We start from the raw sequence: 71628 nt of genomic DNA on the forward strand, positions 1-71628 counted from the left end.
CTCTGGAGAGCATCTTCCCATAACCCAAAAATAAAACTTTATAGAACGTTAACATTCTCCTGCCTCTTCTTGGGTAACCCTTCCATCCTTGACTTAAAGTAATTACCTGTTGTCATGCTGATTTCATCAGATTATAGAAGAGAGAGAATAATCAACACTTCTGAGGTGGAAAGGACTTTCACATCCCTCCCTGTCATGAAACTGATTAAGAAATTGAGGCGGAAAGTGGGGAAGGACTTGCTCAACATGGTAGGGGCTCATTAGCAGCAGAGCTGGGGCAGAACCAGCCCTCTTGCCTTCCGGGCTAATGCACAGTTCCTGGTATTGTGCTTTCCATATTAAATGACCGAGTTGTGTGACCATGTCGCTGATCTCTATCCCTTTCTTGGTGACTTCTCTTTAAGGATAAGGCTTATTTCACAGAAGAGGGCAAGTTCCCCTCAAAGGGAGCTCTTATGGAACAAACTATGGGTATAAAGTCTAAACTAAACATATCTTTGATAAGCGTTGTGCGTCTTAGAAAAGAGAGGTTCTGGAATGGTGACTATATACATGTTTCTTTGTGTTTGGGGAGAGAGTCCCAGAGCAGACCGGAGGGAAGGCTAAGTGGTCTCTTATGCTGGGGACCTGGACTGCCTCCTGAAGGCTGAATTTACAGTGATGTGTTTTAGAGAGGGAAACTTAGGAGATGTCGTAGGCCTGGTACTTTGTTATGATTGATGCCCTTCTGTTTCTCTCCTGGGACAGGTAGTAGATGCGGTTGGCCTCTGGGTAGGTGACTTTGCTGAGCGGGAGCTTGTAGATGGCAGGGTTGTTGGTTGTCAGGAGCAGGAAGGTGAGAGCTGAGAGACAGAAGGGCCAAGTGCAGGGTGGCAATCCAAACTGGGGGGAAAGAACACAGATAAGCCTTGGTCGTATCAGGTGCTTGTGCTGTTTTAATCAGCCCTTATCAATCACCTGCAGCCCTGGGGACAGGAGGGGCTGCTTTATGGGCATTGATGAAGATACTTCATTGATGACCAATATAAATAAAATTATGCCAGTGCTGTTCATCTGCATTGTAACAGGTGAACACACAATCTTCAAAATGCAGCCACTGGGAACCCTAATAATTGGGCTAATATGCCCTTATGTAGAAGTCATCAAAGCATAATATGCCTTTTGTAGAAGCAGTGTTTTGTCAGAAGCTATGTTTCTGGCCAGGTTAGACTTCTAACTCTAGGAACTATGGTCATCCTGTGTCTTCTCCCATCAGCCCCTGTTGGAGAAGTGTCTTTTGCATCTAGTACAATGAGTACTAGACTCATCACAAAACTGTATGACATCAAGTGTTTAGCCGAGGTGTGCGCAAATACAATGAGGCCCAGAAAAGAGATTTAGTTCACTGGGGAAGACAGGATAGTATCAGGGAAGGCAAATTCTACTGCTTAGAAAAATTCCTTCTTATGCTAAGTCCAAACCACCCATTTTCACTAAAGGTAAGGGAGAGATTTAGGCAGGTGTGACTAGAATGCCCACCCCCTCCTTATCCACAGGATCACCTGGACTCCTCCTTGTTGTCTGCACAAAGTGTGCCCTCGTACCCTTATCTGAGAAGGGGAGGCACCAGCTGCAAGTGGGGCTCTGAGCCCTCTGCACTGGGGTTGGGGGCCAGCATGGGCTCCTCCTGACCTCACACATCACCCTACTGGAGCCCAGATGAGGAAGGGGTTCCCAGACTGGCCCGTGACCTTAAGCTTCAGCTCTGGCTCCTCTCTGGCCTGGCTGGGGCTTGACTCCCCTTCTCCTATGGAGGGGAGCTAATTGGTTGCCGTGGGGCAAGGATATATGCTGCCTCACAAGCTAGCTGGGCAGACACACAAATTAAATAATGCTCCTCAAATTGTCCTCTAAGGAGCTCCTGGCCTACTGATGATAGGAATGATTGGCCCATAGTTGAAATGTAAATTTTGGGGCCTGGCTCCCTCTGCCTAGCAGGTGCTAAAGTGAGTAGTGTGACTTGAAATAAGGGAGATGAACTGGGAAATGGTACTTAGAGGAGAGAAGTTTTCTGCAGGTTTGGGGAAACCAAGAGGACACCAGGAAGGATGTTGTAGGCATGTTCTGAACCTGTGTCGACTCACCACAGAAAACATGTTATCCAGGGCAGCACCCAGATAGGCAGCAAACAGTGCTGGAAAAAAAACAAAACAAGAAATAGACCAGTAACTATTTAATAGCACCTCGAGATTGGTCTACATATTCTCTTCCCATCAATTTTATGCCACAAATGCTATCTCTAAGATTTTTTAAAAAATTGAGTTATGTTTCCATTCCTTGGCAGCTTTAAAAGTGTTAAATTCCATGCAAATGCCGGCGCAGTGAAGACAGCAGATGAACTTGTTAAAAAGGGCCAGAATTGAGCTGTTACAGTTCTCTTGGGTCCCACCACCTTGCATTCCAGTAAAGGAACATTTAACAGCACAAACCATAAATGAAAATTTTACTATACGGCGAAGGCAAGTGAATCCCAGAACTCCCTACTGGAATATTTCATCAAAAGTTATTAACATAATATGGGTTTCTAGGGAAGAGCAGCATTCTGAAAGCTTGAGGAAGACTAGACATGCCCAGTGCCTTGTCGTGTAGCCCCTACGGAAGGCACGATGAGGCTGACCACTGGGAATGAGCCCCGTGTCGGCAACAGGGGAGAAGCTATTAAAATGTGCTAGTGTAATTGGCCTTTGCTTCCAAACCCTTCATTTCTCACTGAGAGCATCCCAGTTGTCCTTAGGATTATATTAACAAGAGCTGACCTTTACTAGTGTGTTATTGTATGCCCAGCTAGTAGCAATACTGCCATAGCTTTCAGCATTCCTACAGTGTAAGCACTATTATTGTTGTCATTTCACACATGAGAAAACTGAGACTCAGAGAGGTGAAATAATATGACTGTTTGGCCTATATTTCAGTTGGAGAAGTCTCTTTTGTTTTGGAGGTGGAGATTCGAGGTGGAAGAGTAGATGAGATTAGAGAATGAGTTACACAGCCGGGAGCGGTGGCGCATGTCTGTAATCCCAGCACTTTGGGAGGCTAAGACAGGAGGATCACTTGAGCCCAGGAGTTTGAGACCAGTCTGGGCAACAAAGCAAGATATCATCTCTACAAAAACCAAAAACATTAACTGGGTGTGGTGGCATGTGCCTGTAATCTCAGCTACTTGGGAGGCTGCGGCAGGAGGATGGCTTGAGCCCAGAAGTTTGAGGCTGCAGTGAACTATGATCATGCTAGTTACTGTGCTCTAGCCTGGGTGACAGAGCAAGACCTGGTCTCAAAAAACAGCAAACAAACAAACAAAAGAGAATGAGTTACATGAGTTATATGAAGTGGAGTGTGCGGCTGTCAATGGGCATCATGGGTCACACGAGGCAGCTTATTCTCTGAGAGCGAACAGGAGCCCATGCCATCCTTTGTGTTTGCTGAATCCTCGTTTAACTAGAGATAATAGAGCTTAGCGCTTACTGGATATTCCCTATGTGTCAGCATTATTCTCATCATGTTCACAAATGATCTAATTTGATCCTGACAACAGCTGTAGGAGTTGGGCACTGTGAGTATCAGGCATTGAGAGTTCAAGCAACTTGCCCAGGATTACATGGCTAACAAGTGGCGGAGCCCCAGCCATCTGGCTCTGGGAGTGGGCTCTTAACCTGCCTCTCAGATCTGAGGTTGAAAAGACAGAGGCAAACCAAGCACCACCAAGGCCCCAGGATAAAGGGGAGCCAGATGGCCCGAGAGGGACTCTGGGCTTGGTCTGTGAAGAATGGAAGATTCCAACTCCATCCATCTTCCCTGGAATCCAGAGCCAAAGGATTCATTCTCTCTCCCTCTTCTCCCACTGATATTTGCTATTTTATCAAATTTGGTGGTGTTACTAGCAGGAAAACCCTCTGAAAACCCCGCGTGGACTCCTGTGTGGCTGTAGGGCTTGCAGAGTTGGGAGAGAGGAGGAAGGTTAGAAGAAGGAAGACGAAATGAGACATGCAGCCTGCCTGGGCTGCAGGGAGAACTGTCTGTCTCAGATGATGTGCAGAGCAGGCTGTGGTGGAAGGAACCTTTGTGACAGGATGCCTGGCCACCTGGCCTGTCTTATCCATCACTGACTGTGTGATGTTGGAAAAGGGCCTAACTGTTCTGGGCTTGAATTTTTTCACTGGTAGAGAAAGCACTGGCTTCAGGAAACAGTGTGGTGTCCTGAAAAGAGCACAGTCTTTTACAGTCAGGCAGACCTGACTTCAAGCAATGTATTTAGCTTCCTTTAGTCTCATTTCTCCATCTGTGAAATGGGGGTATTAATATCATCCACACACTTTACAGGGCTGGAGGGAAGATTACATGAGATGGCCTGTGCCAAAGTTTCACAGCTCCAGCTCTGTGGACACCTTGGACGGGGCAATTCCTTATTGTGGGGGGCTGTCCTGTGTATTGTAGGGTGTTTAAGAGCATCTCTGGCTTTTACCCATTAGATGCCAGTAGCACTTCCCCCAGCCTCAGGTATGACACACAAAAATGTCATCAGACATTGCCAAATGTTGCTGGGGAAGGGGAAAATCACCCCTGGTTGAGAACCACCAGGGTAGTATCTGACATAATGTGGGCATTTAAGATTTGTTTGTTGAATATGAATATTCCTTAGTGAATAAGCAGAACTTGGAGTTGGTATCCAGAGATATCCTGTAATGTCCTTTCCCAGCTGGTATCCTAGATATCCTTGTCCTCTGAGACTCTGGACAGAAGTTACAGCTCCAGGCTCCGGATGCAGCCACCTGCCCACCCCCCTATGCCCCCCACTGACTCCCCAACTGGGCCACCTGCTCTGATCTTACGTGGAGTTCGTGGGCCACTAAGAGAGCCTAGAGTGGCACAGTGTTGACTCTGAATCTAAACATTTCAGGACTCCTTGACTTTTCATTTCTAGCATTCAAACTTTTAATTTTTAATGGGATGAGGCCCAAACCAATTTAATAATATAAATGATGACTGATTTTAAAGATAGCTGAGCATTTAGAATTTTTGTCATTGGGACATTTTTATGGAAGGAAGGAACTTAGGCATAGGTCTAGTTTCAGATCATGTAAAAATGCCAGCCTATTAAGAAGTTAAAGTTAATTTAAATTAAAATATTAACAGTGACATTTATTTCCAGTGGGGCTGTTCTGCCTGTGAAGGAGCTATCATTCCCTCCTGCTCTCACTGCCTCCTGGTTGCCTATCAATGGGCCCTACATGCAAGTAAGCTTGACTACGTGTTCCAGATTTTCTAGATGGCCTCAACTTCTTTTTTTCATTGAACATATAAAATCATTTGTTTGTGAGGCTGAGTGGGCAGATCACTTGAGCCCAGGACCAACCTGGGAAACAGTGCAGCCCTGTCTCTACAAAATATATATATATAAATTAGCTGGGCATGGTAGTGCATGCCTATAGCCCCAGCTACTCAGGAGGCTGAGGTGGGAGGATCACTTGAGTCCGGGGGGGTTGGGGCTGCAGTGAGCCGTGATCATGCCACTGCACTCCAGTCTGGGCAACAGAGTAAGACCCTGTCTCAAAACAGCACCAACAATGAAATGCCCCCCAAACTCTACTTGTATGTGTTATAGACTGCTTTCCCATTTTTGGTCTATAAGTATATCACTGGATGCTTCCAGATCTTTCTTTAACTTGTAGAAGGAGGGTTGACTCTTTCTCTGCCCACAGGCAAGTCCTTTTACCTCCCTTAGCCTCAGGCACCATGGCTACGAAATAGAGCTGGAGTTTTCAGCTTCTTAAAATGATATAATGAAGTAATATTTGGAAAAGTATTTTGGTGAAAACCAATAAATGTCAGATATTATTACTGTGTAGTCTGTCTGAAAGTTCAAGGAGCCACCTAAAGGGGCTTAAAATTCACTTTAGTGTATTCTCATGTTTCCTGAAGTCGTCAGGCCCATTGGCACTTTTGGAAGATGATGTGACTCAGTTTCATTGAAGCCAATGAGATGGTTTATGAGAGGCTTCAGAGAGAGGTGCCATGCTGGGAAAGGGGGTGGGGAGTTTGAGTTCGGACTGAGGAAGACCTATCTTCATGTCTCAGCCTTGTCTTTTACTATGCAGTTGAGCCGCTTCACCTCTTTGACAAGGCTGGGACTTGGGGAGGTGAGTGAAACACCTGGGGTGCAAAATTTCAGGTGGCCTTCACTCTCGGGGTCACGGAGATATGTCAGGGTCATCACCTGCTTGACCCTGAGAGTAAGCACCGTCTTAAATTTTGCATCCCAGCTGTCTCCCTTGTCTCACCTTAGTCTTGCTCTTTGACACAACATTTCCTCGTTTGTAAAATACGAATAGTAATACCAACCTTGGAGAATTAGTGTTAAAGGTAGAGACGAGGTATTTAAAATCCCTACTTCATGGTGGGTGTTAGGTGAATGGCTACCTTTTATTTGGGCAATATGACAGCTACTATTTTTTTTTAAAGTGACTACAGTGTGCTGGCCTTAGGTTGGGATAGCAAAAAGTAATTTTAAGAAGAGCAAATGAAAAAGCAGCTTTACACTTCGTATCTTGTTTAGAGTTTGTGGTGACTGTCATAAAATGCAAAAGAAAATATATCTACAAATTATCTTAAGGAAACAAATATATGGCCATAGCCGATCCAGAATATCTTCCCTAGCAAGAATATTTGGAAAACTTTTATTATAAATGTATTTTTAAAAATAAGTTTATAGGCTGGGTGCGGTGGCTCACGCCTGTATTCCCAGCACTTTGGGAGGCTGAGGTGGGCGGATCATGAGGTCAGGAGATTGAGACCATCCTGGCTAACACAGCGAAACCCCGTCTCTACTAAAAATACAAAAACATTAGCCAGGCGTGGTGGCGGGCGCCTGTAGTCCCAGCTTCTCAGGAGGCTGAGGCAGGAGAATGGCGTGAACCTGGGAGGCTGAGCTTGCAGTGAGCCGAGATCGCACCACTGTACTCCAGCCTGGGTGACAGAGCGAGATTCCATCTCAAAAAATAAAATAAAATAAAATAAAATAAAAGTTTATATAGATAATGTTCACAGAGTCTACGGATGTACTGAAATAGAACTTCAGTTTTAAACGTTCTGCTCAAAAGGAGTTTTGTTTGGTTTCCATTCATATAACATCAAGAAATAAAGGATGGTCAAGGATGAGGACATATAAATCTACCAACTTGTTAGAGTTGATCTAATTTCCTGGGACTCTGAACAAATACATAACAAACAGGGGTCATTTGAAGGGCCACAGCTAATGTTTGAGTGCTTAAGGTGAAACGCTGCAGATGATGTAAATCACCCAATTCCATATGTAAGGAGTAACCTGCATAAGAGTTGCTCGGTCAGTTTGCTCCAACACCCGCCAGGAGAGTAGCAATCATAGGAGACAGCCCAGGAACAACACCCAAACCTCCACCACCGTCTTCATGTGACTGAACATTGTGTATTTGGTGAAAATAGCGTTTAATCTATGAACTACTAAATAACCATCGAAGACAGTTTTATGTAAAAACCCTTTTATAAAGGAAACTAATCCTCCCATCCCTATTTGGGGGAGTAGCAGAATTTTCTCAGGGTGGTTTTCTTTGCCGGGATAGAAAAAGGTCTCATCTGAGGTCATCAGGGAATTCTGTGGGCAGTACCTACCGCAGGCGATGGCGAGGAGGTGCGTCTGCCAGGTGATGACGTAGAACATGCCTCCTATCGCTATGCATGCAAGGGTGCTGTTGAAGCCACACAGGCCGAAGTAGATGGAGTCAAAGGGTGTGGCAATACTGAGTGCTGTGAGAGAAGGCAGGCATCAGGGTTGAGTCTAGGGTCTTATGGGGCCCATCTGCTGGCCCTGAAACCTACCACAGTCCTCAAAGCCCAGAGCCAGTTATCTTCTTAAGTAGTTATACAAAAAGGACTTTTGGCTTTATTCTGTGAAAAAAGCATCTAAAGGAAACAAATGGCCATACAGTCCCATGAATACTAGCAGTTAAGCTGGCATGGGTTGAAGAGCTTCTTTGAGTAAGGACAGAAGTCTGATTTAAACAGCCCAGAGAATATCCTTCCCCTGCGAAGAAAGAGAGCCTCTCCTTCATCGATACCTTAATTCTCTAATGGAGAACGAATCTTTCTTGTTGTCACTGGAGATGACTTAACATGTAAATATGCCTGGAAGAAACTTCTCCCAAACTTTAAATTTATACTAAGGTGTAAATGACTAACACCAAAGCCTTTCTTGAGGGCAGCTGTGGCTCAGGGGAGGATAAAGGGACTAGACCAAAAATAGAGAAACAGGGTACAACAGAATGAGGGAAAGTTCACAGGAATCAGCAGGTGTAGTGTTGAAGATGAAAGTCTCATTTTATTTGGAGCCAGCCCCAGGCTCTAACCCCCTCACAGCCCAGGGAAGTGAGGACACAGACCTGCTAGCATCCCCGTGGTGGATCCAATTGCTGCATGCAAGCAAATGAGAGGTGAGGATATGAACAGAGCTGTGAGAAAGATGCCTCCAGTCCAGGGGTTATCACAGCCGTACACTTGGCCAATTCCAACGGGGATGGCTCTCAAAAGCTGTAGGCACAACAGGATTACATGCTTATTATGGAGGCAAAAGAGACAACCTGACCTTGGCTGCAAGAGACTTGGCACCGAACCCTCCCTGCTAACATTTTGCAACAGATGTCCAAGATTTTAATTTCTATTCAAATAGGTCAAACTTTAACAGGAACAAAAGCTTTATTATCGTAATACTGAGTTCTTAGAACACTGATGGATTAGGATGTTGAGTTTCCTTTATTTAGAAATATGAGTGTAAGACATTTATTCCCCAGGGAGGAGAACCTGAAAACCTTTCAAAGTAGGGTACTGTTCTTTAGAAAAGTAATATGTGTCTGATCAAAGTTGGGGTTTAAAAATCTTTTGTGATTTTTTTTTTTTTTTTTTTTTTGAGATGGAGTTTTACTCTTGTTGCCCAGGCTAGAGTGCAATGGCACAATCTTGGCTCACCGCAACCTCCGCCTCCCGGGTTCAAGAGATTCTCTTGCTTCAGCCTCCTGAGTAGCTGGGATTACAGGCATGTGCCACCATGCCCGGCTAATGTTGTATTTTTAGTAGAGATGAGGTTTTTCCATGTTGATCAGGCTGGTCTTGAACTCCCGACCTCAGGTGATTCGCCCGCCTCGGCCTCCCAAAGTGCTGGGATTACAGGTGTGAGCCACCACGCCTGGCTGTGATTTTTTTTTTTTTAAAGCTAAAAAGATGATGAGAAGGCGAAATATTAGACAAAAAAAAGGCCCCGTGTGTTTTCAAGAACAACATGTTTGGGGTGTGATTGTGTTAGTAAGGTCTGGAGGAGGAATTGGACCAGTATCTATAGGAGGGGCCAGGAGAAGGTAGTATCGCCCAGCATCTGCTGTTTTGATTAGTAAACCCCCGGGGCACCCTGTTTGATTCCATCCTCCACCTATCTCCGGGGCTGGTGGGACCTGTCTGTGAATGGAAAAGCACTTCAAAAAGTCTGGTGCCATGTGGGCACCTGCACAAGGGTCCTAGAGTTCCTGGAAATGCCAGCTTCCCCAGCCACAGGGACTGTCTTTTGGAGGGTCTGGCCAAGGCCCTTGGGCAGGAAGCTGAGGAGAGGCAGTGCCCTGGGGCGAGTCTGTGTATAGGTTATGGCAAGGATGATCCTCTCTAAGAGAGCTCTTCCTACTGGGCATGGCGGGGGAGGGAGACCCTGCCGCTCGGGGGCCTCACACCACAGTGAGTGTGTGTACAGGAGACTGGCTGAGTGAGTTAGGCTTTGGGCTCAGTCTCCCGTTACCCAGGGCAGAGAACAGAATGAGGGCTCTGGCCTCACTGTGCAGGGCAAAAGGGACAGGCGAGAGAGAGTTGTATATACAGAGGCAGCAGCATGGGCAGTTTTGTTCCCAGCCAGTTGCACCCTTTGGGGGGCTCTCAGTGGTCACAAGAGCAGAGGAAACTGTGGGGACTCAACATTACTGGGAAGTTTAGACTGTCCCTCTGAAATTCACCGCTTATTTATCAGAAACTCAAGGATTTGTCAAAAAGAGAAAACATATGAATCATTGTTATAATCTATTCAGTTGGCCAGAAAGTTACTTCTTAAAGAACAATGCCACAGAATTGAATTTTTCTTTCCTGGAACGCTGGTGGAGTGGTGATGGTGGTGGGGGTTCTCAAGTGTTTGTACAGGATTTTTCGTTGTTTTTCCATTTCTATAAAATTTCAAAATATCTTCTCAACTGAAACTGTGACATAGAGAATGCAATATCTAAAATCTGCATTTTCTAACATCATTTCCCCATAGCATACTACTTAGAGCAAGTTTGTCTCCAAAAGATATTAATTGGGTAGGCTGAGAATGGGCAGCTTAAGAAGCTGAACCGCCAGCACAGCACCTTTTCTTGTTTCTGGTCCAAAAAGGTCCTCTCACACCCAAAATGATCAACAAGGATGCAACTAACACAAATAGTTCTCAGCCAGGTGCAATGGTTCACACCTGTAATCCCAGCACTTTGGGAGGCTGAGGTGGCATGATCGCTTGAGGCCAGAGGTTTGAGACCAGCTTGAGCAACATGACAAGAGCCGATCTCTACAAAAAAATATAAAGAATTAGCTGGGCCTGGTGGCACATGCCTGTAGTCCCAGCTACTCAGAAGGCTGAGGTGAGAGGATCGCTTGAGCACAGGAGTTTGAGGCTGTAGTGAACTGTGATTGTGTCGCTGCACTCCATCCAGGGTGACAGAATGAGACTCTATCTCCGAAACAAACAAACAAACAAAAAACCCCCAAATCGAATAGTTTTCTTGCTAAATACTGGTGCTTCTCAGTGTAAATTCAGGGCTCTTTCTACTACACCACGCTGTTGCTTACTGTGGAAGGCTAAGAGAAATGAGGCATCATTATTTCAGAGAAAGTTCCTTCAACAAGCCCAAGTGACTTTGTGGTCAGATGATGAGTTGCCAATAACGAAGTGTGAGTGAGCGCCAGACTGTGGGGCCGTTTTGAGTAACGGAAAGTAGGAGGGCCTCGGAGAAAACATGCCTAGTTAGATAAGACGGCTGGCTAATGGGCACATTTCTCCAGGCTGACTTAATGCTGTGAGTGCAACTTCTTCTTAATCACCTTGGCTGACTTCCAGAGGTCAGGATTATATACAGAATACTTACTAAAAAAAAATTTTAAAAGCTCTGTTATATGTTTCTTAATGAAAGAACACCTGTGCTTTAAAACCAACAGCGTGGTGTAGTAGGAAGAGCCCTGGGTTTACACTGAGAAGCACCAGTATTTAGCAAGCAAACTATTTGATTCTGGGGTTTTTGTTTTTGTTTTGGAGACAGAGTCTCATGGAGTGCAGTGACACAATCACAGCTCACTGCAGCCTCAAACTCCTGGGCTCAAGAGATCCTCCCACCTCAGTCTTCTGAGTAGCTGGGACTACAGACATGTGCCACCAGGCCCAGCGTTGGCGAGTGAAGGGAATAAACTCTGGAGGTTGGAACAATGACTTCTTAAGCCAATAGGTGGTAGCATGATGTGTACGACTGGAGTGATTCCGTGTGCTTGAATGAAAGAAAATGCACAATATAAGCTGTAAGCCTCAAAAAGACTTTTTAAACATCCACAAAGAGGCCAGGCCTGGAAGTCAGGAGGCTGAAGTTCTAGTCTTGACTTTGCTCCTCCCTAATTGGTTGTAAGACCTAAGGCAGGTCTCTTAACTCAGCCTCAGTTTCCTTCTCTGTGCTATCATAAGGTGGGACCAAAACTAGCCCTTTTTGCTGTCAGAAGTAGAAAAGGGTGGCAGCTCATGAGATATGTATGTAGCATGCCTGGTACCAAATAATTGTTAAGAATTATTACTTGTGGATGTTTCTGATGTGCAAAATATGCAAATGCCACTAATATCCAGTGTGGATAGACACTGCCCTTCCTCCTTCCGTGATACATACCAAGGGCACTTGGACCGCTGACCAGGTGATGTTGGGCGTGGCAGATGCAGGCTGCAGCAGCGTCGTGGGGAAGAAAAGGTTGTAGTGACCCGTGGCTGCCAGGTACAAAGTCACAGTGATATTGAAGGGCAGTGTGAAGACTGGGAGGTCCCACTTGCTGAAGATGGTACCCAGGGCGCTGGAGAGGATGGGGCTGATGGCAGAAGCATGAGAGATGCTGGTCAGGAAACCGCCTGGTCATAACACTAGACTGCTGCAGCGGGGGCTCCCTGTGCCTTCCTAGAGAAAAGCAGTCTGCTGGGTATTCTCTGGAGCCTGACTGGCTCTGAGCAGGTCTTTTCCCGGGCCTCTTCCTCCCTGCACAGTGACAGGGTGGGGCACCCAAACTCAACTTCAGAAGGAGATATAAGGCAGGCGGTCTTAGAACTTCCTTCAGGAGTCCTACAGCTCCATCTCCAAGCATCAGGAGAGAGGGCAGGTTGGGGAGGCAGAGGAGAGGGAATCACATTCATTCAACAGATGTTTTTTGAGTGGCCGTGTGCATTGGCTTTGTGGCCAGGGTGCCCTGTGCTTTCTCAACATGGGGTAGAGCAGGCACTGAGGGCTTACCTGTGGCTGGGCCTTCAGCCTACCCTGGGAGGTGGTTTTGGTCTGCACAGGAGTGCCAAGGATTTAGAAAAGCCACGGTGGGGGAGGGTTGAAAAGATTTCCAGAAACTGACAGGACCCTATAGTGCAGCTCTTAACCAATGTGGGCCTCAGTTTCTTTCTCTGTGCTCTCACAGGGTGAGACCAAAAACCCTTTAGATCTTAAAAAAAGAAAAAGAATACTAAAGAGTGGTCACTAATGGGATACTGTGTATAGACCTAGCATGGGGCTGCCATGGTATAAACTTAGTCATGATTTTCAGTGGGCATTTCTGATGTGCAAGCTAAATACATCCCACTTTAGCATCACGTTTAGACAGACGGTCATGGGGTTGGGATGAAAAGGTTGGTGGCCTTTGATATGAACCCACAACCCCTCAAAAGCAAACTTACCAAGACATGGACATGATGATGACAGGGACCAACAGCCACCAGTAGTAGTCACCTTTGTCTGAGAACACGGCCATCAGCAGCCCCACCAGCACCCCATTGTAGCCGTGAAGTCCTGCCGCGATGGCTGACCTGGCAGGAGAGGGAGGGGCAGGTGGAGCAGGGGCTTCCCCAGGGCCTTTTACATTTTCCTATTGAGGCAGATTCTTTTTACCTGGGACCTGACTACATACACCTTCAAACAGACCACCCTTCTGGGAGTGGGAGGGAAGACAACCCTATGTTGCTATGACAAAACCAGGGAACAGTCATTTTTAGTTATCAGTGTCCTTATTTTGAGGGTTTCTGAGCTGGGAAGAGGGAGAATGGTCCCTATGGGGAGTGACTTCTTGGCCGCATGCTTGGACCCTGAGCCTCTGGGACTTACTTGTCTTGATTCAGGATGAGGGCTGTCAAAGTGGACATGATGGTACCCAGGCAGCCTGAGATGGCCCACCAGGGGTTCTGGATGAAGAGGCCGAGGATGATGAGGATGCCGCTGAGGGGGTTGTTCACAAACATCACTTGAGATGTGCCTCGGAGGACCCAATCAAAGAACTGGAACACTGGGGACTTGTCTGAAATGGAAGCAGGGCAGGAAGTAGGCAAGTGCTCTGTGTGGGCGGCCGTAGGTGGGCAGGCAGAGGGTATGAGGGAATCTGGATATCTGAAGTGGGTTTGCAGAGAGCCTGTCACCTGCTGTCACCTGCCACCAAAGACGGTAAATAAAGAACCCAAGAGAGCATCTGGCTGCCAAGAAAACTCTTGAGGCCCATCTCAGCCAGATGTGACCTTCAGGTTGGTTTTCTGGCAGGGGGGATTAGGTGCCCTGAGCTGTCTCTGTCCCCTGTGGTGGTACTATGAATTTTCAAGAAAATGTTCTTGCTGCATAGAGGGCATTAAACCCATGGGCTGAGCTCTGGAAAGAGTGCTAAAGAGAACCCATTGGCATAGTAGACACAGTTCTCCCATGAGCCATCCAGATGGTGTTTTTCTAGAATGCTGGCTCTAGAATCCCAATGTGAAAAACACCCGTCTGCAATATTTAGATGGGATATTTGAGATACCAGAACGGTTATGTTCAGAAATGAGAGCTCATGAGCTCACACTCTTACATGTATTGCTATTTATATTCCAAGAGGCTGTATGTCTGTTATAACAGCAGAACTCCCAGCTTTCAGGAAAGACCACAGTAACAGAGCGCAGTCTAGTCTATAGGGAACCCCCATGGCAATGGGTTTCCTGGCGATGGGTGGAGGTGACCTTTTTAGGGTCAGGGTCAGTGTTGCTCTCATAAAATTTTACCTTTGAGTCCCTCTCCACACTCCTTCATCTCTCCTGTGATGTAGCTGAGGGCTTTGCTAACCCTTTTCCCACCAGCAACCATAGAACTCCAAATCCAGGATGTCTCAGAAATGTTTGTTTCCACTTGTATCTCAGAGCTCTCCTCCATGGTGTCCAGATCCTGTCCAGGACAGAGATAGGCAAGAGTCTCCCACATTCGGTGGTTCTTACACTGAGAATTCATGCTTGTGGTCACTCAGGGACCAAGTAAGATTGTCATTTGGTATTTCATTAAATTACTATTTAACGTTCTCCCTGTTTCTGTAGATTAGACTGTCTTTTGTTTGACACATTACCTCATCTAATAGGTTAACTAACGTGAGGCACAATAAGATAACATCTTGACTCTCATTCTGTAGATAAGGACTCTGGCATGTGGAGGTTCTCATTTTTGAAGGTCAAGGTCAAACAGCAGAACTGAGTTAACCACATATTTTTAGTCTTTTTTTTTTTTTTTTAAAAAAAAAAAACATTAATAGTCTTTCAAGAAGAAATGACTTTCTCCCTGGCATGTCCAGTCTTTAAGATATAACTGTTCATAAACATAAGGGTATGAAATTGAACATGTGAAGATTCTGTTTTTGAAAACAGGCACCAGCTTATTTCCTAAATGCTTGAATACTGGGTTTAAAGGAAGCCTGGTAATAATTCAAATAAAAGGAATACGAAAAGTCACAAAGTAAACTGTGAAAGAGACATTTTTGTCCCAGGTAATTACATTTCAGAAAATATGAAGGCAAGAAAAGTTTGCCTAAATCGGAGAACCTTGTTTACAGCTCTCAGCTCCCTCATCTGCTGTGGACTCTGTGACTGCAGGGCGCTGTCCCTGATTCAGGACACTCAGTACTCACAGGCAGCTCCACTGTGGGCTTCTGGCGTTGATAGGGAAATGGGTCTTTGATTTGTCTCTCCTGGTGTTCGCCTTTTCCAAACACTGGAGTTAGAAGGAAAGAGGACCATCAATTAGGACACCTCTACTCTGGCACCTCAGAAGCTAATGTCCTGCAAGGCTCAGGTGTTAGACTAAGCAGTGTTTCCTGTTTCTCCTGAGGAAGCACAGAATCATGGAGCCTTGCAGCAGCTTGAAGCCTCTTTTGTTCTTTTACTGGTCATGGATCCATCTGGGCCCTCGCTTTGGGGAAAAAAGTATACATCTTCATATAAACAGGGCATTTTACAAGGAATTTAGGGAGCTCAGAGATTCCACTATTAATTAAGAAGCCCTCATTTAGCTCAACCTTGATATTTTTTTAGATGAGAAAACAGCAGCCTGGAGAGACAGTGACTTGTGTTTGATCCCGGAATCCAGGGTTCTTTCTCCTGTTCCACATGGAGAACTTGCAGGTGAACAAACAAAACCAAACAAACAAACAAAAGAAACTTGGATGTTGTTGAAGTCCTTCACTCCCTGTTCATAAAGTATTAAGCTGCCTGAGCCATAAGCCATGAGCCATGCATGATCTGTGTTTGAATTTGCCCATGATTCTCCTCACCTGGATGACCTCAGGCTGTTCTGTTTTTTGTTGTTGTTTGTTTTGTTTTTTAAGGTATTGTAGTAGCAATGGCTGGTGGGATTAGGACAAGAGACATCCATGTAATCTCTTGAAGCAGATTTTGGCAAGCCTTTGTAATTCTAGAAAACTCTTGTAATGTGTATCTAAACATTTTTTATTATTACAGGTTACTTTTAGAGACGACCAATTTCAGTAGGGTATTGTGCATCATGAAAGATGTTCAGGTAGAGACGGGGTTTCACCGTGTTAGCCAGGATGGTCTCGATCTCCTGACCTCGTGATCCGCCTGTCTCGGCCTCCCAAAGTGCTGGGATTACAGGCTTGAGCCACCGCGCCCGGCCAACATTTTTTATTATTACAGGTTACTTTTAGAGACGACCAATTTCAGTAGGGTATTGTGCATCATGAAAGATGTTCAGGCCGTTGGAAGTTTCCGTCTTGATGCTTTGGTTCCCTCCTGTGGTCAAGTGTGAGAATAGCAGGCTGGGCTCTGACCCTGTGTTTTCAGACTGAATTGCCTGTTGCCCCGTTCTGCACTCATGAGTCATCAGGGTGTCAAAACACTAGAAGGGATATATCAAAGGCACTGAGTTCCCATTTCTGAAGGGGCAGGGACTGCAGATACCAGTATGGTTAGGAGGTGACCCCATTCAGGAGAAACAAATTCACTTTGAAAGCTTTGAAAGGAAGAGGAGGAAGCAGAGAGGATCACTTGAACTTGGAGGCCTGTGCGTGTGATAACCCCCCTGACCCGCAGCTTCTGTCTGAAGCTCCTCTCTGCCTGCCAGTGCTGCAGGGCTCTCTACTATGCTCTCCCCAATCCCAGCCCCTGTCCTAAGACGATGTTAGGAGGACGTTATGAAGCCTTTGAGGCAAACCATGGTCTCTTCCACACTCTGCTGGGAAACCCTTGTCAAAGACAAACTCCTGAGCTACAGGGGCCCTTGAGATATGCAATGTCCTTGGCAATCCCCACTCCACCTCATGCGTTTTCCCATAGTCATTCCAGGTCCAGTTCTCTGGGCTGGCTGACTTGTTGTATGAAATGATGAGACTTGGAGGAACTGGAGGAAGAAGGTCACTCAGGCATCTTCTGGGGAGCATGAGATGTTGCACTAATTTGGGAGTCACTTTCATTCCAACAGTGGACTTAGTCTGCTGTGTGACTCTGGGCAATGCTGCCCACTCCCCCCGCCCCCCCCGGGGATTGGGGTAGGATTAGCTTGTCCCTGTGTCCTGGATCTTCACGAGGCTGCTCCAACCTTGCAACTGGTTGAGGAAATATCCCCAGACTCCTCCCTGTTTGCTGCCACATGTTCTCAGCTTCCAAGTCCAAGTTTCTGGCCTCCACTTATTCAGCTTTAGTGGCCCTTGGATACCCTCTTCCTGGCCTTTGGCAGCCCTTTCCCCACCATGGGTCTCTACCTGTGCCCTTGGCCTCCCCACCATTGCCATAGGTGAGAACTTTTCATCTATAGCCTCCTAGACCAGTGGTTTTGGATTTGCTGGCAAATTGGAATCTCCTGGAGAGCTTTAAAAGCTCCTGATGCGCACCCAGGCTGTTCCCCAGATGAATTAAATGGATGAGATGCAGGTGGTTCCAATGTGCAGCTGAGTTGAGACCCCAGAAGCTAACTGCCTGTCCCAGCTTCAACCTCTCGGAGACCCAGGGGGCATCCAGACACATCCGGGGAACTGTGGCCTTGGTCAGAGGTCAGGTATGAGAGGTCAAGTCTGACTCCAGCGGGTCTCCCCACCACTCTGTGAAGTAGGTATTACCATTGTCCCTGTTTTATTAGAGACTAGGAAGGTAGGGATCCAAGCGCGAGGGGGAGGAAATGCACACCTGTGCTCCTCCTCCGAATGGATGACCGCTCGATGTGAAATACACTCCTGTGCTCGCACAGCACAGCCGCCGAGGCCTCCTCCACCTTTGGGTCTGCTGTGCGTGGCTGCTCCCCACTGCCTCCTAGCCAGGGGCAAAACAAGACAGGTCAGTGTCCCACCTGGTCCACACCTGAGAGCGCCAAGCCTAGAGCCAGGAAAAATCACACAGATGCTGGAAAGGAGAGAGCGATGAAGCCTTAAGCTGGAGTAGTAATTGTATCAGTCTCCGCATAAAACACTTAGCTCTCTATTTCTCCCATTAAAACTTCTGCTTCCTCTCCCCACAGTAACCCAAGTTATAGCCCATCAAGAGATGGATGAGCAGCTTGCCTTATTTCTCCAGCAAGGAAGCACTCTAAGACCCACTTAACTGCAACTTGCACTGGCGTGAGCAGGTGGTAACCAGCGTCTTGGACTTCATCTGTGGCAGAGAGTCCCAAAGCTGCCTGCATGTTAGAATCACCCAGGTGCTTTAAAAAAATGCCTGAACTCCACCCCAGACCAGTTTTTCAAAATTAACGTTTTGAATGCCCATGGTATTTAAAAGATGGCTCCAATATGCAGCTTGGGCTGAGAGCTGACATCGGTTCTTGCTACTCAAAGTGTGGTCCCTGGACCAGCAGCATTAGCATCATCTGCCTGGGAGCTTGTTAGAAATGCAGAATCTGAGGCTTTAACCAAGACTGATGGGATCAGAATCTGTATTTTAACAAGATCCACCGGGAGAATTCTGTGCTTATTAAAGTTTGACCAATACCAATTTATGGGGAGCTAGGAGTCCTGAGTCTGTGATCACCTGCAAGAAGCTCTCTGCTGTACCTTATTATCTTCAATTTTCACACTATCGGGAGAGCAGAGCACTCTCACCACTTGGGCTAGGGTTTCTCAGTGTGTGGATCAACAACTGACAGCATTGAATTACCTTGGTGTCTTGTTAAAGTGTATGCTCCTAGCCCTACTGCCTCACCCCCAGGTCTCGTAACTGGAGAATCTGGTGATCCTAGGGGGTATGCAGTTTTAACTTGCTCTGCTTCGGGCTCCAGTACACACTAGAGTTAGATGGTCCAGCAGCTGCTTGGAACAGTAGAAAACATTCACACTGTTACATCTGTACACTTTCTGGGTTGAGTCACTTGGCCCTTTCAGTAGTGCCTTGAACAGAACGGGCACTATATATTATCACTAAAAGGAGGAAAATGGAAACTCAGAGTGATTTCTTTAGCATCCTATAAATGGTGAGTCACGTGACTCAGCTCCCAATCCTTTTCTCTGCATTTTTGCTACTCAGAGTCTGGTTTGTGGACCAGGGAGCTTGCTTGGAATTCAGAGTCTCAGGCCCCACCCCAGAACTACTCAATTTGAATTGGCTTTTAACAAGATCCCCCCAGCTGATTCATGGGCATACGAAAGCTGGAAAGCACTGGGGTAGTTCACACTGCTTATGTAGAAACAACTTTGGCAAAGCTCAGAACATAGCAGGGCCAACAACTAGAGAGTCTGTGATGCATGCATGATTAAGGAAAGCAGGTCTTGTCTACACTTTTTTTTTTTCCTAAGACAGAGTCTTGTTACCTAGGCTGGAGTGCAGTGGCACAATGTCGGCTCACTGCAACCTCTGCCTGCTGGGTTCAGGCAGTTCCCTGCCTCAGCCTTCCAAGTAGCTGGGATTATAGGTGCCCGCCACCACGCCTGGCTAATTTTTGTATTTTTAGTAGAGATAGGGTTTCACCATCTTGGCCAGGCTGGTCTTGAACTCCTGACCTCGTGATCCACCTATCTGGGGTTCCCAAAGTGCTGGGAGTACAGGCGTGAGCTACAGCGCCCGGCCTTGTCTATATTTTCATGCTGAAAGTTAACACAACTGATCACGTTCCTTCCCTCTGGCTCAGGATAGAGAAGCAGCTGCTGTTTCAGCATCCTGTCCGGGGGTCAGCGTTGAGCTGTAACTCCCGAGGCTGAGAAGTGCCCCTCTACTCTGCATTTCAGAGACACCTGGAGTGTCAACTTGGCCTGGGATGCCTGTGCAGGCAGGGTTCATGCAGGATGAGAACTGAGGGGTATCATTGCATCACCTGACCAAGCAGGGCATTCTCCCATAGTGCCATTCCCCAGAGCACATCTGCCAGACTGGGAAGGCACCTCTGCCTGTCCACTGCTTCTTGTTCCTCGTATGCCAAGTGTCTGCTACCCCAGTCATCCCCTTGGTAATCCTAGTTTGACCTTAGAATCATAAACTCAGAACTGAATGGGAGTTTCAAGATCACAGTTCACCTTCCTCGTTCAGAGAAATTAACTCACCGAAATCATACAGTTCATAATCATGGCAAAGCTAGGAATTGCACTTGGGTCTCTCAGTTCCTAATTCACTGCTCTTTCCACCCTGATGCTGCATTATATCGAATGGCACAGACCTGTTTGGTGCAAGAAAGGAGTTTTCCTTTTAGTCTAGGGCCTGAACCTGGATATCAGAGGGCATGACAGACATCATTTACTAACCAGTGTTATTCTTCATATATCCAAAGAGGTACTCCAGTTTAACAAAATAAGGCAACATCTACCTGGAAAGTTATTGGTTGTTAAGATACTCCAGATTTGTCCACTGAGGAGTCAGCCATAGTAACACAGGTGGAGAGTGCTGGGCTTGCTGGTGGAAGATCTTTGGGTGGCTGGGTGGGTGGGTAGGTGATTGCCCTGGCAGAGCTGACAGATGGCTACAGAAGGCCAGTGGCTCAGCCTCCACTCCCTGATTCTTCACAGTTAGCAGCCCAGATTCTGCGCTACGTGTTCCCAGAGTTGATGGCCCAGCTGCAAAAATCAAAAACAAAAAGTACCTTTCTCACGTGGCCAAGACTGGAGTGCTGGGCTATAGACCACCCAGGGAGGGCAGCAGCTCCTCACGATGTGGCAGCCAAGAGTTGAGAACGGGAGAGGGGAGCAGATGCCCCAAAGAAGATTAGAGATAAAATAGCAAACTTCTCAAGGCTGTGCAAACACTTATAGTGAAGGTGATAGCAATTTCCCACTGGCCTCTGGGACAAAGTCTTAGGACTTTCATCATGGATAAAGACACTTCCAAGAATATCATGAACGTGTCTATCAAATGTTTAGAAATGAGATGTGCCATTGGTGAGGTGGGGAGAAAAGAAAACAATAACGCTGGCTGGGAACCAAAGTCACAAATTTCTGCATGGTGTTTTGCAAGTCACATAATCCCATTGACGGTTTCCTCAATGGCAGGCATGAAATTCTCCCAGAAAGAAATGTACAGACCCTGTAGGGTTGACCTTGCAAACCCAAACTGTAAATGATAACAGATATCTCAGGGGCACCTACCATTTCTTTCTCATATTGTTATGGAGATGAGATAATGCTTATAAAATGCTCTGGAAAATAACTTTGCAGTGTTCACACATTAGGTATCTCCTGAGGGAGGACACATTCCTCGGATGGAACTAGGCCCCTCTGCTCCAGGCAAGATAGTTCCTTATCCTTAGGTCACACCTGGCATTTTACACCTACCTGCACTGACTCTTACCTTCCTAAGAGTTAATTACGTGTTCTTGACTATCACCTTTATATCATGGTGAGATCTTTGACAACCAGGATTATGCCATTTTACCTTGGCCCCCCACTAACTATCATGAATCTGGTATACTTGTTGGTACTCAGAAGTGTTTGTTGAACACATTAGCGAGGGATAATTATCCTATGACATTTTAATATTTTTTTGAGACAGGGTCTTGCTTTGTTGTCCAGGCTGGAGTGCAATGGTCCAATCATAACTCACTGCAGCCCGAAACTCCTGAACTCGAGTGATCCTCCCACCTTAGCCTCCTGAATAGTTGGGACTACAAGCATGCCTCACCATGCATAGCTAATTATTATTATTATTATTATTGTTGTTGTTAGTTTTTGGTAGAGCCAGGGTCTCATCATGTTGACCAGTTTGGTCTCAAACTCCTGGGCTCGAGTGATCCTCCTGCCTCGGCCTCCCAAAGTGCCAGGATTACAGGCATGAGCCACAACATCCAGCCTGCATTTTAATTTCTGAATAGCATAATGGACAAAGTCATTAGATATTTCAGGATATAAACAAATTTTAAAAAATAATGTATCTTAGGGTAAATGTTAAATGTTTGATAGACATTGAAATACGGATGAGAGTCCTTCATAGGCTGAAAAAAGTTATAGCTGAATTGTGTACGATTTTGGAAATTGCAGGTCAAGGACTGATTATCTCTAGTGTTATTTGGATAAAAGAGTAGAAGTTTATAGATGGTGATATAATGGTTGGTCATTTATGATCAACTAACCAGAAACCTACGAGCTCTGAAAGAGTAGCTAGAAGAACTCAATTAATGAAAGACAAGAAAATAGGCTATTGAAGATGGGGATCTGGCTCCCTGTGATTTATTTTGGTTGCTAAGATATTACATAGGTCCATTCCATCTGGCTGTGAAACCCTAAGCTCTTTGAGGTGGGACTGGGCATTCTAGAGCTCAAGAGTAAATCTTGTTTTCAGTAAGCACTCAATAATTGCGTTAATCACTTTTTTCATTCCCCTCCCCACCTCCAATACCATGGCGCACATAGAAAATAGTATTTGTACAGCATGGTGCAGTAAACAGATGATGTTTACGGCCAGAGGACCTGGGCCCAGGAACTCTACCACAGTACCTGGCTGCTTGGAGGTCAGGGGTAGCTTTCTTGGGCAGTTATACGCATGTCCTGGAAAAGCTGTGGGTGAGCCTCAGAAGCTGAGTAACTCCTCGGCATGCCTGCCTGGTGTAGGGGCTGCTGCTCTCCTCTCCTCTAACTAGCCTTATTAAGTGTCCAGGTGCATGTAGCTTCACCCTGGGGGCCATTCAGGACCATTCCAGGGGCACAGTCCCTGCCCTCGAGGATTGCCATCATCCTGTGTTTTAACAGGCAGGAGGCCAATGGTGCTTTCTTCTCATTGACTCAGGGAAGGAAAGAACAGTTATGAGCCATGATGGTTTGCTCAGGAACACTTTCCTTGGGAGAAGTGATCCTGAAGTACTCGTGCCTCTGACTCATGCCAACTGTTCAAATATCAGTGGTTAAAAAAAAAAAGATTTCATAGAAGCGCCCACTGGTGAAATAAAGTTATAACACTTATTACAATTTCTTTGAGAGGAACAAAATAAACCTAAATCATATGTGACGTCTTTCAGAGGGGAAATAATAATCTACCCTCTTTCTGAAAATCAACCTTTACCCAAACAGGTCCATGCCTCTACACTTTCTGTGAGTTGTCTTTCTCAGGGTTTTTTTTTTTTTTTTTTTTTGAGTTGGAGTTTTGCTGTGTCACCCAGGCTGGAGTGCAGTGGCATGAGCTCGGCTCACTGCAACTTCCACCTTCCGGGTTCAAGCAATTCTCCTGTCTCAGCCTTGCAAGTAGCTGGGACTACAGGTGTGTGCCACCACACCCGGCTAATTTTTACATTTTTAGTAGAGACAGGGTTTCACCATATTGGTTAGGCTGGTCTCGAACTCCTGACCTCAGGTGATCTGCCCACCTCTGCCTCCCAAAGTGCTAGGATTACAGGCATGAGCCACTGCACCCAGCCCTTTCTCAGGTTTTGAACAGGATTTACTCTCTCCTGGGGGCGAATTGATGTTGTCCATTTTTCAGTAGCAATGTCCAACATAAGGAGCATAAGAAGCTACCATCAAGACCTACTTGCCATCCCTCCCCAGCTTCCTTGGCCTTCCAGCTTCCTGATCGGTTGTTTGTGGACACACCCACACATCGCAAGGTCTTGATCTCCTGATCTCAGGTCCTGGCTGCAATACCAGAACCACTTTTTTTGAAGTGACACATCATATATAATTTGATCTTTTTTTTTTTTTCTCTACAACCAGTTCTATGCTTTGATTGACTATGCTTTGGCCACAGTTTGGGTAAATGTTTCCCCACATGGAAGCTGAGCTTTGCACTAAGACTTGTAATTCCTCTGGCTATTCTCTGTATGTGCAATGTGGATACTTGTGGGTGGTAAGTGGGGTGGTACCTTTTTCTGTGAAGTTGTATTTAGTAGAAATTTTCAAAGATCATCTCTAAACTCTCTAAAGCATTGGATGTGAGAATTGGAAAAGGCTTTGAGATGATCTTGTCCAGCTCTCCCATTTTACAGATTTGGAAACTGAGGCCACAAGAAATGGAATGACTTCCCCTAGGCCACACAGCTATTGGCAGAGCTGAGCATAGATAAGACATAGGTCTCTCTTCTCTCCTATCTTGTAGTCTAAGATTTATTTCCCTAAACCTTACTCCCCATTAGGGGCTTAGTTTGAATTTCTTTCTTTCTTTTGTTCTTTTGAGACAGAGTCTTGCTCTATCACCCAGGCTGGAGTGCAGTGGCATGTTCTCGGCTCACTGCAACCTCTGCCTCCTGGGTTCAAGCAATTCTCCTGTCTCACCCTCCTGAGTAGCTGGGACTACAGGTGCATGCCACCACTCCCGGCTATTTTTTTTTTTTTTTTTTTGTATTTTTAGTAGAGATGGGGTTTCACGGTGTTAGCTAGGATGGTCTTGATCTCCTGACCTCAGGTGGTCCACCCGCCTCTGCCTCCCGAAGTGCTGGGATTACAGGCGTAAGCCATCATGCCCAGCCTAGTTAAAATCTTTCAATTCAACTCGGCTTTGGAATGTAATGGCCAAAGTAGGTCTTCTAGAATCAATTTCTCTTTAAACCGTGGCTCCCTTTCCTCAAGAAAAAGCCTAGTCTTCCTGAGACTTCCTATCTGGACCAGGAGGTGGGATGCGAGATGCATGGAATGAAGAGGAAGACCAGGTCCATGGGAACACTTGTAGATAAATTACTTGGAAGCTTCAACTTCTTACTCCATTAGCCAATTTTTTTATTTTTAAGAAGGTGGGGGTATAAGTCACCGTTACCTTGAAAGAAGTGAGACTCATCCTCATATCAAATGCTTTAAACTTTCTCTTCTCCTTCCAACGCAGCTCACTTGTTGGCCAACGGACTAGCCTAAATTTCGTTTCTTTCAGTGTCTTTGGCTCATTCCGTGGGGAAGATGTTAATTAGCATAAATGAGTTGATGCCTTATTGAACCTCGTGATACCTGATGATAAAGCCTCATAAATGAAGTTAAAGAGAGTACAAAGGTCAGAGCACCCCATCTTTAACTGCGGGACACCTGACTGATTTTTCTCCAGAATGTCTTTGCACTCTTCTCACTGTTCCTACCCTGGCCCACACCCTCAGAATTGCATGTTTATATCATCAGTTTCCCTAATCTTCCCTCTTCCATCCATTCTAAACTTCAGCAGCTAGACCATATTATTATGTCATTCTCTTACTCAGTAACCTACATGGCTCCCTATTGCCAAAAGTATTATGCTCAAATTCCTCTGCCTGGCTTTCCTGATGTTCTTACAACAACTTCATCCTCAAGCTTCACCCGTTTCTTTCCCAATGCACACCATGCCAAGGTGTTCTGGCCTTATCGCTGGCCCTCTGTGCTCCCTCCATGCCTCTTCTTGCCTAAGTTCTATCCATCTTTCAAGGTCTGCTTTGTGTTCTACTTCCTCCATGAAGCCATCCTTGGCTTATTTGGTCATATGGATGATTCCAGCCCTTGAATTCCCATTGTACTTGCAGAGGGTACTCTACACTACATCTTTTGAAGTTGGGGCTGCAGTGGAGTTTCCTATTGATAGTTACAATGCACATAACCAGTATTCAATACATACATTCCAATCTAATGAAACTATTTGGAATTAGCAATTCCGTGTAACCAAGTATCCTTTGAGTTTCAGCACTGGCAGAAGGAAACTGAGGCCCAGAGATAAGTGGCATACCTGAGGCCACACCTGGTCAGTTAGGAAGCAAGGTTTTGACCTCCTGGTTTTGGATTCTTTACTCCCGCAATGTAGGTGTTTTACAGACAGTTGGAGCCTTCTTAAATGATATCAATGGATTTTCAACTTTTTAAATTAAAAAAATTAAGAATTATTTTGTATCTCAAAAGGAGTTACAAAAATTACCAAAAATAATGAACACTGGTGTGTCATCACAATCGCAACACCCCCTGAAAGGCCATAGAAAGTTCTTCTCTTTCATACTCCCTTTCTCCACATGCTCTTCTATGCCTTCTTCTTCACTACCTATGGCAGACATAGCTATGCAGAAGCATGGCAACCTATGCAACCTATGGCAGACGTAGCTAATTGACCCCAGCACTCTTTCCCTGTAAGTCTAGATACAGCCTCAGAATCCTTCTCAACACAATGATCTTGAAAGCCAGTACCAATCAGGCACTTTAGAGTAAATGTATTTTTCCCTCTAGCCACACAGAAGGGTGTGGACATTGCATACATTTGAGAGAAGGGGTCCAACGAGGCCAGGGTGGTGATAGTAGGTAGAGGCCTGGCACTACCTACCACATCTGGGCACATTCACACCTCACAGGATTGCTTTCCCTCACCAAGTTCACCAAGGCTTATATTCTTTGGTGCTGGTTTTGGAGGATATCACATACTTTACAAGGCTGTCCATTCTCTGATAAGAGAACTTCAATATCCTAGAATGTTGTTCCTTATGGCATGGCTATTTGTCTTCCAGACACATCTGCTGTCAGTGGCTGCACAGAATAGGTCTACAGTAATCTGAGTATGTAGAAGAGGGACAGGAGACAGGTTGTTAGGAGCTGGGATGTTAAGATGTTTGTGGACACTGGAGAACCCAGTTCTATTGGTGTTTCTGAGGAAGGGGTATAGGACCTGAGGAGAGAGGCCAAGGAGCCTGGAGCAGAAGCATCTTCCCTGGAAGCTGCAGGTAATGAATCGTGGGCAGAAGGTATTCAGTTATATCTCATTAGCCAGAGGTGACATCCCAGAGGCCCAACTTGGCACAGTGCTGCCCTGGAAACCAAACTGATGTCACAGCCATGGGTCATAGAGTCATGGGAAGGATGACAAATAACGAGATGGCTCATCCAGTGGGCGTGTGTGGTGGTGAGGGATTTGAGGGCTGATGGATGAGCCTGGTTTCAGCAGCAGGTGAGCAGGAAGTACTCAGGGTTATGAGTTAGGACACGTGGACTTTTGTCCAGCCTCATTTACCACCTGGACAAGTGTCTGGACAAGCCGTGGTTTCCTCATCTATAAAATAAGAGGTTTGAACTATAAATTTTTAAAGGCCTATCCAGCTTGAAGCTTCCAATACATACATTGTCTCTGGCATTCTTAGTAAGGTTCCCACCCCAGGACTGTCTTCCCCAGATGCAGTTCAACAGAAGGAAGAAACAGAACAAGACCAGCCTTTCTTTCTTCTCTTCCTTTGAAGAGTTAAGTGGTCTTGTTGGCTAGGACGTGTACCTGGTTCAGCTCTCTCTCCCAGGACCTCTTACCTGGGCTCCTTTTGATTTCCTGCATGCAGTGGGAGGAATCTAGACCACTGGGACTAGAAAGCAGCAGCTTCCTTCTGATTGGGCGGCGTCTCGGGTCCTCAACTCCAGGTGCTGTGACTTCTCCTAAACACCAACCTCTTCACCTCCCTGAGCCCTCCAGCTCATCCTCTGGCTGACTTGCTATAAATTCACTAGCTTGCATCATTCCTTGAACCTGTGCCTGGCGCACGTCTGCCAGTTGAGGAAGGGTACCATGGAGGACTGGGGAGAAGAAAGACAAATGCCCCTTCTCACAAATGCTCACCCATGTCCCCCCAGCCTTCCTGCCAAAAGACTATTTCCTAAATTCCCTGGGGAGGACTAGCTTCAGCTACCATAGCTCCCCCAACCTGGTTGGATCAGGTAGGTTCTCTTTAAAGAGGCAGAGCTGGGGACTGTCTGGTAGCTTCTCTCTTGTCCCATAGGTTACCTCCCAGTTGCACCTCTCGTTAGAATTCTCGCTCCAGCGTTTGCCTTTAAAGCAATTATTTAAGTGTTATCTCCTCAGGGGGCCAATTTGCCTTCCCACCTCAATAAACTCCCTTAATTCCCCATAGGGGCAGGGCACAGGGGAACAGTATTGCCATCAGCATCTGAATGGAAATTTCTGCACAGCCCGATACTAGATGCTGCCTTTCTAGTTCTATGGAAATTTTCAGACCTTTCTTCCTTCTGATTCCTGCTGACTGGGGTCCTGGGGACCTGGAGGCTTACTGCAGGACCCTCTCAGAGCAAGAAGGTGTGATGAACCCCCACCGGCAGGAAGAACTCTGAGATCTGTACATTAGGGAGCTGGCCATTGCAAGTCCCATGAGGCCATAGGGTCTGGGGGTCTGGAGTTTGGGGAGGGGGCCCAATCCAAACATGTTTTGTTCGGCTTTGTGAGTATGATGGGTCATGCATCAACCCCCAAGCTTTTGCCCTCCCCACTCCACATACACACACTCAGTGGTGGGGTGTGAGGCAGTCTACCCAGGTTCCTAACACTGAGGAAATTAGCTACACCTGAGTAGACAAACTCCCCCGCTGACGTCAAAGGCCCCCTTCCTACCGTGCCAGGCATTTTGGAACCGTTAAAGAGGGGTCCTAATCATGGAGGGCCTTCTGAGGAAGGAAAGCAAACAAAGCGGGTGGGAGGAGCCCAGCAGGCCCCCACATTCCAGGGAGAGGTGGAGAATGGTGTGGAGGGGAGGTCGGTCGCCTGCATAGGGGCCTGTCCTTGTGTTGCTAGTTCAGGGCCCATGGCTATCTGCTAGCAACACGGAACCTTCATGTTTTCCTTGTCCCTGCTGGCTGGCCTGTTGGCTCAGCCCTCACTGCTGTCCCTTGTTCTCTTGCCCTGGCTTCTCCTAAGGGTTCCTGAACTTCTTGGGATGAGCTCACTTCAGCTACCTAAGCATCCACCTACTCCAGACATAACAGGGAGCCACCTGTGAACAATATGTCATTAATTTGAAAAGACAGGAAATGATGACCTTAAGAAGGCTTTCAGGAAGTTCATACACATTCCATTAGCCAAATGGAACTGTGGTTCTTTAAGATGTACTGAGTATCTGTCACACACACTAGACTCAGGATGGGGCAATAAAGTGCTATCTTGGAAAGCAGAAGGCCAAGATGGTATCTTGTCCCCAACAGGTCCTACTAAAGACTGCAGCTCAGATACCAAGGGCTATTCAAGAGATCAATTTATGCCTACAGACTCTTTATTTGAAGGCTCAACTGGAATTCACTTGTGAACGAGGTTTTCTTCACAATGCTAGTGGCTTCCTTCAATTCTACGTTTTCAACCTTACAGAGGGAGGAGGCCTACACTGACCACCAGGAGCTAAACTTGGGGAGGTCAGATCCTCCAAGGGAAAGAGCCCAAGTCCGTATGGAATAAATGCAAGCTGGAGCTGGAAGTTCTCCAAAGGGCTACTTATTTTGCTTCATTCTGCTCCAGCAGCCTGTGCAGCGGTAGAAGGGGGCTGAGAGGTCGTTGTTATCAATTTGCAGAGGGTTAAAAAGGACTTGTCATTTTCTCCCTTGTCCCCTTCTTGGAGTCTTGGAATTTCTAGTTCCACTTGGGGTAGAAGTGCTCCCTGTGGATTCTTTCGTTTTTCTCTGAATGACTAGAGACAGGAAAAACCAGGCAAGTAAAAAAAGTCTCATATGAAATGTGAATGCCTTTAAAGTTACCAGATGAGACCATGGTTTATCGAGTAGAAATCATACCCATACTGAAACTGCCAGTCCCTGCCTGGTTTTAGATTAGAGCTGTCCTCAGGCCACCACAACCTTTATGACCCAAGAAAACTAAGGTCAGGCTCATATAGGAAAGCATGAACAAATGTTCCATGATGTTTGTGCGCTGGTCTGATATAACCACAAACTCAGGCTATGAAGACACAGTTTTCTGACAGGCAGATCCTGGAGGGTTGGCCAGAAAGAGAGTCCCTTCAGAGGGGAGAGTGATGGGAAGGAGAAAGTCAGTGTGCAGTTGAAGAATGTTGGTCCCCAGCTTTTGTCCATGTAAGCAACCATGTTGAGCATTTTGGTAAAGTGGCCAAAGGGCTAACTGGTCAAGCTCTAGAGAAGTAGTAAAGGCACTTGTGGTATATTTTTGGTATACATGGTCTTCATGTTCTTACCCTTTTACGACCTCAGTGATAACTCCTCTTTATTCCTCCTTGGAAATTCAGGGTCATAAAATCACAGAAAGTTGGGAACTGGAAAAGAGAGGCTGCAGTGGTTATCTGGTCTGGTTAACCACCCAAAACAAGCATCTCCAACTGGCCTGACACCCTGCTCCTGCACTATCAGGGCAGGAATCCTAGGACCTCACAGGACATTATCTCTCAAGCAACTTCCACTGTTAAAAAGCGCCCTTCTCCACTGATTCAAAGTCTGTTTGCTTATCACTCCCACCTACTGCACTTCCTCTGTGCTCTGAAGAAACATTGAACACATTGACTTCTCCCACAATCATTACCTAATACTGCAGACACACACAGTCCTAGCTCTTTCATCTCTTCTCCAAGCCAAACACAACCAGCTTCATCATCATCCTCCCCTGTGAGACGAGGGTGCTCCAGACCCCCATCCATCCAGCTTGGCCTCATCTTGCCATGCCCTCCTTTGCCAAAGACTCTCTCGAAATGTGCCACCCATTTTTCTTTGTACTCTTTCTTCCCTTTTCATCAAATCTGTTCTCAGAAATGGCTCCTTTGGCCTAAGATACAAATGATTGATCATGCTTACTGTGGTACCTTCTCAGGACTATTTACAGCTTGAACAGATTCAAAGCCTTAAGTTGAAGGAATGGCTGGGAATACTTGGGCAGCAGGTAATGGAAAGATAGGAGATACAAGGGGACAAGGCACTGAAATCTTCCTGGAACCCTTAAAATCATGCCTAAAACACTTTTTAAACAGAAGATTAGTCTGACAAAGTCAGGAGCTCAAGACCAGCCTGGCCAACATGCTGAAACCCCGTCTTTACTAAAAAGTACAAAAAAAAAAAAAAAAAAAAAAAAATAGCTGGGCATGGTGGTGGGTGCCTGTAATACCAGCTACTTGAGAGGCTGAGGCAGGAGAATCGCTTGAACCTGGGAGGTGGAGGCTACAGTGAGCTGAAATCACACCATTGTACTCCAGCCTGGGCAACAAGAACAAAACTCTGTCTCAAAAAAAAAAAAAAAAAAAAAAAAAAAGAGGTAGTGCTGTGACCTTCAGTGGGCTCAGGTAGTCTGCAGCCTCATCTTCACCCCAGGTGAGACTACTCACCTGGCTGGGTATATTCCCATAAAATGAATTCCTTGCAGGCAGGAGCTGGTCTGATTCTTTCCTGATTTGTTGTCAATCCTGGGGCCTGAGTAACACATTAATAGTTCCTCACATAATGTCTTCTGGGTGAATGAGTGAATAAGGTTAGGCCATGAGGCAGACAGAGCTTCTCAGCTCATGAAAGTTGGCAAATGGCCCTGGGAAGGCTACACAGGGGCCCATCTGTGATGGATTAAGGGGAATGGACAGAAGCTTGGGGCCAGGAGTTGTGAGAAGCTGTATCTGATTTCTGGAGCAAGAGGAGATAGAAAATTAAAAAAAAAAAAATCATAAGCACACATGGAGATTCTATTTTAGCCCTCATCTCAAAGATTTTCTGAAACTAAAAACATGATTTTTAAACTAAAAAAATTCAACCTATCTGTTGAATTGAAGAAAAGAAAGGTTATTGTTGGGACGTAAATCAGTGGTCTGGAAGGTCAAATGGAAGGAATATCTCAAAGCAGAGCAAAAATACAAATGATAAAAATTGTGAAGAAGAACACAAGCAACTTGAAATAGAGATCAAGGAGGCCTATCACATGGATATAGGAGTTCCAGAAACAGAAACAAGGAAGAGATAGAGGGAAACCGATAATCAAATCTTAGAAGAAAAGTCGCTAAGCTGAAGAAAGACTTGAGTTTGCAGATTAAAAGGCAGGATTGATGAGAAAAGACACACCCTGGCTTTGCTTCATAAAATTCCTGAACTCCGTAGACAAAAAAGACACCTAACAATCATCTAGAAAGAAAGAACAAGTTATTTACAAAGGGAAAAGAATGAGATTGGCACCAGATTTCTCATGTGTAACACCCAAAAGCCAGAAAATGAAGGAACAACATCTAGAGACCACTGAGGGGAGAGACTGCAGGGCAGGAGCCCCACTCCTCCAAAATGTCACTGTCTGCCGGGGTAAGAAACTCGGTCAACATGCAAAGAGTCAAAGAATATGTCAGCATATTCTCTCATAGATAACTTGAAGAAAATACAAAGAGTTGTAAACAAGTAATAAATGAATTGGAACAGAGATAGCAAGACAGGGGAAGAAGAATAGATGAAAGAGTAATAAAAGGTAGCATATTCAATACAAATGGTAAACTCCAAATGGACGATAGAATGGCTGGGAATGTGTGATGTATGGGCTCAGTAAGAATTCTTGTGAAAAGAAGCATATTGCAAGGGGAAAATTATTAAAAATGATAAATGATCTTAGCACAATTGAGGAGTGGGAGATAGCTGGAGAAGTAAACACATTTTAGGGACTGGGGCGCTGGGGAGGGGAATAGTGAAATTATTTCAAAGGCCATAGTTTCTCGGGGTGGGAAAGGTCATTGGAGAAATGGGGTATCTTGTCAGGGAAAATTATTTTTCATCTTGTTTTTATATAATAAGAGAGAAATATGCTTTTGATTATGAGTGTTGGGAAAGGAGCAGTAACCACTAGCAGAATGTAAAACAACAGTGGACCAAATTAACAAAGGGAAGAAAGAAAGAGGGAGTACCATGATCAAACTTGTGAAACGAGAAAAATGAAATAACTAAAAAGCAAAGAAAAATGAATCGTAAAAAATAAAGTGAAAGAAAAAAACTAGTATATTAGTTATTACATAAAATGTGAAGAGGTTAACTTAATAAATTATAGAAACACTGAGATTAGGTAAAAACATGAAACATTGCTGTATGTTATTTTTAAGAAATAGTTAAAAGTAAACAAAGTTAAAAATTAAAAATGATAAAGGTTAAAACAAAGGGATAAGAAAATATCAGAAAGAAGGAAGGTACAACAACATTACTAGTGGTTAAGTTGGAGTGATGGTTAAAAGCGTTAACTAGAATAAAGAGGGTAACTTATAATAGGCAAAATTTATGAAGAATCAATGATTATATAAATTAATAGGCATCAAACAATGTGGTAACTTATTATATGAGATAAATGTTTTAGAAACGCAAAAAGAAATTAATGAAACTGCACAATTATAGTTGATTGATTTTTAACAAACTCTTTTCAGAATTAAGACCCCATATACAAAAAAAAAAAAGAACATAGAGAATTGAATAATACAGTTAACAAATCAATTTAATATGTATTTCTTTCAAAGTAAAATTTCATTTTATATGTCCAAAATCAATCAGGTACTTGGCAACCAAGAAAAATTCACACAATTTTAAAATAAAGATTTTACAGGCCATATTTTCTGCTCATAATCCAATAAAACTAGATATACAAAGTTAAAAAATATCAAAAGATTCCTAAATGCTAGAAATTAAGAAACCCATTATTAAATAATCCTCAAACAACCAAAGAGGAATAGAAATTAAAATTACAAACTGTTTAAAGAATGATAAATGTAGACTCCTTTATTCTAAAACCTATAGTACCCAGCTAAAGCCGTACTCAGGAGAAAATTAATATCTGTAAATGACTTTATTGTTAGAAAGACCTAAAATGAAAGAATTCTACATCAATTTTAAAACATTAGAAAATAACATTTAAACTCTAAGGAAACAGGAAAAATAAATCAATAGAATACAAACCAAAACAAGTAGAAAGGACAAATAAATCCAAAATTGCTTCTTTGAAAAAAGTCAATAAAATTAATGCACCCCTTGCAAACCTGATTAAAGAAAAGAGATAACAAAATTATGTAAGATTAGAAATGAGAAGGGGATAAAACCATGCATACAGGAGAGATTGAAATCATTCTATGAGAACATTGTAGGTAACTCTATGGCAACAAACCTCAAGATGAAGCAGAAAACTTGACTATGTCAATTATGGAAGAAATTGGAAAGATGATTTAAGATCTGCCATTTTAAAGCAGCAGGACAAGACTTTCGTGGCTGATAGTAGAATTCATCAGTGTTGTATGAGAGGAGATTAAGATGGGAGAGGGGAAGTGGAAGATGGTTGCGATAGGGAAAGAGTTTGAGACACAGCCTCCTCTAAAGTCCCTGTCTCTCCAAACGGACACACCTTTAATGATTGCATATTTGTGTTCAACATAGACACTATCATTTGTATAGCCAAGAGCTGTTGCTTGTAGTTTGGGGTGATGGTAGAAAAACTGCCAGAATATAGGTCCCCAAACCCTTCTTCTCTCATCATGTCCTGTCCCCATGCAACCTCATGTTGGTGCTGTGAATCTGTAAGTTTAGAGATCTTTTACCTACCCATTCAGCAGCTGGCTGAGGCGAGGAAGCCCTGGGGAAGGTGGGACAAGATCACTCCAGGAGCTCTCCAGTCCCATGAGATGAGGTGAAGAGTTGGCAGGGGTTGGGGGAGATGGGGGTAGTTGGTGGGAAAAGAAAGCAATAATCTCATCCAAATCAGCTGAAATAATTTTTTATATCCAAATAGTTTTCCTCTTCTGGAGATCCAGTAAGCATGACTAAAAGACAGTTCCCAATCAGACCCAATGCTTTGGGTGGACAGTCTCAAAGGGCTTAATGAAGGCAGGAGGGGATTTTTCTAGGGCAATGAATGGGGTCTCTGGTTCTGGTTATCTGTTGTTAAAATACTTTGGAAGTCTTGCCTCCATTTTGGGTAATTGAACCCCTTCTGGAAACCCAACAGAGAACTGAAGCCCTTATCCTAATAATATAGAGGTTTTCCTGCATCATGGGATGGGACCACCTGATCTTCACACTCCCTTCCAACCTTGGGATTCTCTGAACCTCCCTGTCCTTCCTGCCTGGAAGACTCCAGCACTGAAGGGTCATCATTTTTTTTCCTTGTCCAAGAGTGGTGTGCTTTCTGGCAGATGAGAGAACAGGGCGAGAGGTTGGAGAAGAGTGAGCCTTAGAAATAGTTTCTAGACACTGTGGAACTATTGGTTTAAAACTGCACCCCTTAGTGCACATCACTGTGCACTAAGTTCTCCAGTAGCCCCAGAGCAGGTCCTCCTGATTCCAGTCATGCTACTCTCACTTTTCTGAGTGTCCTCCATTTCCTGAGGGTCTTCATGCCGTCACCCAGCATGTCAGCCCCTTTGCTATGTCTGTTGCAAGGGACTTGGTGGTGTCTGTCTGGGCCTGTGCACTGCCCACCAGTTTGTAAGCATTAATATGTTGACTGTCTCTATCAGGGATCTGCAAAATACAACTTGGGGACCAAATCTAGCTTACCGCCTGTTTAATAAAGTTTTATGGACACATAGCCATAATTATTCATTTACATGTTGTCTATGGCTACTTTTATGCTATAATGACAGGGTTAAGACTTTGCCAAAGAGAATATATGGCCTCCCATCAGAAAATATTTACTATCTGGCTCTTTACAGAAAAAGTTTGCTGACCCCTGATCTATATATACATTTAAAGACCAAATGAAAGCTATTGACTGTAGTTGGGAAACCAAATTATGAAATTCATAGATAGTTGTTTGTCTTTCCACAGTCAGGGCTACCTATCTGTCTTAAATATCATACACTTCATAAAGCTTCCCGTGCTCACAAGCAAATAGAAGAATGAAGTAGATTTCCCAAGCTTTTTACACATGGAACTCGGGTACTTTCCTTACCTGAAATCTCTGCTTAAAGATGCTGGTTTGATTTGTCCCAGCAATCCCATTACTGGGTATATACCCAAAGGATTATAAATCATTCTATTGTAAAGACACATACACACGTATGTTCATTGCAGCACTATATACAATAGCAAAGTCTTGGAATCAACCCAAATACCCATCAGTGATAGACTGGATAAAGAAAATGTGGCACATATACACCATGGAATATTATGCAGCCATAAAAAAGAAGGAGTTCGTGTCCTTTGCAGGGACATGGATGAAGCTGGAAGCCATCATTCTAAGCAAACTAACACAGGAACAGAAAACCAAACACTGCACGTTCTCACTCATAAGTGGGAGTTGAACAATGAACACATGGACAAAGGGAGGGGAACATCACATACTGGGCCCTGTTGGGGGATGGGAGGCAAGGGGAAGGAGAGCACTAGGACAAATACTTAATGCATGTGGGGCTTAAAACCTAGATGACAGGTTGATAGGTGGAGGAAACCACCATGGCACGTATATATCTATGTAACAAACCTGCATGTTCTGCACATGTATTCCAGACCTTAAAGTAAAATTAAAAAAAATTAATTTTAAGAGATACTGGTTTGATCTAAACTAAGAAATGCTTATCATCCACAATAAAGTCATATATAGGATTCTAATTTATTAATTCCTCCCTGCTATGGAATATCGCCTTGCCCCTTACAAAGACCACTGAATGGTCAAGACTCCTTTAGATAATTCCATGCCCCAGTTGTCCCTATTTTGACTTAAAATCCCATCAGTGTAAAATTCTTCTCTTTGTGGTCATTAGCCTCTAGCTCAGCCACTAGAGAGCCTTCCCTTCCTAGCCTGTGTCCCCTGACTTACCCTCCTACTCTGTGTCTGCTTAGGACACTCAACAAGTTTAATTTTATAGCATCTATTATTTAGTTTAACATGCCAAGAAGATCACCTGTTAATTACCTTTCCAAAAGACTGCTGTTTTTGTTTTAAGTCAACAACACTTAAAACACACTCCTTATTGCTAACTCCGGAAATCTTACTGTAATACCAACTTCCCTTAATGCCACACAATAGGTAGTTATGGAGATTCAGGCAGAGAATGAAAATCAGCTTAGGGAAAGAAAGTTACAGGTGTGCTTGGTTCTACACAGGTGCAAGGAGAGGCAAAGAAAGTGAGTGCTGCAACTGATTGAACCAGAGCTGAGAACACAGGGAGCAGACATCAGGTCAGGCAAAGAGCATTTCTTCCCAGAACGCGGCTAGTCACCACTGGGGGACTTCTCTTCTTCACCGCTTTTCACCCTCAGGTAGTAGATGCGGTTGGCCTCGGGGTAGGTGACTTTGCTGAGTGGGAGCCTGAAGATGGCCGGGTTGTTGGTCGTCAGGAGCAGGAAGATGATGGTGGCGAGGCAGAAGGCCCAGGTGCCTGGTGGCACGCCTACCTGGAAACAAAAGCATTGGGGGCTGAAGAAGTTTCCCAGTTTCCTGTGTTGGGCTGGGGACCCTGGGGGAAAAGGATGTGATGGGCATTGAGGATGGAGATCCTCCCACCAGTGAAGGCATTGATATTCCCAGATTTGCAATGTCATAGTAGTTGGTCAAAGAATTTGGGGCTGGATGCAGTGGCCCATGCCTGTAATCCCAGCACTTTGGAAGGCCAAGGTGGGAGGATCACTTGAGCCCAGACCAGCCTTGGCAACAAAGTGAGACCACGTCTCTACAAAAAAATACAAAAGACAGCTGGGCATGGTGATGCATGCCTGTAGTCTCAGCTACTCGGGAGGTGGAACTGGGAGGATGGCTTGAATCCTGGGAGGTTGGAGCTGCAGTGAGCCAAGTTTGCACCACTGCACTCCAGCCTGGGCAACAGTGTGAGACCCTGTCTTGCAAAGAAAACAAAAACAAAACATAATTTGAGGCACAATCAGAATCTTTCAATGATGGAGCTGCAAATTGGTCCCCCACATCCAGTCACACAGCGCCATCTGTCCGTCCGTGTTTTCTGCTGCTAGTTACATTGCAATCTTTCTACACACACACCCCTCCCTCCCCTAGAGGTACATGTTTGCAATTGTCCATCCTCCTCTGGACAACCTTCGATAAACCTTGACAGATGTTGTGTGAGCACCAGCTACCGTTATCCCCTCAATGTTCCTTTACCAGACCCCACAACCCCGTATGTCCAGAAGCTCTGGGAAGAGCACTTTGGGGTAGTGTTCAGGAGAATCCACACTTACCACTGACAAGATGTTGGAGATGGCTGCTTCCATGTATGCACAGAACAGGGCTGTGGAGGAACAAGGATCACCAGAGTGAGCTTCCCAGGGCCTTCACCCTAAGCCACTGCCATTATAGCCTAGGGAGCCCAGACCAAGAACAGAAGCCCCACCCTCTCCTGCAGCTCAGATTCTGCACCATGCCCTGACATCTGGCATGCTTGCCTGGCATTATTTGTTATCTCTGTAGATAGGTGAGGCCCGTCTCCCACCAGACTGTTCATTCTTCAGGTAGAGATTAAAATTTATATTTCCTTTTGTCCCCTCCCTGCTTCTATAGTGGTCTTGCATAGAGTCAGGGGTCAATAAACATCATTTGCTTGTCTACGCTGATGGTAGTGAAGAGCTAGTACAGGCTGGATGATTGTCTGTTGTGGGGGAAGAATGGTCAGACTATATGAGCTCCTGCCAAAGTCCCTCCTGTTCAAAACTCTGAGCAGCTGTGATGCTGCTTGATGTTCACCAGGTCTCACCAGGGCTGAACCTTATTGGACCCTTGAACCAGTCCCCAGGAGCCAGGCAGCTGGGTTCCCCCATGGGAGCTGGGTCCTGAGGACAGCCAGGAAAGCTTGTCCACGAAGCTGGTGCCTCTGGACAAACTCCTTCTGCCCTGCAGCTTTGCTCTTTCTCCTTCTCTATCCAGAACACCTCTTCCCTCTCTGTTTGTCAACTCAAATCCTACCAGAAGTGTTGCGATAAACCCTAGCCTCCCCCTGTAGGCTTCCCAGACGATTCCAGCCACTGGAATCTGCCACTTCTCTGAAGGCCAAAGGCAGTTACAGTCTGAACCTCAAAATAACAGGCACTTTTGACTTGACAAATATTTACCGGGCCCACTATCTCCATGCCCAGCCTCATGCTGGCTGCTGAGGGCGGTACAAGGAATACGGAAGTCATTCTTAGTCTCCATGCATACGTGGGAAAAAAACAAAAGAGAAGCTGTTCCAGATGGTATTCTTCTGTTTCCTTGACTCTAGTTTTATTTATTAATGTCCTGTCCTGCTTCCAGAGAACACCACCAGGAGAGGAGAGCTGGTGGGAAGCTGGGGCTGGGATTGACTCTCCCTTTTGCCGTTAATAGTTATCTTCTAGGGCAAGTTAATTAGCCCCTCTGAGCCTCATTTCCTCATCTGTAAAATGGGCCAGGCAGGCTATGCCTGGTGGTATTCTTGAGGGGATTAAATGAGTTCATATATTTATATAACAGGGTATGGTGCTAGGATACAGGTGTATGAGAAGGACTATGGCTGATTTCCCTTCTGGCAGCATATTCTGTATTTACTCTATGGAAATCGAGCTTGCATAATGTTGTTATGATTTTTAGTGCTCCTGGTACATCACCTCACTGGATCATTCCAACAACCTTTGTGGACTCTGCAGTCTTAGTAATTATTTGTGCAATTACTTCTCTTCTGCTAGGCTGTGGCTTCATGAGGATGTAGTCACCATGGTAACTTCTATGCCGAGACTAGGTCCTGGCACTCGATGGTGCTGTATAAATGGTTGTTGAATGAGGAGTTACAGAGAGCAGCAATGCTGTCATTAGCACACAGGGAAATGCATATGTGATTCCCTTGTAAACTTTACAACGCTGTGTAAGTGTAACACCATTAGGTGGTTGTGATCCCATTTGACAGAAAAGGGACCTAAAATCCCAGCTGTTAAGGGCAGCACTGGCATTAGGACGCAAGCCATTGGCCTTTCTGTCACTGCTGAACAGTATTGATTAGTGGTTCCCATGGGTTTCACAGAAACAAGAGGGGAAGGAGTAGCCAGAGTAACCTGGTTGTCAGCTTTTCTGAACACTCACCACAGATGAGGGCCAGCAGGTGAGTCTGCCAGGTGAGGGCATAGAACATGCCCCCGATGGCGATGCAGGAGAGGACGCAGTTGTAGCTCCAGAGGCCTGTGTAGATGGTCTCGAAGGGCGTGGCCACGGACAGGGCTGTGGGACAAGGTGTGGTATTTCTGTCTGATTCTGGGCCACAGAACAAAGACCACCCTGGGGCTGGTGCCAGGTCTCAGGGTGGCCTCCATACTGTTGTTCACCCCACATCTCCAAACCTGCCCATCAAAAGAGCCTCTACAAATGGCATCTGGTCTTAGGAAACCTTCAATGGGAAGAGAACAGTGGTTTCCAAATCAGTTATCAAAGCCACAGGCTTTACTTGGAGGTCTGACTATTTCCTCCTAGGTGAGAAGAGGCAAGGAGGTGGGATTCTAGGCCCCGTCTTACTCCTTGGACTACAGCAACTACAGTCTTAGCAAGAAAGATTCCAAAAAGCTTTAGAAGATTTAAAAAACTATTTGTAAAAAGTTGTTTCAAATGGTCCAGAAAAATATTTCTTTACCCTTATGGATATATGTAGATAAAGGAATGATACAGCAGAAGGAGTAAGATGTGAACAGTGGGTACATCTGGGGAAAGAATTTACAGATGCCTCATATTTTTATTTTTACCATTTTTTGATGAGTTTAAAATTATTTCCAAATAAAAAATACTTTTAAAAATTTTGCTTCCAAAAAATCTTTGAAAAATATTGGAAGAAGTCTAAAACAGGTTCCTACTCCCAATGCTACTACCCCAAACTCTGACTCTGCTGTCAGAAAGAGCAAATACCTATCTAAATGTGTGTACATACATATACATAGGTAACAATATTAAAGCACATTTGTCAAATGGCAATCCAATGTTTGAGAACAATTTTCTTTGTATCTTACCAAAAATTTCAAAGTGCTGGGCCATTTATTATGTCACAGTTGGTCTTGGTTACTGCTCCCGCCCCCATCCCTGTGTCCCTCTAGCACCCTCAGCTCCAGGGACTCAGTTTGCAGGCCAACTTTGTTCTTACCCCTTTGCATCTCTCCATGTTTTTGTTTGTTTGTTTGTTTGCTTTTCTTCTTCTTCTTTTTTTTTTTTTTGGAGACGGAGTCTCACTCTATTGCCCAGGCTGGAGTGAAGTGGTACCATCTTGGCTCATTGTAACCTCCGCCTCCTGGGTTCAAGCGATTCTCCTGCCTCAGCTTCCTGAGTAGCTGGGATTACAGGTGCCCACCACCATGCCCAGCTAATTTTTGTACTTTTTAAATTTAATTTAATTTTGTTTTTTAGTAGAGATGGGTTTTCATCCTAAGCTCAGTCATCTGTCTGCCTTGACTTCCCAAAGTGCTGGGATTACAGGCGTGAGCTACCATGCCTGGCTCCCTGAAAGTATTTAAAACTCCAGGGAAGAGAATGTCTGGAAGATTTGCTGTATGTAGGGGAGAAGTGACCTCAAGTGAATTATCCTGAGGACCTGAAGAAAGGGAACTCTGTCCTACCTGCTAGCAGCCCCACGATTGAGCCAATGGCTGCATGCAAGCAGATGAGTGGCGAGGAGATGAACAGAGCCACCAGGAACACACCGCCTGTCCAGGGATTGTCACAGCCATACACCTGACCGACCCCAACAGGGATGGCTTGTAAGAGCTGCAAAGTTAACAGAATACAGGTCACTGGAGCATAGACCAGTAATGCAAAACCAGACTCAGGGCCAGATTTGATCCATTCCTTGGGGGAGTAATGGAGTGGAACAGGAGGATGACTGCACCTTCCAGTGTGTGAGAGAACACGGCAGGCATGAGCTGGAACAAATAGCTCCTCACTCCACCACCCAGCAGGCATCTGAGCATCCCTCATGCAAAGCCAGGGCCCCCAGCACGGGCTGGGCATGGATGCTTCTGAGGAACATAAGGCTTCTGCTTTGAGGGGACCAGAATGCACCTCCTCCCTAGAATGTCACTGGGAGTTGCAGGGCTCTTGGGGATTTCCTCTAGACCTTCTGAAATCCATACAAATATTCTAGGAATATTGAAAATATAATAGGCCATTTTGATATATGATTTGACTAAAAGTCACCCAGCCTGTCGGTAGCCAAGTGCAGACTAGAAGCTCTGAGCTTGACCCCTAGCTCAGGTCTGAGGTCTTTGTCACCCTTGCTGTCTCATTGTCAAGCCACTGCTGACACATCCTCTTTGCTGGCCCCTGGCCATTCACAGCTACCCTGGGGGTTGTGAGCCCTTGGAAAGGAGGAGTAGGTGTGTCCCCTGCTCACGAAGACTGCATAGCGTTGTGGAAAGGTAGTATGTGGAACATCTGGAGAATGGCCTGAAGTCCAAACATCCCTGAGCCTGAGAGTAACTTGGTGGTGCTGGAATTGGGGAGGATTTGTTTGGCAATGCTGTTAGATGGCTTGTCTTCTGCCAGGCTGAATTGTGGATATTTTTGGAGTCCTTTGAGGGCAGAAGAAGAAAGGAGGGAGAATGGCAGAGCAGGCAGAGCACTGGCCTGGGAGTAGAGGGCTCCAGCTTCCATCAGGGCTCTGCACAGTTCATTGTGTGGCTGGGAGCCTGTCACATCCTCGTCTATAACATGAGGAGGCTGGCTTGGCAGATGATCTTCCAGCTTTAAGACTCTGTAGTTCTTTTCATAATTGCCAGGTCACATGACCTCGGTGAGGACAGGGCCCTTTATGCCCAGGTACATCATAGGTGCTTAACAAATAGGAATTGATTAGGTCAGTGGTTCCCAAACTTTGCTGTACAGTAGAATCCTCTGGGAATCTTTAAACAAATACTGAAGGCCAGCTCTTCCCTAGACATTCTGATGTAATTGACATGGGGCATGGTGGGGCTCAGGTGAGTCTGGCATGCACTGGAGATGAGTTACAGATGATCCACTGTCGATGTTGCCATAGATGCTGGGAATAATTTAGTTTCTCCCTTTGGACCAGATTTTGTACTTTTTTGACAATTTGATTTAATTCTGGAATAAGTATGATTTCTTCAGGGAGTAGTATTTGAAGAGCCTATAGGGTTCTTAAGCTTTGCCCACTCTTGTATCTGAATGAATGGCCTTTTAATAACCAAATGCTGTTTGGACCAGAGTCTATAATCTTGTGAAAGGAATGGCAAGGGTGGGGTGCTCAATCATATTTATAGAAACCCAGAAAACACTTTGTACCAGACCGGGGAACTCAGCTTAAATGTTGGGAACAGGCTGGAAGTCTACTTAATAAATACCCCATGATTGCCAAGATCTGAGGAATGCGGGATGCTAAGGGGAGTTCACGTCCACCTTTCCATCTGGGAATGCAGATTTTAAGCTCAAGCACTCAAGAATGAGAGGAATGAGGGAATGAGGGGTCTTGTAACGGAGCCTGGGTTTAGAATGAAGCTTCCTCCACTGGGATCCACATTTCAGCCTGGTGAGCTGTTCACCAGGCGGCCTTCCCTTCCAGCACGCTGCTCCCAGGCCGCAGCTGACACCCTGGGTGAAGGGCAGTCAGGTGTGCCATGGAAATTTACTGAGCCACCAGGCCTTCTCCACACTCCTCATAATTCTTATGTAGCAACAACAAGCCGGTTAAACAAAAAGAAAGGCCTTTCTCTGTTGTTTCAAAGAGAAAGAGGGAAGTGGCATTGATTCTTCAAAACTCAGATCCAGAAGGTGGAAAGAGAAGGAACGTGGTTGTCAGAGTGGTGGGCTGGTGGGGTGTTAAGGGGGTGGGTATGGGCCTCAGGATGCCTGGGTTTGGTTCCTACCACTTTCTAATTGCTTATTTTGAAGGTGAACAAGAGGCATCTTTTCTCTGTGACCCATACCACACTGGTCCCCTCGGTGTTGGGTTGTCCGGCCTAGCAGTGTGGAATCGGGGCTTGGAGAGACTTTCTTCCTGCTGGTGCCACACGTGCCCTTGGCCATTACTTGGGCAATACCTCATGCATAGGGATCAGGGACAGCCCGTGGCCTGATTGTCAGACGGCCTGTCGCCGATGCTCCTGGCAGAATTTTGAGTGTTGTGCCTGTTCCTGCTCTGCCTGTTTTCCACCTGAGAAGGTGGGCTTTCCCTTAAATGCAGAGCTCTGTCTTTTCCATGTTCTTGGGTTTATGCCCTAACACTGCCACTCGTGCCCCAGCCCCAGCCTCAGACACAACTTGAAAAGGTTTTGCATTGTTTGCCACAGTGTTAACAACCACGGCTGGGGAAGCATTTCCTTTTCTGCTGCGTTTAGGTTTAGAGTGTGGCTGTCCCTGGAGGACCCTGGAGTGGTAGCTCCAGAGCTGAGCATAGCAGCAGGCTACACTGAGGTTGCAGCATGCCTAGACGGGCAGGACTCAAGCATCGTATCACACAAACAATATTTGAGGACTTAGGTTATGATAGCAAATATTCAAAAGACTATTGCAGAAACAATAGCCTGAATTGCTCTAGAAAGCAGACTGGAACCAATGGGTGAAAGATAAAGGGAGATGGATTTCTGATGAAGGTAAAGAATACCCCAACATGACAGGGTGGATTGCACCAATAAGTAGGGGATTTTGCCTCACTGGGATTGTTCAAGCTGCATGTACATGTCCTGCCTTGGACTAGGCAGGTGATGGTTCAAAGCTTAGGCTTTGTGTCAGGCTGCCTGGGGTTTAAGAACAGGCACTATCTGCAGTTGGACTTTGGGCAACTAACCCTCTCTGTGCCTTAGTTTTCTCACCTATAAAATAGTGATAATGGCGGTACCTACAGTATTAGGTTATATTATGAGGGCTAAATGAGTTAATATGTCAAGGGCTTGGAACAGTATCTGATACATAGTAAGCTTGCTAAGTATTAGCTATTAGCTATCTCTGTTCATTAACAAGGCCACAGTTTTACAATTCTATATATTTAATCTTATGTTAGATCTTCACTACATTCCTATATCTTCAATGTCTAGAGATCAGCAGAATAAATGAATATGTACATTTACCACAAAAGGACAGAAAGCAGGGTTTCTCCCCTTTGGCCCTATTGACACTTTGTTCTGTATTACTCTCTGCAGGGGCAGGGGGAAGCTGTCTTGTGCATCGTAGGATGTTTGGCAGCGTCCCTGGCCTTTACTCATTACATGTCAGTGGCACCTCTCTAGTCTTGACAATAAAAATGTCTCCAGACATTGCCTAATGTCTCCAAGGGGCAAAATTATCCCTGCCTGAGAACCACTAAGAGAGAAAGTATATAAAAATTAACCCTCGGCCTTCTATGCTAATGCATTTAAAATCCCAATTTTAAATGTTTATTTTAGTATCTTGCCCCTTTATCTGACTATACATTTTATCTAATATCTTTTACTCAACTACCACGATTCTGTACTGTCAGCACTTATCTGTTCACTTGTGTGTTGGAGTTTCCCTGTATAGAATGCAGGCTTCATAAGAGCAGGATGTCATCTTTGTGTGTTCTCAGTATCTGAAAAAGTATCCAGGCCGCGTTACTTGTTCAATAAGTACTTGTTGAAAGGATCTATGGACATGGCAGCAACCTTTTCTGATACCCTGCTGAGGCCCATCATCTGGCAGAGATGTTTCTAGAGAAGCTGAGAGCGTGGGTAATCCAGAAATTGGTTGGCAAGAAGGCCTGCAGTGGAGTATGGGGGTCTCAACTCATCACCACTGGGTAACTTACCAGGGGCATTTCCATTTCTGCCCAGGTGATATTGGGCACTGAAGACACAGGCTCTATCAGTGTTGTGGGGAAGAAGAGGTTGTAGTGGCCTGTGGCTGCAAGGTACAAGGTGACTGCAATGTTGAAGGGCAGCGTGAAGACTGGGAGGTCCCACTTGCTCAAGATGGAATTCAAGGCACTAGAAAGAACTGGGCTGCAGATGGAAGAGACAAAGGGTTAATCCCTGTGATATCCTGAGGTCTACATTGTCTCAGCAGCTCTGGCCACTGTATCATCCACTGACTCCTTTCCTAGGCACAGCGTTTCTGGCCCCCTTGAGACTCCAGGGTTCCACTGATCTGGGATAGGGAATAAGGTATTCAATTTCAGCTCTTACCTTTTTTTCTTTTCTTTTGCCAATTTATTGTCATCTGCTTCATAAGCTTACACCACTGAGAAACAAAATTTAAAAATATCGTAACTTATTTTGAGTAAAACACTTTATAAAATAATGGAAATATTTCTTTGTTTTTTAAACTGAGAAAACTAAACAAAATGTGACCCTTACAAAATGTAATGTGTTGCCTTTGAATCACCAAGGTGTACAATGACTATTGTTCGGGGCTGTGATAACATTTTAGAAGACTGACCTAGGAGGAGGCTGCAATGGCATATGGGCAATTTGCAGGTCTAATTTCAGCAAAAATACTTGGAGCTACTCTGGAAACTGCCAGGGGAAAAATAGGACCCTCAGTTGTTTTACCCTCTGTCTTCTTCACCTTTTCCTTGGAAAGAGAATGGATGTTGGAGACAGACAAAGCTTAGTGTAAATCCTAACTCACTCCTATGGGTACAGGCTGAAGGAACATTGTTAGGTAATTAATCTCTCTTAGCTTCAGTTTCCTCTGGAAGGCACCAGCCACCCTAGACACCCAATACCCCACATCACCCATACTCAGTGACCTGCTGGGCAAAACCTGAAGTCGCATGATTTGTTTAAATGGTCTGCTTTTAATGAATGGCCATGAATTTCAAAAAGGCATTTAAGACTTCCTGAAAACCCTCCTACACATCCCTCGCCAATTAACTCTCCAACTTACTGAGACAAGTATTTCACATTTTCACCTTTCTCCTCAAATCTTTACTGTCTGCTTCCCTTTAGCCTCAGCCAACCACCTGGCTTTACTTCATTAAGAAAATAGAAGTGACAAGATGAGAAAGGCTTGTTTTCCCCGCCATAAAATCCACACCCTGTCTGCTTTCTTCCCATATACTCTGCCTCTCTGCCTTTGCCACATAATTGAAGCATCCCTGCTCCTTCATCAGGGCAATTCTTTTCCCTTTTCTTTGGATCTAACCTGCCTCAGGGACTTCATTCCTGTAATCTTCTCCTTTCTCTCCTACAGCTTCAATCTCTTCTTTTTCTTCGGATCATTCTTATCAGGATATAACATGCTCTAGTATCTTCTACCTTTAAACATCTTCCCCCTTTAACCTGATGGCCACTCCAGCTGTGGTTCCATTTCTCTGCTCCCTTCAGGGCAATATCCTTCGAAATAGTTGGCTTTCTGTGTTGTCCCCAATCTTTTCCTCCTAGTCTTTCCCAAACCCACTTCAATCAGGTGTGTGCCCTCATTACACCATGGAAATGGCTCTTGTCCATTTCACCAATGGCATCTATCTTGCCAAGTCCATGGTCATTCCCCATTGCTTTGATTTGACAGTTGGACCTGCCCACCGTATTGAAATACTTTCTGTCTGGGCTACCATGACACTCGATTTTCTTAGTTTTCTTCTTGCCTGTTCCTTCTTAGTCTTTTTTGATGGTTTTTCCCCTTTCTTGCCAGACTTCTAAATGTTGGAAAAGCATATGACTCTGTCTTGAATCTTTTCTCTCTCTCTCTCAAAAAATCTTCTCTGTTGGGTGATAGCCTTTAGTACCATAGATGAAAGCTTCTGTGTGCTTCCGCCTCCCGAATCTTGATCATATCACTGTGTTCCAGATTTGTACATCCAATTACCTTTACAACATCTCTCCTTGGAAGTCCATAGTGTAATGTGTCCAAACAGAATTCTTGATTTGTATCCTGTCTCCTGCCACCAACTGTCAGGCCTCTGAACCCAAGCTCAGCCATCATATCCCCAGTGACCTGCACGTATACATCCAGATGGCCTGAAGCAACTGGAGATCCACAGAAGTGAAAATAGCCTTCACTGATGACATTCCACCATTGTGATTTTTTCTGCCCCACCCTAACTGATCAAAGTTCTTTATAATCTCCCTCACCCTTAAGAAGTTTCTTTGTAATTCTCCCCAGTCTTGAGAATGTACTTTGTGAGATCCACTGCCTATCCCAAAACCTATAAGAACTAATGATAATCCCACCACCCTTTGCTGACTCCTTTTCTGGACTCAGCCCGCCTGCACCCAGGTGAAATAAACAGCCATGTTGCTCACACAAAGCCTGTTTGGTGATCTCTTCACACGGACGCGTGAAACAACAACCAGTTCTTCTCTTGGCCTTTGGTATTAACCCAGGTACTCGGGCACATTATAGGAGTTTATTCGATTTTCTTTTCTTTTCCTTTCCTTGGTATTCCACAACCTCCCAACAAGTTGTGTTGCCTCTGTCATCCTTAAAATATACTCCAGACCCACTCACTTCTTACCATGTTCATGAATATTACTCTAATCTAAACACTGTCATCTCTGTGGGGTTTTGTAGCAGATAATTGTGGATTATTGTATAGCAGATGCTTCCAGCATCTACTCTTACTCCAGTTAAAATCTGTTTCCATCCTGCAAGCAGAGTGATTTGTTTAGATTTAAACCATATCCCATTACACCTCTGCCTAAAACTCTCCAACTGCTTTCCATCACAGCCGATATAGAAATCAGTCTTACTGGGTCTTCAGGGTGTACCTGGTCTGACTCTCATCGAGTCCCTGCCCTCCCCTCCTGCCACTCCTCCATCCTTCACTGGGCTTCTGCCACACCATTCTTGTCTTTCTTCCTAGAATACATCACACTTCCCCATCTGGGGGCTGCTTCTGCCTGCAACATCCTTCACCCACATCTTCAGATGACAGATGCCTTCTTATCATTTAGGCGACAGCTCAAATGTCCCCTCTGCAAAGTTGTCTTCTCTGATCACACATGTCTGGAATCATTTGCTGTCCCATTTAGCCTCTCTTGCTTTCCTCAAAGCACTTATCAGGTCTTGAAATGATCCCTTTTATTAACTAGTTTATAAGTTTATTTCTGTCTTAGCCAAGAAGAATGTTAGCTCCAAGGGAATAGAGACTTTTCCTTGTTTACATATATTCCCAGCATCTAGGATCGACCTTTCACTCAACAAATAGTTTCAGGCACTCAACAGATACTTGTTTACTGAACCAACCTGGAAAATGGCACTACTAATACCTACCCTATGACTTGAATTTCAGCGGCCCCATAGATGGATTGATGAATGCGCTGGAGTAGTAGCACAGAGCCCAGGGTGGGGTGCTCAGTGTTTTTTGTCCTTTAAATTGGGAAGTGGGATGGGGGCACTGAAGTCTAATTGCCAGCCAGTGCAATGTGGCTGAGGAGCTGTGCTGAGGGGCTTAATCTGTGTAGTTTTAAACCACATGTATGCAAATGAAGGCAAGTTCTCCTTTTCACAGGTGGGAATGTGGGGGGCATTAAGAAAATCCCCATAGAAATGACTGTCTTGGCTTTTTGTCCCAATGGATTAAGAAAGAAACCCTAAGAAGAAAACTAAATTGCCCAGAATGCTTAATGTAGTAATTTATTTGCAAGCACTACTAAAAAGCAATAAAACAGTACTTAAGCTAAATTAAACTAACTGGTTTTAGTAACTGCAGACTTTGAAACCAAAGAAAGGCATTTACTTCTTAGAGATGTTAAAAATAAATCATTCTGTCTGATTTATTGCTGAGAACAGGAATTAATCACCCTGTTTGAGGGAAGTTGAGAACAGGGTGGTATACACATGTGAAGTCAGGGTCTGGGGGACAAAGGTTCACCATGACAGTGAGCACACTGCAGAGACTCTGAGATGCTCGACAGACCTGCTGTAAATTCACGTGAACTAAGGATCACATGTGTGAATGGCCCAGCAACCCTTCACTCGGTGAATATTTGTTCCTAACCCCCCTTTCATCGTGACCTTCTTATTTCATCTACAATATGAGGTGATTGCCCAGCAAGATCTCAACCGATACTTCCAGTTCAAAGATTCTATGCTTTACATATAAATATTCTGTTCCAAGAAAGCTCTCTGCTTCTATCACAAGCAGGTTTTCAGCTTTTAGGTCTTGGTTAGGCCACATAATAGACAATTCCCATGCAACCTGTGGTTTAATAGTGCATATTGGATTTGGAATGCCAGCATCAAAAACTTCCAAAAAGTACAACTTGCGGCAAGTGACTTAATCTCTGCATGCCTTGGTCTTCCCTTCTGTAAACTGTGGGCAAATGTAGCCGTGCTTAGCACACTGCATAAGCCCTGCTTAGCACTATGTCAAGCAAGCAGGAATAACTTCAGAAATGCTGACCTTTATTACTAAGAATGTCATTCAGGAAGATTACCATTGCAATAAAACACAAGTTGTCTTGTTGATTTAAAGAATCCTCCTGGCCAGGTGCGGTGGCTCATGCCTATAATTCCAGCATTTTGGGAGGCTGAGGCAGGTGGATCACGAGGTCAGGAGATCGAGACCATCTTGGCTAACACGGTGAAACCCTGTCTACTAAAAATACAAAAAATTAGCCGGGCATGGTGGCAGGTGCCTGTAGTCCCAGCTACTTGGGAGGCTGAGGCAGGAGAAGGGTGTGAACCCAGGAGGTGGAGCTCGCAGCGAGCCGAGATTGTACCACAGCACTCCAGCCTGGGTGACAGAGCGAGACTCTGTGTCAAACAAACAAAATAATCCTCCTTATTCCATATCTCCAAATGACCCCCTTGTGTTACAAGAGAACTCATGGGCTTTCACGGTGTCAGACAAGCTAGCCTGGCTGTGAAGGGGCTGGGCCCCACATGTGTATGTCCTGTCTCTGGCCAGTGTAAGACACACAAATGTCTTGGGGCCCCATGGAGCTGTGAGCAGAAAAAATGAGTTGCCTCACCAGGCCATGGCTGTGAAGGTCACAGGAAACAGAAGCCACCAGTAGTAGTCTAACTTCTCTGAGAACACGGAAATCAGCAGTCCCACCAGCATCCCATTGTGCCCATGGAGTCCTGAGGCAATGGCAGACCTGGCAGGGAAACAGAGTAACTTTGCATTTGAAGTTGGTGATGTTAGTGGGTCCCTCCCTCCTGGTGCTTTGAGGATATGCTTCATTTAGATGATTCCTTTAATAATAATCCTTAGAAAAAAGTGAGTTCACTCAATGAATATTGGGCAGTCACATAGCTGCCAGCACCTTTCCTGATAAAACACACACCTGCACCCCCTCCTTGTCTTGCTGATCAACAATTAAAATTATGCACTTTTTCTGTGGTGAAACTCTTCTTTGCTTATCAGAGGAGACTTAGACTGCTAAGTATAGGGGGAAATATAATAGAAACCTGAGGTGTGACACAAGGAAGTGTGTGGGAGTTGGGGAGAGAGAGGGAGAGAGAAGAGAGGGAAGGAGAAAGAGTGTTATGATGACATTGTGTAAAATTCTCTGTAGTTGGCCAGGCACAGTGGCTCATGCCTATAATCCCTGCACTTTGGGAGTCCAAGGCGGGAGGATGACTCAAGCCCAGGAGTTCAACCAGCCTGGGCAACAGAGTGAAACCCCATCTCTGCTAAAATACAAAAAGTAGCCAGGTGTGGTAGTGCATGCCTGTAGTCCCAGCTACTTGGGAGGCTAAGGTGGGAGGATCACTTGAGCCCGGGAGGTTGAGGCTGCAGTGAGCCAAGATCTCACCATTGCACTCCAGTCCAGCCTGGGTGACAAAGGAAGACACTGTCTCAAAAAAAAAAAAAAAAAAAAAAAAAAAAATTATCTGTAGCTGGAATCTGGGTACTTTCTCTCTCTGCATGTCTGCACCAGAGTGAATAAGCTGGTTTAGCTCCGGGTTCCCAGGTGCTCCAGAAGTGTGGTATAGTATCCATGCACGAGTCTAGCACCTCCTTCTTTTTCAGAGGAGAAGCTGGGGTGTGCACCTACAATTCTCCTCCTGATCCTAATAAACACTGTCCTTGACCTTTCTAATTGCTCTGCCAGGTGAGGGGCATGGGTTGTGGGGTGAGAGAGGGGTATGGGCAGCTTGCACTGCAAGACCCCTGCCAAGGAATGACCTGTGTGTGCTTGTGGTCAGTCCCTCTGCACCCACCTTAGTTCTATGAGAGCTGAAGTGTGTCTGTGTGTCTGTTGCTGTGGCCCAGTAACCAAGCAATGTCAAGGAGGCTGTGCATGGAGGCTGCTCAGCCAGTATTTGTTGACTGAACATGTGGGCATGCTAAACCTTACCATGTGTTGGCTGTTCTTGCATGGCAGAAGCTTCTGGAAGCTTAGGACTCCCTGAGATGCAGGAAGGGAATTCTGGCTAGAGGAGGGCTCCAACCCAGCAGGGGCTGTGGCTTAGGTCTGGAAGGGGGAGGACCTTTCATCTCTGTAGTGACCAGCAGGTCTAGTAACCTAGATAAGAGGAGAGCAGAAGGATGGGAAAGGGGCAGGAGAGCGCATATCTAGATATCTTCCTGCAAGAAAGCTGTAGCACAAGGCACATGTGTGGACACTTGTACTAGACACAGGACAAGCTGTGTCATCAGCTGCTCTTGAGGCCAGGAAGATACGGGGGCAGCTGGAGACAGGCAGCAGGTGGGATGGAGGGAGGTGGCAGAGAAGACCACTGGGGAGCACTTCAAGAGCAGAAATCCACGTTTTGGGAGAATCATTATTTTTAGTGTGTTTGCATTTTCTCTACAGTTTCTCTTTTGTGTTTGGTGATATAATTTAGTGCTTTTTTTGTTTTAATACCAATAGCTGCCCCACTCTGTGGAGAGTGTCCCTCCAGAACTCTTGTTTTTACTAAAACATTGGTGGCTTCTGGATTTCCCTCCCTGACTATAAAATATACAAAATTGGGTTCAACACCAATGCCAAAAAGGTCTCCATTAAGACTACATTCCATCCGGGAACTGCAGGGTTGGTGTTGTTGACCTTCAGTTACCATCTATAAAGTACAGTCTTAGGCTAGTGGGGAACTGGGGGTGGGGACAGCGGGGGTGATTAAAGGGTAGTGGGGGTGTCGGAGGTCATGCTTACAATATGCAACTGTGTCAGTGGTTCATTGTGGACAGCAGTGAGCTCGTGGCTCCTTAGAAGACATGTGTATGGATGTTGTGTCCAGTGGCTAGAGCTTTGAGCCTATGGTGTAGAACAAGGCACCAACCTGTCGGCAACAAAGCCTAGATCTTTTCTAGGCACTGTGGGTGTATATGGCATATTGGAAACCAACTTCTTCTCCTGAACATGCTTAGAATATAGCCAGAGAGAGAAGAATAAAAAAAATTACAGAACAATTCACTCTAGTACTGGGATGTGTTCTGTGGTTGTTCAGAGAGAAAGAAAGGTTCAGAGAGCACAGAGGGAATGAGGAGTGGCTCCCTGTAGGAGGAAGGGTTCCAGGGAATGGTAGAATTAGACAGACAGGTACAGCTGGTGTCAGGGATCACAGAAGCAAAAGTACTTAACTAGGGACAAGTGTGACGTTGATTAGCACTAGGTAGCATAAGACCCATCAAATGACACTTGGGGAGCCAAGCTGAGGGGCTGGGTTTTTATCTGGTGCAATTTGTCTTAAATTCTTAATCAGGATGTTTGTGAGGATTAGGCATGCCTGGTGTGCGTCCTCCCTTGTAAAACTGAAGTCTGTGAAGCGACTCTCTGAATGGCTTGGCAAGTTTACCAGTAGATTAATGGTGGGGAGGATAATCAAAGAATCGAGTGTCAGTGCAGGGAGGGTCTTGGGCTCGTCTCAGCTGGACAGTAGATTATACAGATAGGATAATAGGGCTGGAGGGGGAAGTGCTTGCCTGAGTCACACAGCTAAGAAGGCAGTGGGCTGCACAGAATTCACCCCAGGCAAATTTCAGCACACAGTGATGAAGCAGTGAAGCATGGGCTGATCTGCCAGGGTCCCAGTTCTATGCCAGCTGCCCATGGTTGACAGGTACTTGGGAACAAGGAATAGGAGGCCCACTAACCAAAGCAGACACAAGATCTTGGCTGGAGCCCATTTTTAATCTCACCCACCAGATCTGTACTCAGAAGAATTCAGACTCTCATCCATCTGACCTCGAATGGCCTCCTAGCATGCTAGAATCGGAGTGGTCCTCCAAGGCCAACCTAGAGGTACATGAGCAACTTCTCCCCAGGGCCAGGTGGACTCACGGGTTTGTCTCAGTGGAATGAGGAACGTCAGCTGGGCCTGACGTTGGTTACACCACATCCAGCTCTGATTACTTTGGGTTTACCAATGGGCCTCTGGCCATGTTGTCCTCACAGGTACCATGATGGGGACAGCATGACCTTGAGCCCAGAAGATGCAGGTCATGCCTCCGAGCCTAAGTCCTGCCACCCATTGGCTGTGGCACCTTTGGTAGGTATCTCTCCCCTTCCAGTCTCCTTTCCCCCACGTGCAAGATGTGGACTCTGTGGCCTTCACTGTGCCTTGTGAAGTGGTGGTAAGAGTCACAGCTAACAAGATATGACAGTGCTTCTTAGTTTTTTTTTTTTTTGAGAGAAACCCACTGTAAGAAATGCATTTTATGACTTAGCTTTCACTTTCTTTCTTTCCCTCCCTCCCACACACACATCCCCAACATAAATGAAACAAAAATTTCACCAAATAATATTTACCATTACCATATACAGACTACTCTCATCAGTTTTATTTTATGCTACTGTTTTAACTTTAAAAGATGCTGCTGACAATTAATTCATGATCTGGAAATGGGTTGGTGATCCCCAAATTGAAAAACACTAAGATAGGGGATAATTCAGTGTTTTCCAAGCATCAGAAGCATACAGGAGGACCTTGTTAAAAGTACCCACTCCCTGATCCACTGAATTGGCATAGCTATGAGAGGAAGGGGAGGGGTGGACTGAAACTATTTCTTGTTTTTTTTTTTTTTTTTGAGACAGAGTCTCGCTCTGTCACCAGGCTGGAGTGTTGTGGCACGTTCTCAGCTCACTGCAACCTCTGCCTCCTGGGTTCAAGCGATTCTCCTGCCTCAGTCTCCCAAGTAGCTGGGACTACAGACGTGTGCCACCATGCCCAGCTAATTTTTGTACTTTTAGTAGAGATGGGGTTTCACCATGTTGGCCAGAATGGTCTCAATCTCTTGACCTTGTGATCCTCCCGCCTAGGCCTCCCGAAGTGCTGGGATTACAGGTGTGAACCACCGTGCCCAGCCTGAAACTATTTAACAACCACCTTAAGTGATTCGGACCATCAGGAAAGTTTGGGAACCACTGGAATAATATACGGCAAAGTCTGAGGAAGTGGTCAAGTTCTACAAAATGCGAATTGTTATTGTTCTTTTCTTTTTTCTTTTTTCTTTTCTTGCTTTTTTTTTTTTTTTTGAGGAAGAGTCTTGCTCTGTCACCCAGGCTGGAGTGCGGTGGCACGATGTTGGCTCACTGCAACCTCCACCTCCCAGGTTCAAGAGATCCTCAGCCTTCCGCATAGCTAGGAATACAGGCATGTGCCACCACACACAGCTAATTTTTGTATTTGTAGTAGAGATGGGGTTTCACTATGTTGGCCAGGCTGGCCTCAAACTCCTGGCCTCAAGTGATCTGCCTGCTTTAAGCTTCCCAAAGTGCTAAGATTATAGGCGTGAGCCACCATGCCTGGCCCTTGTTATTGTTACTTGACTTTGCACAGCCAGTGCGAGGCCAGCTTCTTCCACATCTGTATCTATGCCTCCTGCCGGCCCTGTTTGCTTCCCTTCCTCAGAGCCCCTTCCCACACTGTCCTCCCCACTCCTTGCCTTCTCTCCAGTCCCCCATACCCAACCTTTATAGCTAGGAAGTAGCCTCTCTAATCTTCCCAGCACTTGGTGATGTCTGTCTTCTCTGAACTCAATTATATACTGTACTGTATTATTCTGAGACATTCATTACCTATTAATCTTGTCTCCTTCAACTAGATGGTAGGCTCTGTGAGGGCAGAACAGCTTAGCTATTCCTCTGCATCTCCCTCTGAGACAGTATTTGCAGAAGTCTCCACAGTCAAGTGAATGTTGACGCCGTCACATGCTGTGAGCAGGAGCAGTGTAATTCTGCAAGGACCGTCAGTGACCTGCTTAAAGTTGATGCTCAGGAGACTTTGGCTGTCTGGGAGGGTAAGGTTGGCTGATTACTCAAGTAAACACCTCTCTACTTTCTGTCCCATGCATCTTGCTAAAATCCCTGTAGAGAGGGACCCACCTGTCTTGGCCCAAGGCGAGAGCTGTTAAGGTTGAGACCACTGTCCCCAGGGTCCCAGTGATTGTCCACCAGGGATTCTGGATCAGTAGCCCTATGAAGATGAGGAGGCCGCTGAGAGGATTGTTGACGAACATCACCTGAGCGCTCCCTCTCAGGACCCAGTCTATGAACTGGAGGGCAGGGTGCTTGTCTGAAAGAGAGAGAGCGAGCCATCAGCAGGTCCAGCTTGGGCTGCTCTGCTGAGCTGCTGGTTGGCATGGCAACAAAGGAAAACAGGGATGTGTAAGCCAGGACACTTCCCATTCAGCCAGGCCAGGGGTGGGGATGGAGGGGTGGGCTAGAGGGGAGGCTGGTGCCCAGCCCACATCTCTCAGTGGTCCAGCAATCATTCTGCAGTGGGTGGTAGGTTTTGCCATATAGCCAGAGGCACCGTGCTGAGACTAATTTAACGCTGTTCCAGCCATTGGCTTGGTTGGAAAAGAAGCTCTGGGAGGTTCTTTTTTTTCCTAAGGGAAATTTATTGGTCCAAAAGAAAGGGTTTTGGAAGGTTGGGGGTGGGGGGTAGGAAATTCTTTTTTCTGTAGTGCCGGATGACTCAGTTGAGGGCTGGTATCTGAGAAGCAAAAAAAGTAGCCTGAAGAAAAGACACTGGGGAAGAAAGTGTCGTGGCCCAACTGTGAAAGTCAGTACTGAGTGAGGGCCTGGAGGAGGCCAGGTATAGGAGAGGGGCATACATTCTGCCTCGTTTGCTGGTTTGGTTTCCAGGACAACTTGTGCAGGTGTCGGGGCTAGTGGGAGTGGAAGGGTGTGGTGTTCCTTTCAGTGTTTAGTTCGAGAAGAAGTTAAAAGGAAAGAATCCTGAAGCTTTGGGAAGGATGAAGCCAACATTTTCTTGGCACATAATAGGCACATAATAAATGGCTGTGCAACAAGTGAATCGGGTGAAGGAATGATATTTAACTAGCTGGGGAAATGGCTTATCTGTTGCTAATATGGTTGTCCTATATCTATTTCATATAGGAACGAGCAATTTGCAAAGAACTAAGATCAATGCATTTAATTCTGAAACCATGAGAATTCTAGCCCAGTAGGGTATATCATATCCCTTTGGAGTCAGCTTAGGGCTGAAGTCCCCCCAGCTGTGGACTCCAGCCCTGGGTGAATCCACCCAGGGTGAGGGTGAATGAGTGAGGGAGCAGCTTTGGACTGAACCGGAGAGAGGGTTGTCTCCCCGGCCTGGCCTGGTCTGGCTGCCTCTGCCCAGGGTATTTTCCTACCTTTCAGCCAGACCTTGTACTCCTTCATGTCACCCGTGAGGTAACCCACTGCTTTGCAGAGCCTGATGCCCCTTCGGCCTGCTGAGTCCCGATGGGCCACCCCGTCTTCTTTCATTTTACTCCTTTCATTGGGATTTTCAATTTTCACAATGTGGCTGTCTTCATTGGAAGACCGGAGATCCTTTTAGGAGAAACCAACAAGACATCAAATGACACAGCTTTCTGAGAGCAGGGACATTTGGGGATAGAGGGTGGTGGCAGTTTTTTTTGATAAAAGTAAAGGATCATGAGACAAAGGGTGAAACATATGCCCATTGTCTGCAGCTGCATAGAGTACCCCGTACAAGCCTGCTCTTCCCGGGACCATGTACCTTCTTCATAGCAGGATTTCTTCACTTTGTGCCATGGGTCCCTTTTGGCAGTTTAATGAAGCCCATGAGCTTCTTTTCAGAATAATGTTTGTAAATGCAAATATCAGAAAATAGGGCTGCAAACCAAACCAATTATACTGAAATACAGTTATACTAAAAATTATGATATACATGTATGCACAGCAGATCCAATACCTTCTGTAATTTCAAAGTAGTGATGAATAAAGATATGGGACCTCCTTACTGCAAGCCAGGACAGCTCTGGAAGGCCATCCCAGCAGTCTTGAGTCCCTCTCCACTGCAGCAGTGGCCAGCCAGTCTACCTCTGTGCTACCACTGAGGATGCTAACGGCCTGCGTTTCAACAAAGGCCTTCCCTTTGGAGACAGTAGGGTAGTTCAGGGAGCAGGTTTATGGGGAAAGATTTTGGAGACTGGTTGGAAGACTGGTGAGTGAGTGCCTGTATTCTCTACTTGTCCTTAAAATCATGTCTCGCAAAGCCACATTATCTAAGGCCAGGTAGGACCCACCATGGGTGTCACCAAGTACCGACAGTGGCACTTTCTCGGTGTGCTAAGTTCTTGGGGAAGGCGGGAAAGCGGCATCTTTTAACCCCCTTTCCCTATCCCCTCCCTCCCAGGAAACATGCTGGGAGGAACCTTCCTCACCTTTTCTTCAGGCATTTCCAGGAGGGGTAGAGCTGGGTGAGTATCCGGGGATGTCGAGGGCCAGCTCGGGCTGGTAAACTCTGCCTCGTAGAGTTTGTATCTGCTGGAAAGTGGCTCTGGCAGGAGAGGGCTGCTGTGGGGGTCAGACATTCCTCCAGGGCACAGCTGCTTTTTTATCAATGGACTAGACGGAAGGAAAGGGAAAGAGCTAGTGAGTCAGGACGGGGCCCAGAGGGACTTGGCTGAGGCTGGTCTTAGACCTCAGGTCTGTCCTGAGGGTTGGACAGTGACACACGTGGGATCTACAGCTTTGCTGCCAGAGGCCATTTCTCTACCTCATTACCTTTCAAAATCCTCCCATTCTTCCAAGTCCAGAAGAATGTCCATTTGGTCGATGAAGATATCCCCGACCACTGAGTTAGAATGGAAGTCTCTCTTTTTCTCTCGATCACTGCGTGTTTTTTCTCCGCCTCTCATATTGCCTGTTGTGCCATCCTATTGTGGTAGTTAGTGGTACATGTATTTTCCCCTTGATACGTATACACAGATCCAGTACTGATTGGAGGTGGGGGGTGTCTAAGAGAAACTACTTCCGAATTGCCATGGAGGCTACATTGCTTACAATTGATCTCCAGGCTTCCTTTTCTTCCCTCTACCATTTCCAGTCCCTTCCCTATTTCCCTTCCCCAGGAACAGTAGGAAACACTGGTCTATTCTTCTGAAAGCTGTGTGCATCCCAGCTGAAGGAGCTTCCCTTCATGGGGCTCCTGTCCCTGTACCACCAGGGTCAGGGCTTATGCCATGACTTGCTTTTAGAACATCCTTTGCCTAAGGTCCTCAGTTTCCTGGTTTTGTCTGGCTTCCCCTTGGTAGTCTTGTACTGTCTCCTTCCCATCCAGCCATTTGTGCCATTCTTCTTTAGCCTCCTCCAGCTCAGTTATATCTTTTTTATTTATTTATTTGAGAGGTGGTTTTGGACCTGCATGCAGTCTCCTCTCGGTATGACCTAGAGCTTTCCCCATTGCTCCATGCTCCATGCTGCATCCCTTGAGTGTAGGACAGTCTCTCTTAGGACAGGGATTACAGATCCCTAACATGGGTACTACCATTCCATATACTCATCATTCCAGACACTGCTCAAGGATTGCAGGGTTCCCTTCAAAAGGGGATAAAGTCCCTTTTCTAATTTTGCATTAGTTCCATTTCACTGGGCTATTACCTCTTCTGCTCCTAACGAGAGGAATTCTTACTCTCCACAATTTCTTCTGAGCACCACTCACCTTGCTTGTGCAGAAACCCCTCTTTGAGGCTTATCCCAAATGGCCATACCATCCTCTCCAACTGCTCACTGCTGTGTCATTGACTCTCTGGTCACTCTCTCATTCAATGAAGACTTGAGGTGCTCCTACCAATCATCTTCATCCCCCCTCCAGGAACTTTAAGCAGCTTCAATATCTAGGCAGATAACTCATCATCCTATTCTCTGGTTTCTTAGATCCTTGTCCTTCTCATCTCCAGTGGACCTTTTCACCTCCCCTTTTCAACAACCGATTTCCACAGTCCCAGCATGGGCTTAATATCACACACACTGGAAATCTCAAAAGTCAGATCTCTCCTCTGGCCACTTCCTCTTGTACCTTTGGCTCACCTGCTCAGATGACCCCTCTGACAGCCCTTCAGCTCCCACGGCCACCTGTCTTCCCTTCCCTCCTTGACCAACTTAACTTCATGTCCCCTTATGTTACTTCCTCCAACTCTCTTGCTCCTGTCTCCCTCCTTCATGCTTGTGTGGTGAAATTCCAGCCAGGCTAAACCCAAATGTCTAACTTTTTCATGCTTTCACCAAACAACTGAACATGGCTAGAGAACAAGGGTAATAACTGAGTAGATTGCTTTCACTGTAAGTTGGATTGCTGTCCTCAGGTGAACACTGGGTGCTTCCCTTTTCTCTCTTTAGTCCAGCTCAGTCTGCTTTCTGCTATGGCTGCCTTTGCTGTGGTCTCTAAGGCCTCCATGGCAAGTCCACTTTCAGTCCCCATCCCACCAGGCTGCTCGGCGGTGTTCTGAGAGTTGTTCACACTCTGACACACTCTTTGGCCTTTATTCCTGATCCCCTCTCTGGTTGCTCCTTCACACTGTCTTTGGAGGCTCTTCTTCGTTGAACAGGAGCATTTTGCAGACCCCTGTTCCGGGCCCTCTTCTCAGCCCTGGTGCTCCTACCCAGGTGATGTCAGCCCTCAGCATGACTTCATATTCCATCTCCATGCCGATGACCCTCAAATCTCACATTTCCAGCCCAGTTTTGAGCACTGGATTGGTAGATTTAGTTGTCTACTTTACACTTGCATATAGATGCTCCAAGTACCTTAATTTGCCAAAACAACTCATAATGTTGCCTTCCCAAATCCTATCCTCCCTCACAGGTGACCACCCTAGGAAAAGCTGTCTCCCCCTTCCAAGCTGTTCCTTCAGAAAACTCAGGAGTCACACTTAATGCTCCCTTCTCCTTACTTTCTAAATTCAATAATTCTGTCTCTAAAAAATATACCTTCACGTTCATGGTCACCAGTTAGCCACTGTCACCTCTTACCACATCTTCAATGACTTTCATTTGGATATCCCTACTTTTTCCCAGGTTTCTCCTCCAAGCCATGCCCCGCAGGGAAGACGTGCCATATTAATATTCACATCCACTCATGTTGGATCCCTGCTTAAAGCCCATCATGGTGTCAGATGGAAAACCACCTCTTTGACAGGGTGTGCAAGGCTCTGAGCTCCCACTGTGCTTTAGTGAGTCCCTTGCTTTCCGGCTCCATGACTCCTGGCCCCATGCTGGCCTCCTTTTAGTGCTTGTAAGGTGTTGAACACTTTTCACCTCAGGGTCTCTGCAAGTGCTGGTTCATTGGCCTGAAGACCTTTCCCTCACTCTTCCTGGTCAACCCCTACACTTCTGCCAGGCTTTGTCTCCATGATCACTTGCTAAATAAACCCTCGCAGATCCACCCACCATGTTCTCCTGTCACATACTCTCATGGGAGGTTTGTATATTTGTATGGTTTCTATCTCCCCACCAGAACTTAACTTTCATGAGGATGGTGGCCTCCTCTGTTCTGTCTATTGCTGCATCCCCAGCTCCTAGCACAGTGCCTGGCATGTAGTAAGGGTTCAATAAATAAATATGGAAGGAAGAGAGGGAGTGGGGAGGAAGGGATTGTGAGCAAGGCTACAGGTGACTGCTAGATAGGGAACACTTCTCTGGATAACTTTACAAATCCCTGTGGATCTCAGGAGTCTCCAGTGGTTTCAGAACAGCGCGGGGCCACCCACCAGCCATGCATTTTCTGCAGGCAGAACCCCCTGTCATATCTAGCACCGTTCTCATTCCCAGGAGGAGCTCATTAGACCATCGTGAATTCTTGTGTAGGTCTGCAAATGTCATTCAGGTCTAACTAACCCTGATGCTGCCATCACTCCGGAATGGAGGCCTTTAGTTGTATTCTGACCCTGTAGGTAGGGTTTCAGTAAGGGGTGGGCACACTGCCATAGAGGGAGCATGCCAGAAATGTTTAGGAGACATTGAAATTCGATAAGCCCGATAACTTGTTCCTCTCCAATGCGCTGTCTCCCTCTGGTGGCCAAGAGGTGATACAGCATCCCTGGCCCTTGGTAAAAATTTCCCTCCAAGCCAACCATGTGAAAAGTAAGCAGGGGCAATCGGATATCTAGACACAGAATCTGCATGACACCATACAACTGGATAAACTAGAAATGTTCCAGAAAGGCCTTGTGTTAAATTCAGGGGCTATGAAATCTATTAAAAGTCTAGCCGAAGGTTTTTCCTAAACATATTTCATGGAATCTAAGATGTTATCAGCTGTCAGATTGATCACCAATTAGGTATCATAAAGAAAGAAGAAAATGCTTCCATTCATAATTGCAAGATGCATCCTGATTTTAGAAATGTAAACATATGACAATAATATACATCATATAATCAAGGAAATACAGTGTTCTTTTAAGTGGTGGGGCTGAAGTGTCCAGGTAGGAGTTGAGAATGGGTATACTCAGAAATTACTTTCTAACCATAAGAATTTAAAGATTTTTATACTTCTTTTGATGAAAAAAATGTGTCTACTTTATAACCCCTTTAAGATCAGGGGCCATTACCTTGTTAATTTCTGCATTTATACCACCCAGCAGAAAGCCTTACGCCTAAAAATCCCTTTATTATTACTATTGCACAAGGGAAGTTCTTTCTAGAGTACTCTCCAAAAAGGTACTCCACCTTTGAGTCCCTTCTGCATGCAGACAATATTCCCATTTACAGATACATCAAGTCCTCGGAAAGCAAAATAGGAATTGTTTCTCATGTGTCTGCATTTTCCAGAGTAAGCTCACATCATTGTGACATTTGCAGGACCAAGAAAATGAGCAGCTTGCTGCAGAGTCAAGGTTAGACCCAATTCCCCGCCGCACTCTCCATTACTGTGTCTGCCTGGCTGGGCCTTGCACAGCCCAGTGGCTGGCCCTCGAGCACCTGGGTCTAGGGCCTCAGCCCAGTGTTGCGTTTCTCAAGCCTACATATCCTCTACAGGAACAGGGCCTTGCATCTCCTGTAGGGAATACAGCATTCCTTTGCCACGGGAATGTTTTTCCTGTTACAATGGGGAATTTTGGCTTTGGGGTTGGGGCGAGACATGCAGCACCAATGGCCCTGTGGAGAACAGGTCGTCGCACCCGGAAGCAGAGCAGGCTGTGAGGTGGGGCTGCTCCTGCCTCCCTGCTCTGCCACTCCGGGTTGCATGGGCCTCCGTATCTCCGAAGGGCAAGGTAGGCTTCTCAGAACAGTGAAATTGCTGACTTGGTTCCTGGCACATAGTAGGAGCTTAGTGATTTTACTTTCCCCTCTTCTCGTGCTCCCAAATCGAAGGGAGAGAGGGTGAGAGCAGCCAGATGAAGTACAAGCTGGCTGGTCTGAAACAGAATAGCTTTCAAAAGTTTCCATAAGGCGTCGCCACTTGTTAGAACTGGATGTGAAATCCCTGCCCGAGCCACGTCCCGGCTGAGGGCCTCAGCCCTTTCCCAACTCAGCTCAGCGCCAGTCCATTAAACCTGCTTCCAAGAACACATAATGATCTGCTTGGCGCGCTCGGACTCTCCTTGGCTGCCCACACCTCCTCTTCTCCTTCAGAAATATGGACAGAGAGGGCTGTTTGGATCAGTCCCACGTCTCTCCAAAAACCAGGCCTCAAATGTCTGGCAAGGGGCTCCCAAAACAGACCTGCTCCTCCATCCTCTTTGTAAGAACCCTTTGTTGAATATCTACCCTATGCCTGTGGGCTACCTTGGAGGGATCACAGCTGGAAGGTCCAGGCCTTGCCTGCAAAGGGCTCACATTGGAGTGGCCAGGAGGAGCAGTGAGCAGGCACTGTGTCCTGAGCGGGAGGCACAAGGGAGGGCAGAGGGCAAGAGGGCGGTGCAGAGAGCACAGAGCGACTGCTCTGCCCTCCCAGCCCTGGGGAGACGGGGCTCAGCTTCCATGTCAGGACTTGGCTGAGCAGGCAAGAAAGAGGAGCACACTCCAGAGAAATGCCTGAGAAAATACATGGTTTGGGCCAGCAAGTTCCAGCACGGACTGCTGCTGCAGCATGGGAGAGATGTCAGCAGGCAATCAAAGACAAAACTAGGGTGTCAGAATCAGACTGTGAGGAGTCCTTAGTGTCTAGGTTTGGACCCAAATTCTTCCAATGGTTAGAAAAAAATGTGGCTCCTGCTCTGTTGTACTAATTTTGAAATTCTTTTCCTGATTATTTTCTCCTAAAGACCATCTATCTCCAGTGGAATTGCAGAAACACGCCCATGCCCAGTGAAAAGGGGCTGTGCCTGTTTCTCATGCTTCTGCTGCCCTGGGAGGGAAAGGGCCCATGCTCAAAGGGATTTCTTGAATTGTTGGTGTGAATTAGTGCAGAGTCAAAGCTCTCTCCCTATCCCTGGTCTCTTGGGTTTAAGTATACCAGTCCCCTGGTCGTCTGGGGATGAATCTCAAATGGCCCCATTGACTACTACTTCTGTTTTTTTTGAGACAGAGTTTCGCTCTTGTTACCCAGCCTGGAGTGCAATGGTGTGATCTCGGCTCACTGCAACCTCCTCCTCCCAGGTTCAAGCAATTCTCCTGTCTCAGCCTCCCAAGTAGCTGGGATTACAGGTGCCCGCCACCACGCCTGGCTAATTTTTATATTTTTTGTAGAGACAGGGTTTTACCATGTTGGCCAGGCTGCTCCTGAACTACTGACCTCAGGTAATCCACCGGCCTCGGCCTCCCAAAGTGCTGGGCCACCGTGCCTGGCCTTACTTCATCTTCTAACCAACTGAGTTATTGAGGCCACGGCAGTTCTGGAGAAGTAAAAGTGATTAGCAGGTTCTCCAGAATATTAGTTGGATTGATATTTTTGCCTAAGACCTTGCAGTTGATGCAAGGAGAGTTTCCATAAATTTCTACAACCTTAGAACCAAGAGGGATGTTCTTTGCCCTCTCTCAAATGATGAAGGAATCCATTCTCTAACACCTCTGGATACTTAGCTTCTCCTGGCTGGGGTTCCTTTCCCATGAGGCAGGTTGTTCTTGTTGAGAATGGCCCTGCTTACTAGAAACCCTTGTATCTGTGGAGCTGACATCAGGTTCCTGGGACTTTTTCTCCTTGCTGTTTCCAGTTCTGTCCATTACGCCTGCACAGGATTTAGGGACTCCTTTTCCCACTTAAGAGCACTTCAGAGGTTGATCCTAAGCCTTCAATTTTCTAGGGCAGTCTGCTTGATTGTTCTTCGGTCTGGCTCACCAAACACAGCCCCCAGACTCTCTGCCATCTTGCCACCAGGATCTCAGTGACAGCATCATTCTGAAAGGACTTTGCTGAGTGAGTCAGGCTGGGTCCCTGGGAGCACTGGCTTCATTCATCCCTGAGTTGGTAAACTCTGAAGGTGAAAAATCAGGTGGGTGGGGCTAGGTGGATGTTTGGTCAGGCTGCCAGAATGGGAACAGATGAGGCCCCTGGACTGGTGGATCAGGGAGGGGAGGGATCCAGGAGACACTTGGGCACTAGGAGTACAGGGTAGGTAAACAGTCCAGTAGCTGGCTGAGAGGTGCCTTGCTCAGGGCTGGGTTGTATAAGAGACTGGCTGAGTGCTGGCTTTTATTAGGGGTGACTTAGCGTTTTCTTGGCAGCTCCAACTTAGTAAGTCTGACCTGGGCTGAGAGGAGACTGACTCACTGGGGCCAGCGGGTCAGGCTGGGTGGGGCAGAAGTCAGAGGCAGCACCACCTCCTCTGGGTCTTCTGAGGACTGGCTGGGGTTAGAGATGGCTGGTGGCCAGTGGGCCAGGGGCTTTATCTTTCTGGTTTCTGCTGCAGGGCCAGGGCTGGGGTTCTGCAGCTGAGAATCCAACCAGAGCCTGGCAGGGGAATTCTGGCCTCCAGCAGAAAAGCTCTGAGGCACCTGCAGTGACTGTGAGATGAGGTAGGGGAGAGAGGTGACCACTTGACCTCTTTTGATGCTCCTCCCTACTCCCTAGCTTGTGTTTGGAAGAATCTTATAGATCACCACACTCTTCTTATGTGACTGTTTTTTTTTTTTTTTTTTTTTTTGGAAATAGAGTCTCCACTGTTGCGTGGGCTAGAGTGCAGTGGCGCAGTCTCGGCTCACTGCAACCTCCATCTCCTGGGTTCAAGCAATTCTCTTGCCTCAGCCTCCTGAGTAGCTGGGACTATAGGCGCACGCTGCCATGCCTGGCTAATTTTTTGTATTTTAGTAGAGATGGTTGCCCAGGCTGGTCTCAAACTCCTGAGCTCAGGCAATCTGCCCACCTTGGCCTTCCAAAGTGCTAGGATAAGTGCTAGGATTACAGATGTGAGCCACTGTGCCTGGCCCTTATGTGACACTTCTAAAGTGGGGTGACCCTTCAGTGTTCCACATATTGAGCCCTCTCATCCCATGAATAAATGGCAATTTATTGCCTCTTGCATTCCATCAATTGCAATTATTCAGCCATCGAGTTCTCCTTCAGAGCTCTCAGTCTGGATCAGCCCATTATCTCCCTTTGAGCCAGGCCCTCCCCAATGCAGGTCACCTTGTAGCTGACTTCCCTCACTTCGGGCTCCCCAGTTTGTCTCCACCTTGCCACTGGTGATGGGTAAATTATCTTAAAACATGACTTGGTCGTGCCACTGCACAAAAACCTTCTGAGGTGCTCCATGTCTGAGTTCTTCGCTCCTGGAACTGGGCATGAAACTCTGAGCCAGGGTAGTCAATGCTCAGGGCACAGAGAAGCACGGTTTTCTGGAAGGCTGATTGGGTTTGATATGAACCAATATAGAATAATAGTTGTATATTTAAGCAAACATGGCTTATAAAAGAGTCAAATTCAACTCTTTATATTATTAAAAGAAAATATAAAGGGAAGAAATGTAGAGTCTGCAGGTGGCTGCTTCAGGCTGTGCCCTCCTACTACCTGGGGGTAATATGTCAATTATCCCTATCAGTTGAGGCTACTTAGGGGGAGAAGTTAAGAAGTTCTGAAGATAGCAACCTTCTCGATCTCCCACAGTTCTACCCAGGGGTGCTCCACCTGTGCCCAAGACAATTCTCAGCTTCTCTGCAGCATGTGCCATGTTCTGGGCAGGCGGTCTCCTCAGGTCCCACAGCTACCTCCAGTTCAGTTCTGCATGCATGAATATCGATCTGCTTTACTCACACACATTCTGCTCACACACCCAGCCCTACCATGGCCATGGCGCCTTCCTGGCCTCTTATGAGCATGGTGATTTCTGCTCTGGCTTGTGTGGTGGACTAATTCACAATGCAGTAGTCTCTCTCCCTTTCTTACACACACACACATATATACCCCTACGAAAACACACACACACACACACAAGCACACATACTTATATACACACGAGCTGCCCCGAGGTGGCTCTGGGTAGTTAATTTTAGTGTTATTAGATAGTGCTGGCACAGTAAAGACAGAATACCCAGATTCAAATCTTGGCTCCCCCACTGTAATAGTCCATTCTCATAATGCTATAAAGAACTACCTGATTTATATAAAAAATTTTATATAATTTTATTATAAAATTATAATAAAATTTATTATATTTTATTGTGATAAATTATAATTTATTTATTATAAATTATAATAAATAATTTATTATAATATATAATAAATTATAATATATATTATATTATTATATATAATGTGATTTATTATAAAAAAAGAAAAAAGAAATTTAATTGACTCACACTTCCACATTGCTGGAGAGGCCTCAAGAAACATACAGTCATGGCAGAAGGCGAAGGGGAAGCAAACTTGGACCTTCTCAAATGGCGGCAGGAGAGAGAGATTGTGTGGAGCAGAAACTTGCCAAACACTTATAAAACCATCAGATCTTGTGAGAACTCACTCACTGTCGCGAGAACAGCATGGGGGAAACCGCTCCCATGATCCAGTCACCTTGCCCTGGGTCATGCCCTCAACATGTGGGGATTATTGGAATTCCAATTTGAGATGATATTCAGGTGTGGACACAGAACCAAACCATATCATTCTGGCCCGGCCCCTCCCAGATCTCATGTTCTGTATACATTTCAAAATACAGTCATGCCTTATCAACAGTCCCCCAAAGTCTTAACTCATTCCAGCATTAACTTGAAAGTCAAAGTCCAAAGTTTCATCTAAGGCAAGGCAAGTCCCTTCCACCTATGAGCCTGTACAATCAAAAGGAAATGGCCGGGTGCGGTGGCCCACGCCTGTAATCCCAGCACTTTGGGAGGCCGAGTTGGGTGGATCACTTGACGTCAGAAGTTCGAGACCAGCCTGGTCAATGTGGTGAAACCCTGTCTCTGCTAAAAATACAAAAATTAGCAGGGTGTGGTGGCACACACTTGTAGTCCCAGCTACTGGGAGGCTGAGGCAGAAGAATCTCTTGAACCCGGGAGGTGGAGGTTGCAGTGACTCAAGATAGTGCCATGCACTCCAGTCTGGGTGACAGAGCAAACTCTGTCTCAAAAAAAAAAGCAAGTTAGCTACTTCCAAGATACAATGGGGGTGCAGGAGGCATTGGATAAATGCTCCCATTTCAAATGGGAGAAATTGAACAAAACAAAGGGCTACAGGCCCCATGCAAGTCCAAAATCCAGTGGTGCAGTCATTAAATCTTAAATCTCAAAAATAATCTCCTTTGACTCCATGTCTCACATCCAGGTCATGCTGATGCAAGAGGTAGGCTTCCACAGACTCAGGCAGCTCTGCTTCTGTGGTTTTGCAGGGTACAGCTCCCCTCCTGCTGCTTTCACAGGCTGGTATTGAGTGTGTGTGGCTTTTCCAGGTGCACGGTGCAAGCTGTCAGTGGATTTACCATTCTGGGGTCTGGAGGATGGTGGTCCTCTTCTCACAGCTCCACTAGGCAGTGCTCCAGTGGGGACTCTGTGTGGGGGCTCCAACCTCACATTTCCCTTCTGCGCTGCCCTAGCAGAGGTTCTCTATGAGGTCCCTACCCCTGCAGCCAACTTTTGCCTGGTCCTCCTGGAGTTTCATACATCCTCTGAAATCTAAGTGGAGGTTCCCAAACCTCAATTCTTGACTTTTGTGCAGCTGCAGGCTCAACACCACATGGAAGCCGCCAAGGGTTGAGGCTTACACCCTCTGAAGCAATGGCCTGAACTGTACACTGGCCCCTTTTAGCCATGGCTGGAATGCACAGGGCAGCAGCGGGGCCCTGGGCCAGCCCATTTTTTTCCTCCTAGGTTGGGCCTAGGATGGTAGGGGCTGCTGCAAAGGTCTCTGACATGCCCTGGAGTAATTTTCCCCATTGTCTTGGCGATTAACATTTGGCTTCTGGTTACTTAGACAAATATCTGCAGCAGGCTTGAATTTCTCCCCAGAAAATGGGTTTTTCTTTCTCATCACATCGTCAGGCTGCAAATTTTCCAAACTTTTATGCTCTGCTTCTCTTTTAAACATAAGTTCCAATTTCAAACCGTCTCTTTGTGAATGAATAAAATTGAATCCTTTTAAGAGCACCAAAGTCACCTCTTGAATGCTTTGCTGCTTAGAAATTTCTTCTGCCAGATACCCTAAATCATCTCTCTCAAGTTCAGAATTTCACAGATCTCTAGGGAAATGGCAAAATGCCACCAGTTTCTTTGCTAAAGCGTAGCAAGAGTGACCTTTACTCTAGTTCCCAACAAGTTCCTCATCTCCATTTGAGACCACCTCTGCCTGGACTTCATTGTCCATATCACTATCAGCATTTTGGTCAAAATCATTCAACAAGTATTTAGGAAGTTCCAAACTTTCCCACATCTTTCCATCTTCTGAGCTCTCCAAACTGTTCCAACCACTGCCTGTTACCCAGTTCCCAACTTGCTTCCACATTTTCAAATATGTTTATAGCAGTGTCCCACTACCTTGGTACCAATTTACTGTATCAGTATGTTTTCATACTGCTATAAAAAACTGCCAAAGACAGTGTAATTTATAAAGGAAAGAGGTTTAATTGACTCACAGTTCCACATGGCTGGGGAGGCCTCGGGAAACTTGCAGTCATGGCAGAAGGAGAAGGGGAAGCAAACTTGGACCTTGTCACATAACGACAGGAGAGAGAGAGTGTGTGAGAAGGAGGAACTTGCCAAACACTTATAAAACTATCAGATCTTGTGCAAACTCACTCACTGTCATGAGAACAGCATAGGGAAACTGCCCCCATGATCCAATCACCTCCCACTGGGTCCGCCTTTGACACATGGGGAATATGAGGATTAAAATGCCAAACGGTATTTGGGTGGGGACACAGAGCCAAACCATACCACCCACCTACTTAGCTGTGCATCCTTGGGGAAGCCCCACAACCTCTCTGTGTCTTGGTTTTCTCATCCCATCTGCGAGGTGAGGACAATAATAGTGCCTACCTCATAAGATTGTTTTAGAAGAAATAATGCATGCAAGTTGCTCAGTGCAGTGCCTAGCACATATTAAGTAGCTAATAAACGTTAGTGATTTTAATTGTTCATGCTTGTGCTGTGAGTGATGTATTCATGTGGCTGAGCATCTTCAGGGCTAATGTCCAAGAAGCCCAGTCAAAAGTAGATTCAGGCAGTAGAGAGATGGGTAAGGAGTTTAAATGCTATTCTGCATAGTCTGAGAAGTTAAACTTGCCATATTGGAATGTCATGGGCACATAATATTCTGACCAGCTGATTTGCTTGTCTTGCCAGCCTACAGAGTCTGAGCCATCCTTGCTCTTTCCCACTGAGCTCTGGCCAGTTTTCTCTGATGACCTTGGGCTGGAAGCTCTCTGAGTAAACACCTGTAAATGGAGGCTGGGAGCAGCAGCAACTACTTGAGAGCTCTTCATCTTTCCTTTTCCAGGCCTCAGCTATCTGTCATTGCTGTTTATGTATATGTCTCATCTCTAGGAGACAGATGGGAACCCCTTATGGACAATTTCCTTGTTTTCTTGAAGTATAGCATCTTGCACACAATAGGTGCTCAATAAATATCTGATGAATGAGTGAACTATCCACTGAAGATTGCAGACTATGAACTTTACAAATTCTGTACTGTTTGAAGTCAGTCACCAGGCACATGGTATTTTATATGTTACAAAGCACTGTCCTTCCTCAAACTGCATTTATTTCCTCAATCAATCTCATGATAGGGTGTAAGCTATAGATGGTGCTGTTCTTCTTGTTTTGCAGGGTCAGAGATGTGAGGGTACCTGCCACATGGGCCACACAGTGAGTTGACACAGGAGCTAAGACTGTCTCAGCCTCCTTTGCTCAACAGTGTTCCCAACCTCCTTGTGTTGGGCCCCGGACTCTTCCCTAAGGTTCTCTCCCTCATCCGGTGACTGTGGGCATGTGAGTCCTTGATTCTTCTCCCTGGAGCTGGGCCTTATGTAGCTTAAGCTTTTTGTCTTTGGATTCAATGTGTACAAACACACATCTCCTTTCAGGTGCTGGGCCATGGTGTGAGGCTGGGTCTTCCTGTGTGCAAGCTGGGCTGGCATGTAGACCTTCTCCTTCCTTTTGGTGAGGATGCACTTCTGCACTTGACCTCTGTAAGGGCTCAGTGTGGCATGTCCTTTAGGCCCTTGAGCTACCTTCCTCCTTTTCAATAGAACCTTGATCCCCTTTTCCTGCACAGATGTTTATTTTCTAAGAACAACATGGCTTTGGAGTCAAGAGGAAGGGCTGTCCCTGGGAGGGGGTGGAAATCGGGACAGATCCCATCAGGTGCTGTCCCAAGAGCTTCTTATTCGGGTAAAGCTCAGAGTCAGATGACTATTAACGGTATTCCTGGTGGGGAAAAGGATAACTTGCAGTCAGAATGGGGGTGTTTGGAATGGGAGGAGGCTAGTGTTTGGTGAGGGTAGGGAAAATGCTTAATGGGCTGGTGTTGAATCTCAGGTCTTCTTAAGCACCAGCTGATGGGCCCACCATGGCTGAGTTCTCCTAGTGCAGCACCTGGGTGTGCCCATCCTCTGTGCCTTACGTGGTGTTTCTCATCATGGCAAA

At 45.9% G+C, this 71628-nt stretch overlaps 1 protein-coding gene across 1 annotated transcript; it reads right to left on the reverse strand.

The window, feature by feature from the left end:
- Positions 1-420: 420 nt before the first annotated feature.
- Positions 421-58228, reverse strand: SLC14A2 (solute carrier family 14 member 2). Its single transcript, XM_023207623.1, has 19 exons — positions 58062-58228; positions 57024-57204; positions 55747-55936; positions 50443-50571; positions 45333-45525; positions 41176-41323; positions 39665-39799; positions 37816-37865; positions 36846-37020; positions 17774-17896; positions 15265-15347; positions 14375-14534; positions 13458-13647; positions 13034-13162; positions 11994-12186; positions 8448-8595; positions 7681-7815; positions 2124-2173; positions 421-882 (listed from the first exon to the last, which is right to left on the reverse strand). Exons 1-19 carry the CDS (start codon positions 58209-58211, stop codon positions 682-684), a joined length of 2763 nt encoding a protein of 920 aa, XP_023063391.1. The 5' UTR covers positions 58212-58228; the 3' UTR covers positions 421-681.
- Between the last annotated feature and the right edge of the window lie 13400 nt (positions 58229-71628).

Source organism: Piliocolobus tephrosceles, chromosome 18, assembly GCF_002776525.5.
Source record: "Piliocolobus tephrosceles isolate RC106 chromosome 18, ASM277652v3, whole genome shotgun sequence".
NCBI lineage: Eukaryota > Metazoa > Chordata > Mammalia > Primates > Cercopithecidae > Piliocolobus > Piliocolobus tephrosceles.

What these genes read in the sequence shown, in the direction of transcription:
- SLC14A2 (XM_023207623.1), bottom strand. Translation starts at nt 58,211, where the DNA reads ATGTCTGACCCCCACAGCAGCCCTCTCCTGCCAGAGCCACTTTCCAGC. An exon ending in CAGAAATGGAAATGCCCCTG is followed by an intron (nt 41,324 to 45,332) that starts GTAAGTTACCCA and finishes TTAACTTTGCAG; the next exon opens with CTCTTACAAGCCATCCCTGT. An exon ending in TCTCCAACATCTTGTCAGTG is followed by an intron (nt 37,021 to 37,815) that starts GTAAGTGTGGAT and finishes TTTTGTTTCCAG; the next exon opens with GTAGGCGTGCCACCAGGCAC.